Below are 72,089 nucleotides of genomic sequence, written 5' to 3'. Positions count from 1 at the left end.
GACCAAAAAGACATGAAACATAAATCACAAGCAAATTGGCAGACATAAATCCTACCATATTAATAATAACATTAGGGACGCCTAGATGGCTCAGCGATTGAGCGTCTGCCTTTGGCTCAGGGCGTGATCCTGGAGTCCCAGGATTGATTCCCACATCAGGCTCCCTGCATGGGGCCTGCTTCTCCTTCTGCCTGTGTTTCTGCCTCTCTCTCTTTGTGTCTCACATGAATAAATAAATAAAATCTTAAAAAATAATAATAACATTAAATGTGAATGGATTAAGCAATACAATCAATCCAATCAAAAGGAAAACATTGTCAGACTGGGTAAAAAACAAAATCCAGAGATATCCTGCCCACTGGAAACACAATACAGATTTAAAAATACAGATAGACGTATGTAAGTGGGAGGATAAATATATACCGTGCAAATGGCAACCATAAGAGTTGAAGTGGCTATACAAATATCAGGTAAAAGAGACTTAAAGTGCACACAAAAATGTTACTAGAGATAAAATGGGGCATTTTGTAATGATAGAACAGTCAATATAAGATAAAAAAATATGTGCTCCTAACAGCAGAGTCCCAAAATACATTGTCATAGGTAGAATAATGGCTCCCCAAAGATGCCTTCATCCTAAAATCCAAAACCTGTGAATGTGTTACCTGATGTGGCAAAATGGACATTTTAGATGTGATTAGTTAAGGATTGAGATGGGAAGATTATTCTGGATTATCCAGATGTGTCCAATGTAATCACAGGGGTTCTTGTGAAAGGAAGGAGGAAAGTCAGAAAAGGAAATGTGACAACAGAAGCAGAGGTTGGAATGATATGCCTACAAACCAAAGAATGGGGACAGCCCCTAGAAGCTGCAAAAGGCAAGAAACAGATTTTTTTCCTACAGTCTTCAAAAGGAGAAAAGCCCTGCAATCACCTTGATTTTAGCCCACTAAAACTGACTTCAGTCATCTGACCTCCAAAACGATAAGATGGTAAACATGTGTTGCTGTAAACCACTAATATTGTAGTGATTTTTTGCAGCAGCATGAGGAAACTGAAACACACAGGAAATAAAAATTGGCAAAAAATGAGAGGAGAAATAATAGTAATAGTTGGAGATTTCAATATGGCATTTTCCATAATGAAGAGAAAACCTAGGCCTAATATCAACAAGGAAATGGAGGACTTGAACATAATAATCCAAATATATCAGGAGTTATATATGTAAACCTACTGAGCCCAAATAGCCCACAATTCCATAGTAAAGAGTAAGCACTTCCCTCATCCCAACTCCATCAGACAACTCATTCTATAATATTCTATATCACAAAAATGCCCCCAAATCTGTCCTAATGTACATTAGTGTGTTTATTTCCCTTTTAACATTCTCAAATGCTAAGACAGAGTAGTAATATTGAGGTTAAAATAAAATCTCTTTTAGAGAAGAGAGAAGATGGAATGGAAAGGAAACAAACATTTCCTGCCAGTCTATGTTTCAGGTACTCTGTTTGGTATCAGGATTTCCTTTTACAGATTATAACAGTAAGGCTCAGGTAGATTACTTACATGTGCTAAGGTCACACAACTGCTAACGGAAAGAGCTGGTACTATAATTCCCATGTGCTTGATTCAAAGGCCTGTGTTTGGAACCAGGCACTCTACCTCCTCTTTAGATGGACTATGTAGAGCAATAGGAACTCCCATACATAACTGGTTGGATTGTGACCTAGTACATCAACTTTACACAGCAATTTGGTTATGTCTAGCAGATTGTACCTATCTGATGACACCTTAAATGGACCCACAAATATATATGCAGAACCCTTGGCAAATGTGCCCAAAGAAACCTGCGGAAGAAAGGCCTTTGGCCCACTCTTTCAATAGCACAAATTTGATAACAATCTAAATGTCCATGAGCAGATTTCTCTGGATAAATAGTTCAGGGTGCAATTTTACAATGTATTACAATATACCAGTGAAAGTGAATGAACTAGAGCTACAGCAATTAAAATGTAGATGAATCTCAAAACAAAATGTGTGGAGGAAACTTCAAGTTACACAATGATACCTAGGTAAACTTGTGGAAATATACTGGTAAAGTTCATTTGTTAATCTGACTATGGGGAATGCAGTTCATTTTTATATGTTTTGAATATCTAATACATTATAATGAAAGCTTTTAGGGTTTGTATTTGTGATGATAAGTGTAATCCACACTCATCTTTATAAATGCTTAAGGCAGACTAAGGTACTAAGATGAAAAAGTAAATCAACAATCTATAATCATTAAAAAAAATAACTGCAGGGGCAGCCCAGGTGTCTCAGCGGTTTGGCACCGCCTTCAGTCCAGGGTGTGATCCTGGAGTCCCGGGATCAAGTCCTGCATTGGGCTTCCTGCATGGAGCCTGTTTCTCCCTTTGCCTGTGTCTCTGCCTCTCTCTCTCTCTCTCTCTCTCTCATAAATAATAAAAATAAAATCTTAAAAAAATTAAAAAAAATAACTGCAGATGTTTTGCTGTAAGACCTCCTGTTATTCTTATGTATGCTTATATATGCAAATATACTTTTTTTTAAGATTTTATTTACTCATAAGCTGAAGGCGGCGCTAAACTGCTGAGCCACCCGGGCTGCCCACAAATGTACTTTATATACATTATATATACTTTATATTACTATTATCATATATATGTTGTTTTTTGTGTATATATATGTATATATTTATTGTTTAGTATTTTTTTCTTTTGTAACATAAAATTACATGGTCTGAGGAAAAATCTAATTTTATACAGAGCAGTTTGCAGTTCATGTAGCCCTATTTTTAAAAAATAAATCTAATGGAAAACACCATCACGTACATTGCACATATATATGGAATATAGTAAATCCACCCATATTATGCTTCCTGTTGATGATTGGAAAGTCTAATAATAACAATATTGGTAAAATAAGTAAATCTTTACTAATAATTTACAAGGTATCAGGTACCATACTGAGTCTTTTCCAAGTATTATCTCATTTAATCTTCACTACAGGCATATGGTGGTAAGTACAATATTGATCCCCATTTTAGAAATGCTGATATGGGAACTTGGAACAAAAGGAGGTCTTACAAAACTATGCCTAATGATGCCTAGGTTCAAATTCCAGTTTATTAGGCTCAAAACCTATAGCCCTGATTACAGGGTTATATTGAGTATGACTATGTGAGCTGAGGCCAGCACAGGAGAAGCAACTCATCCAAAGTCCCATAGCCAGCGATGGGTACACTTGAGGCTTTGGGGCTCAGGTATTCTGACTCCAATCTTCTATCCAGCAGAACCTTTAATGAGTGTTATTACCCCTGAATGTCCCTTCTATCTAGAATTCAATGAGCATCTGCTTTTCTCACATTCAACCTACAAGGTACAGAGACTAGGAAAGACACTTAACATGAGATTCACCCTCTTAACTTGCCTAAAAGTTTTTTTTTTTTAAATAAACAAGGAAAGGATTGCACATGATATATATAAAAAAGGAGGCATAATAATTTTCCTCCCTTAACTCAATCAGGAAATACATCCTTAAACACAGAAATGGCACCAAAGCTAATATGTTGTATAAATATGTGTGTGTGTATGTGTGTGTGTGTGTGTGTGTGCTTGACTTCCTGGTGCTACATTCCAGTTGCCATCTATGACATCGATGCTTTTTTGGGGGGTCAAACTCATCTCTTTCATGAGAAGGAGGGGACAGGGTGAGGAAAGGACAAGCACTTGTTGAAGTCCTATTATATAGTGCCTAGGCTTCCTAGATTTTAACCTATTCTCTTCACAATATATCCATGAAGAAGGTAATATCATTTCCATTTTACAGATGATGAGACTCAAGCTCTGAAAAGTTCATACTCTCCAAGGTCAAACATCTGTGGGTGATTAGAATGGATCTCAATCTCTTGCACACTCCACAGGACACTCAAGAGCCACAGTTTTAGACAATGAGCATTCTGGCTTGAGAACTATTAACTTTAAATACCACCTTGATGATGAAGATGACAGTGGAGATGGAATCTTACCATTTGGAAACATATCCGGGGCCAAGAGGTTGTCTAGTTCCTGAGAAACTGTGGGGCTCAGGCACAAACAGGTGATGTTCTTTCTTGAAATAAAACTAGGAGAGAGAGAAAAAACGTCACAAGGCTTATTTAAGTAATACATATTTTACATTTTATCTGCCTTAATCTCAGCTGCTATTCACACTGCCTGTGATTATTCCCATTATTCAGATCCAATTATAGGAGTAAGAAGATGATTAAATAAGTACACTAATCCAGAAATTCACTACTAGGTATTTACCCAAAGAATACAAAAATACTAATTCAAAGGGATACATGCACCCAATGTTTACAGCAGCATTATCTATAACAGGCAAGTTATGGAAACAGTCCATCAGTGTTCATTGCCTGATGAATGGATAAAGATGTGGTATTTCTACAATGGAATATTATTTAGTCATAAAAAAGAATGAAATCTTGCCATTTGCAACTACTTGGATGGAGCTAGAGAGTATTATGTTAAGTGAAATAAGTCAGTCAGAAAAAGGCAAAAACCATATTATTTCACTCATATATGGAATTTAAGAAGCAAAACAAATGAGCAAAGGGACAAAAGAAGAGAGAGAGAGAGAGAGAGGCAAACAAAGAACCAGACTCTTAAGTATAGAGAACAAACTGAGGGTTAAATAGGTGGTGGGAGGGATGCCTGGGTGGCTCAGCGGTTAAGTGTCTGCCTTTTGGCTCAGGGTGTGATCCTGGAGCCCTGGGATTGAGTCCCACATCAGGCCCCCTGCATGGAGCCTGCTTCTCCCTCTGCCTGTGTCTCTGCCTCTCTATCTCTCTGTGTCTCTCATGAATAAATAAATAAAGTTTTTAAAACATATCTGTAAACAATATAGAACTAATATCCATAGTTTATGAAGCATACTTACTATTAAAGAAAGACAGCCAAATGATGTCAACAGAGTATTTGTGTAAAGAATAATCAATATAAATACCTAGTAAATAACTGCAAGTATTTCAAAACACATTAGCTAATACAATGCAAATTAAAATCCTAAGAAAATGTGCATGAATTTTCAATATTGAAAAAGAAAGTGTGAATATTAATACATATTCATGTATATGTAAATACAAATTATATTAATATTTACAGGGAAACACATGTACAGAGACAAGGAAAGACACTGGAGAAACACATACCAATCTACAGACAATGGACAACTTTAAGTCAGGAGTGGAGATCATACAGGTGGGGGATACAGGATAATTTTATTTTATAAGTATACATTTTCATATTTATTTAAATACTGTAACTAGGAAAGTCAGTAAAATAAAAATTCAAAACAAAAAATAAAAAGCTTTAAATAGATGTATTCATGAAGTTATTGCTTTAGAAATATATTGAAAGCAAATTTTATGAAGAAGCAAATTTAACAAACTTATCTGAAAACAGGTACTTATATGTGATTATTTGAGTCTGTTTCTATGGTAGTAATTTATCAGTGTGTGTGTGTGTGTGTGTATACACTTCTACGTCTTAAACTCTTTCACTTCAAATATTGTCATGCTCATACATGCCACTTTCTCATCAGGACTATACTTCATGTCTGTTTTAAAAACATTTGGGGTACCTGGGTGGCACAGTCAGTTACGAGTCTAACTCTTCTGACAGACCCTTCTCTCACTTCCACACCGCTTGATGGACTCCATCTGAGACTTTCAGAGCTGCAATTCTGGCTCAGACTGCCAGGTGTAGGGGCTCAATTTTCTACATGTTTTTCTTCCAGTGAAAAGGCATGAAAGACAAAAGAGAAAGAGAAAATGATAGCTCTGAACCCAAAATTTCAAACTGTATTTGTAGTCATTTCCAAATCTTTTTTTTTTGAGATTCCAAATCTTTTTTTTTAATTTTTATTTATTTATGATAGTCAGAGAGAGAGAGAGAGAGAGAGAGAGAGAGAGAGAGAGAGAGGCAGACAGAAGCAGGCTCCATGCACCGGGAGCCCGATGTGGGACTCGATCCCAGGTCTCCAGGATCGCGCCCTGGGCCAAAGGCAGGCGCCAAACCGCTGCACCACCCAGGGATCCCCCAAATCTTTTTGAACAAGTGCTGACATGCTATCTTCCCTGATAGGATCTTACTCCCAGACAAAATTGGATATAGAATGAAGGATGAGGCAACTCTTAGAGTGCTTTATTACTGATCCTTAAGGACAGGAAGAAGTTTTAGATACATTGTCCTTTATACTTTTGCATAGTCATAGATCAAAGTGAAAGATTTCCTGACTTGATTTGTGCCTGTATTAACTCTAGAGTAAGATAGAGATTTCTTCTCCCATTTAGTTTTCCCATTGTACTCTGTATCTGAACCACCATTCTTGAAGTGACGTAGAGTTTCTTTTTAATATTTCACTTCTTCTCACTTCACTTCTTTATTAAGCTCTTCTCAGAGCTGCATTCCTAGATGTGGCCACCAGGTGGCATCATCCCGTTTTTTTTCCTTTTTAAAGGGAAAGGCTACCCTGTACATTTTGCAAAGAATAAAAAATGTTATGAAACGGTTTATTTACTACGATACCAATTCTGTTTGGAAAATTCATATGTATGTTAAAGCAGCTCCATTTGCTATCCATCCCAAGTCTACATTGCGTTCATTGATGTATCACTTCCGTAATCGATGTAGATTGACATGTCCACACTATACACTGTTCCTCCCAGACCACACGGCATTCACCCTCCATTACCCCCACTTTGAACAGGCTTCTCAGACCTTCTTCTGACCCCTGTCCAGGACACAAGACACAGCTGCCCGGATTCTGCTGCAACGCCCCATCCTTTGTCAGTCACCTCTTGCCTGCCCTGTGCTACCCTTTCCCCTCCTTCTGCTAAGGCATGCTACTGCCACTTGGAGTTTCTTCGTTCACAGGCTCCGGGATATATGGTTTTACAATCTTCTTTTACACCTATCGGTTTTTCAGATAGAACTAGTATCATTCTGTACATAGGTTGAAAAACTAGGTTTTAAGGAAAGGTATTGTGGGGTTTTGCTCCTTAAATGAACTTTGTAGAGAGGTGTGACGAGGAAGGTACATTGATGCCACCTAGTGACAGAAGCCTAAACTGCAGCCTGAATATCACGGAGCTGGAAGATGAGAGGGAGGAGCTGTGGCCAAAATTCAGCCAGCAGAGTTTTCTGGAAGTCTGGGTGGAAAGGGGCGCATTGCCAGTGTTCAGGGATACTGACAGCTTCCAGACAGAAAGTGGAACCCCTTCTAATGCTGATGAGAAAGCAGTATGTGATAACCAAAAGATCATTTTTATCTTTATCCTTTAGACCTATGGATAAATAGAGACCAGGGCGTCTTTGTGGCTCAGTTGATTAAGTGCCTGGCTCTTGATTTCAGCTCAGGTCGTGATCTCACAGTTGTAAGATTAAGCCTTTTGTGGGGCTCCTGCTCAGCCACGAGTCTGCTCGATATTCTCTTTCCCTCTACCATTCCCCCTGCTTGTGCGCTTGCTTGCTCTCTTTAAAATGAAATAACTAAAAGCTTTTAAAAAATAGAGACCAATATAAGCAAAAATGGGTATGAGACACTTATGGTCTTTGTAAGCTGCACTTGCACATATTATAACCATATTTTGTGTAAATACATTTTAAAGTACATTTCTATGATAAAATTTTAAGTAACAACAAAATTTCAGGGTTTTTCACCATCTATAAGAGTTTAATAAGTACTCCTTTATATATGCAATTTTATAGAATGAGCTCTTTGTATGTAGTATCAAATATTTGATAGGAGTGAGAGAAAGGAGACAGGCAAGATCCTCAGAACTGATCATTCCAATGAATAATTAGAGAGTATATTTTCAATATGAAGTTTCCTAACAACATACCTTCTTTATATTCTTAAATATGTATAGTTTTACTATAGAAAAAGAATTGACAATGAATGGATGAAGAAGGTGTGATAGATAGATAGATAGATAGATAGATAGATAGATAACTCATCCATAAAAAAAGGATGAGATCTTGCCATTTGCAGCAATATGTATGGACCTCCAGGGTGCTGTGCTAAGAGAAGTGTCAGACAATTGAAAGAAAAATATCATATGATTTCACTTATATGGGAAATCAAAAAAAATGAACAAACAAAAAAACAAACCCAAACAGACTCTTAAATACAGAAAGCATACTGGTAGTTGCCAGAAGGGAGGTGGGTGAGGGGATGGGTGAAATAGATAAAAGGTATTAAGAGGTACATGCTTCCAATTATAAAATAAATCATGGAGAAGGAAAGTACAGCATAGGGAATATAGTCAACAATATTGTAATATTGTATGGTGATATATGGTGACTATACTTATCATGGTGAGTATTGAGTAATGTATAGAATTGTCAAATCAATATATTATATATCAGTTTCTTTTTTTACATTGATGTGGTTCATGATTATGGATGCTGCCAAATGGATTTCACCAGTACCTTAGTGATGAAAATTTAGTTCCATTACCATATTTTCTATTACAGTGAAGTATCTTTCATCACTATGTCTTCACATGGTGCAAAGGGAAAGGGAGCCCTCTAGGGTACCTTTCATAGGGGCACTAATCCCATTTATGAGGGCAACACCCTCATGATATAATCACTTTCCAAGGGCCCCACCTCTTAATATCATTACACTGGGTTTTTAATATGTGAATTGTAGGTGGGGGTGGTGCACAGACATTCAGTTTACAGCTCAAAAATTAATATATTACCTTTGTTTTGCCAACATAATTGTCCAAATTGCTCAGCTTCAAAGAACTTACAGAGAGAGCAAAGAAGCTACAAAGTAAGGCTGGAATATTTTATTGTGTTCCATATATATATTTATAGTTTGCATTAAAATAAACTTCAGGCTTTGGTCAGGGGTAGAATCAAATATTTGTGATAGGAAGGTGAAATGAACAATGGTTTATTTGCATAAACTAATAATCTTACATAAAAGAAATCTAGAAGTTTGCAATCCAGGAATGTTCCATTGGTTCCATAAAGTGGTTAGTGATCCAGTCTTCCTGTGCTCACTACTGGGAGACAATTTTCTACATATCTATGAAAGCTTTCATCTAGAAATATTTTTTCACAGATGTTTTCAGAGCAAATAGCCTCGAATGATGAAATAGTATCTCTCTTCAGGTCAGAGAGCAGATAATGCCTTGCTGCTGGGCAACAGTTGGTCAGATTTGCCAGCAGTCTTTGTATAAAATTGAGGTGTTCTTAAGTTCAGTATTATTTAGCTGTAACACAGATCTGTTGTATATTCAATATCAACCTGGATGCTCTACCTTATCCCCATGGGACTTAATGGACAAGAGAAAACAATGCAAACATGAAGGCCATGTTACCTGCTGTGCCAGAAGTAATAAACTATCTGAATTCATTTAGACAGTTGTCTTGTCTCTTTACCTAATTTATGAAAGTGTGTCCAGTCAGTGTAGCAGATGCAATAGTCTCTGTTGTGTATGAATTGCTTGACCACTTGAAACTGACTACACTGTCACACATGCTGTATAGCCCTCATTCTCATGGTTGAAGTGATCTCATCCAGCCATAACGATGGAGAAAAGGGAGAAGAGGAAATGGCATATGCCAGCAAGGGACTGTCCTGGAACTGCTTAGAAAGAATGCTTCTGCTTACATCCAATAACCCTTATATACCAAGCTCTTAAAAGTAGTTATCTCTGGGAAGTGAGGATCTACATTTTATATTCTTTGTATAAGTTTGGATGTTTATAGCATACATGTAGAATATTACCTTCATAATCTTCAAAATCATTGGAGTTACACCCTTTAAAATATTAAGAAAACATGAGTGAAGGTAAATGGCATCATTGTAAATATGACTTTCCATATCCCTTTTCAAATATACACTTGTCCCTAAATGTCTATTTGTCTGAAGTGTGTGGTGACATGATTAAAAATGGTAATTCCACATTCATCTCAAATTTTTTCACTCCTAAACCAGAATCACATAAGGAAAAACTAAAGAAGGCAAAAGTGAGATGATAGCAGTAACTTCAATCTTGGCTTTGGGGTTTAAGATTGGGTGGAGAGAGGGAAGGCAGCAGAGTCCTTCCGCTGGAGGAGAAGCTGTAGGAACTGATAAAGACGTAAGGACTGGAATTGAGGTTTCCATGCCATTCTCTGTTTCCTCCTCTCCTTCTCTTCCTCCAATAAGAACTTTCTCATTTCTGTTTCCTCTGTTAACTCTTAATTTGCTCCAAGAACATCAGCAATTCTTAAATCTCCATGATAAAGAAACACAAATAAAAACAAGCAAAAAAACAAACAAAATAAAGTTTTTTTCTCAGTCCCTAGGGTGGAAAATGCCATGATAGACCTTATTTGTTCACTTGTGTTACATACCTTTTCTTCCAAGGAATCACTGTGGCTGGCATTAGGAAGGGTCAAGTGTTTTATTGGCTGAGCCTCTGGATAGTGTACTATGTACCATTCTGGTTAGTTAGTCCACTGTGGGTTTTTTCCCCCATACTATAGACCAGGAAACACTTGTCAGTCAGGAATAGCATCTTAAAAAAAAAAGAAAACACAATAGAAGAGAAAATAAAATAACAGAATACAATGTAATAAATTAGAAGAGTAATCTCATTGTTCATCAAAGTTTATGCTGTCCAGTATTTTGTTGAGCTATTTTGTGCATTATGTATTTCTCTATGTTGCCTAAGTCTATTTAAAAATGTATTTCTTTTTTAAAAGATTTTATTTATTTATTTATTTATTTATTTATTTATTTATTTATTTATTTATGAGAGACACACACAGAGAGAGGCAGAGACATAGGCAGAGGGAGAAGCAAGCTCCATGCAGGAAACCCGATGTGGAACTCAATCCCAGGACCCCAGGATCATGCCCAGAGTCAAAGGCAGGTGCTCGACCACTGAGTCACCCAGGCATCCCTATAAATATATTTCTTAATGCTAGTAGTGGTAAATAAAAACTTTGAAAAACTCTGTGCTGTAGATAAGGATCTTTTCAAAGTACACTTGCTGCAGGTCAAGTTCAATTACTTTGCTAATAGCCTTTCGCTTTCTCTTTGGTTGATGCCAGTATGAGGACTATCCAATCAGAATTGAGCTGGCATTGTCTCATTTAAACTAATCCTTATGTTTTTAACCCAGTCAGGCTTTGGGTTACCCCAATGCCTCTTTTGAATATTGATTGTCTCAGTATTCCAGATCCCATCCTCTTTTTTTCTAAGGCAGTCTTAGGACTGGTTTATTGTGCCATAGAACTTCATAAAACACAAGATTAGGCCAGATCCAAAAGAACAGTAAGAGAAAAAGATGTAGCAGGGAGACCTGTGGTAACTTTGTCTACAAGTTTCAAAGAGTGATATCACAACACAGAAAACTTTTCCAAGACTATGTGCTTAGAGAACTACTTTGAGCACATTGGGTTTGTGACCATTAATAGCTGCTGAACAAATCTCTTCTTGGAAGGCCTGGACATCTGTGAAGCTGCTGTTTCCAGAGAACTCGCTCAAATCACCATTTCAGAGAGCACCTGGGCCTACATCAAGCTCCTAGTAAACTTAGAGGTAGGATAAGGATCTGTTTGCAATAGACATGGATGGAACTGGAGGGGTATTATGCTGGAGTGAAATAAGACAATCAGAGAAAGACAATTATCACTTGTTTTCACTCATATGCGGAATATAAGAAATAGTGCAAAGGATCATTGGATAAAGGAAGGAAAACATTCAGTTTTCCTTCAGTCTCTGAAGTCATCAGAGAGGGAGAAAAACCATGAGAGACTCTTAACTATAGGAAACAAACTGAGGGTAAAAGAAGGGGAGGTGAGTGGGAGGATGGGGTAATTTGGTGCTGGGAATTAAGGAGTGCACAGGATGTGCTGAGCCCTGGGTGTTTTATGCAACTGATAAATCATCAAATGCTACATCTGAAACTAATGATGTACTTACTATATGTTGGCTAATTGAATTTAAATAAATAAAAAGGACCTGTTTGCAGAAACAGAGGTATGTTCAGAGCCACAAAAAGTGAGATGGGCACTGAGGGGGGCATTTGACGGATGGACACTGGGTGTTATGCTATATGTTGGCAAATCGAACTCCAATAAAAAATATATACAAAGAAGTGAGATATAGTTAATTAATGTGCTCATTTTGAAACCCCCTCACTTGTACTTTTTGGGATTGCCTTGCTTGTGAATAACTCACTTGTTCCCTAGCTTGTCATTTTTTTTAGTTTTCATTTAAATTCAAGTTAACATACAGTGTAATGTTAGTTTCAGGTGTAGAATTCAGCGATTCAACACTACATACAACAACCAGTGTTCATCAGTACAAGTGCTCTTCTTAATATCAATCATCTATTTAACCCATTTCCCTGCCACATCCCCTCCAGCAACTCTCAATTTGTTCTCTATAGTTAAGAGTCTGGTTCCTGATTTGCCTCTCTTTTTCCCCCTACTTTCATCTGTTTTTGTTTTTGAAATTCTAGATATGAGTGAAATCATATGGTATTTGTCTTTCTCTGACTTATTTCACTTTACACAATACTCTCTAGCTCCATCTACATCATTGCAAATAGCAAGATTTTGTTCTTTTTTTATGGCTACGTAATGTTTATATATATCCTCACCAACATCTCTTGTTTCTTGTGTTGTAAATTTTAACCATTCTGACTGATCTGAGGTGATATCTCATTGTAGCTTTGATTTGTATTTTTTAATAATAAATTTATTTTTTATTGGTGTTCAATTTGCCAACATACAGAATAACACCCAGTGCTCATCCCGTCAAGTGCCCCCCTCAGTGCCTGCCACCCATTCACACCAACACCCGCCCTCCTCCCCTTCCACCACCCCTAGTTCGTTTCCCAGAGTTAGGAGTCTTCATGTTCTGTCTCCCTTTCTGATATTTCCTACCCATTTCTTCTCCCTTCCCTTATATTCCCTTTCACTATTATTTATATTCCCCAAATGAATGAGACGATATAATGTTTGTCCTTCTCCGATTGACTTATTTCACTCAGCATAATACCCTCCAGTTCCATCCACGTCGAAGCAAATGGTGGGTGTTTGTCATTTCTAATGGCTGAGTAATATTCCATTGTATACATAAACCACATCTTCTTTATCCATTCATCTTTCGATGGACACCAAGGCTCCTTCCACAGTTTGGCTATTGTGGACATTGCTGCTATAAAAATCGGGGTGCAGGTGTCCCAGCGTTTCATTGCATCTGTATCTTTGGGGTTTTTTCTTGATGATCAGTGATGTTGAGCTTCTTTTCGTGTGTCAGCCATCTGGATGTCTTCTTTGGAAAAATGTCTATTCATGTCTTCTGCCCATTTTTTAACTGAATTATTCATTTTTGGGGTGTTGAGTTGAATAAGTTCTTTATATATTTTGCATACTAACCCTTTATCAGATATGTCATTTGCAAATATCTTCTCCCATTACATATGTTGCCTTAAATGCTTTGTAGATTATTTCCTTCACGGTGCAGAAGCTTGTCGTTTTTAACAGAAAACATTTCATTCCTTGAATAGTACAAAACTTTTTGTATCAACAAGTGTTCAATTTGCTTAGTTTTTTCTTGTTTTTGTTGTTGTTTGTATATGCTTAGACTGTATGTATGCTTTACCACACTAACTTTTTTCTAAATTATGAATCAACCAGAATTTGCCTCAATTGTGTAGAATTGAGAATTATTTTGTATGTATGCAGGCCTTTTTTTCTTTGTAGTAATGAAGATAATTTGCATTAAGTTCTAAAACTCACTTAACTTTGTTCTGATTGATTATTGAAATTTTCTCTATTGTACCAAAAATTCCTTTATTCTTACTTACTGTTACTTTTACTACACACAGATAGACACACATACTCTTAATGCTCCATGGAAAATTTTACATGAATTAAATTGAATTCATGTAAATTTATTGAATTAAATTCATGTAAATTTTACATGAATTAGATTAAAAATTCAGGTGAAATTTGATTTTTTTTTTCAATTCTGAGTTTTTCTCTCTCAAGAAACAGGCCCATTTGTTCGAACTTTTAAAAAAAAGATTTTATTTATTTGACAGAGAGAGAACACAAGTAAGCAGAGCAGCAGGCAGAGGGAGAGGAGAAGCAGGCTCTCTACTGAGCAGAGAGCCAGATGAGGGGCTTGATCCCAGGACCGTGGGATCATGAACTGAGCCAAAGGCAGACACTTAACCAACTAAGCCACCCAGGTGCCCTGTTCAAATCTGTTATATCCCTATTTAGCCTTTAATGATTACATGAATACAAACTTTGCTCCACAATTTTCACCTGAATTGTGTGTAAAGTTTAAATTGTTGAATTCTGTGAAGTAGTGGTTTATTGGCTGCAACTGTTATTTCTGCTTTTCTTTTTCCAGGGTTTTCTAGGCATGCAGCTAATACAGTTTAAGACTGTCATTTTGTGTTATTATTTCTGTGGTTCCCTTTCTTGCCTAGAAACATTGTCTAATATTCCAGGGTAATCACAATAGTATTGGGTAAAAGGGCTTGCTTTGTTCCTACTGTCAGGGACACTATGTGTAATCATTAATGCTGGTACTTCTCTTTTTTTTTTAGAACTGTCTGATTAATTGAGTTAGAGAATTTTTTTAAAACTTTCAGTTGTCTAAAGGTATCTAATTAGCATAAAGTATTGAATACTAAATATATTTTTCACTTATGCTGAGATGAACACATTTTTCTTTTGATTAATTAAATGTTGAGTTTTCTTGGGGTGTCTGGGAGGTTCAGTGTGTTAAGTGGCTGACTCGATTTTGGCTCAGGTCATGATCTCAGAGTCCTGGGATTGAGATCCACATCAGGTTCTGTGCTCAGCATGGAGTCTGCTTGAGATTCCCTCTCTTCCTCTCCCTATACCCCTCCCCCTGCTCTCTCTCTCTCTTTGTCTAAAACAAACAAACAAACAAATCAATAAATCAATAAATCTTTAAAAAATAAAAACATAATGAATGTTGAGTTTTCTTTAAATTCTGGGAAAGAATCACACTAAAGCCATTGCTAAGTACTTCAGCCATCAACAGAATCTACAAAGCATGTTAAAAATGAAAATAAGTTTCCAAAATAAGTGCTGCAGTTAATAAGGATTTTTTTTCTCTTTTGTTATTTATTGCCTGTGAATTGCCTAACAAACCAAAAACCAATTGTGTATACAGAATGCTTGTCATTTCTATTTCCTGTGCTTGTATCTTGACATTTGTAAGCATAAGTTTGACTTCTTAATGAACCAGATTTAATTTCAATTATGCCTATCTTCTAGAAGCTTACCTAGATGTACTTAATACTTGTTTGGGGACTAAAGTCAAACACAGATTTTTTTCCTCCAAGCTTTACATCATCGACTTCTGAAGGAGCATTACCTGTGAAACTGCAGCATTGTTATAAAATCTCCTGAGGATTACTGTATAGATACAAATTAAGAATGGCCAAAAGAATGGATGACCTTCATAGACAATCCTGTAAGTATCCCCAACTTACCCATGTAGGTGTGTCATTTGTGACATTCTTTAAAAAAATAAGTTCAATGTCATGGGGGTGCTTGGGTGGTTCAGTTGATTGAGCATCCAGCTCCTGGTTTTGGCTCAGGTCATGATCACATGGGTCGTGGGATCAAACCCCTCATTGGGCTCCATTGCTCAGCGGGGAGTCTGCTCAAGGATTCTCTCCCTCTACCCCTCCCCCACTCTAACATAAATAAATAAACCTTTAAAAAATTAAAATAAGCTCAGTGTCTTCAAGACTGAGTCTGAAATTTTCAGAGGAGGACGAGGCTATCACACTACTGAAATATAAGAAAGCCTGAGAAGGGATCCCTGGGTGGCGCAGGGGTTTGGCGCCTGCCTTTGGCCCAGGGCGCGGTCCTGGATATCCGGGATCGAATCCCACGTCGGGCTCCCGGTGCATGGAGCCTGCTTCTCCCTCTGCCTGTGTCTCTGCCTCTCTCTCTCTCTCACTGTGTGCCTATCATAAATAAATAAAAGTTAAAAAAAAAAAAAAGAAAGCCTGAGAATACAAAGAGCTTATGACTTCAGAACATTGAGCATGGGAGCATTAAGCAGCTTTGGCTTCATCTACAGCCATCTTCTGTGGACTACAAAAATAAGTTCTTCCCATAGTCCAGCCAGCTTTACTCAGGACAAAATTTGGGGACTTGAGTCCTTAAAATTCAATAGTAATCACGTGTCCTTTATGTGTCACAGATGAAAGATTTGTTGAGGACAAGATAGTATATGTGCAGTCTTGAGTCTCTGCCCCCTTTCTCTATGATAGCCTTATGTTACATAATAAATGAACACCAAAGTATGAGAATCACATTTCTGGCTAGATCTCATTGATGCTGCCCTAAAATTGGACAGATATCTGGCCCTACCCCCTGACAGAGTTGTAGCCACTGCTTTCCTATATGGGTTTTAACATTCCACACCTGGCCATGCTACTTCCCCTTTCATACAAACACCCTCATTACCCTTCTGAACTCATCACCTCCTCAGACTTCAACATTCTGCCCTTAGTCATCTCTACTCACTCCCACTACCCACATGGCCAACTACACTGCTCATTCTCATTAATTTATAATTAATTTTTTTATTTTGATGGGGCATCTGAGTAGCTCAATTGGTTAAGTGTCTGCCTTCTGCTTAGGTTGTGATCCCAGGGTCCTGGGATGGAGCCCCACATTGGGCTCCCTGCTCAGCGGGGAGCCTGCTTCTCCCTCTGCCTTCCTCTGCTCCTCTCACCGCCCCCACTCATGTGCTCTCTTGCTCTGCTCTCTCACTCAAATAGATTAATAAAATCTTTAAAATACAAATAAAAATTTTTATTTTGAAATACCGTGTTCATAAGAAGTTACAAAAATAGTACAGAGAAGTTGTGCATATACCCTTCCGCCAGTTTCTTCCAATGATAACATCTAACTAAATTAGTACAATATCAAAACTGGGAAACTAACATCCGTAAAATCAACAGAATTTTTTTAGATTATCACCACCTTTACGTGCAATAATTTGTATTTGTGTAACCACCATTGCAATCAAGATACAGAACTATTCTTTGACAGCAAAGATCTCCCATGCTACATCTTTATACTCACACTCATTGCCCTATGCCCTTGGCTACCATTAGCTTGTTCTCTATCTCAATAACTTTTTCATTTCCAGAGTATTATACAAACTCAATCGTACAGTATGGAACTTTTTTAAAAATTTAGATAAAGGGACTCCTGGGTGACTCAGCAGTTGAGCTCTGCCTTTGGCTCAGGGCTTGATCCCAGTCCTGGGATCGAGTCCCACATCGGGCTCCCTGCCGGGAGCCTGATTCTCTCTCTATGTCTCTGCCTCTCTCTCGGTGTGTCTCTCATGAATACATAAATAAAATCTTTTTAAAAATTGAGGTAAAGTTTACATAACATAAAATTAACCACTTTAAGTAGCATTTAGTACATTCACAGTGTTGTACAATCACCACCTATATCTAGTTCCAAAATTATTTTCAATGTCAAAAGGAAACCACATAACCATTGAGCAGGCACTCCATATGGTAAGTACAGGGATTTCAGGGTTAATCAAGGAAGAGACAGAACCATGAGAGGCAATAAGACACAAGCTTTATTTGGGTGAGACTTGGATAGCATTTCATTAAAGAAAAGTCCCTCCCAGTAAGACACCTTTCAGAGACAGTTGCATGAGTCCACCACCCAGGAGGGGAATAGGGAAAAAACTCTCATGAGAAAGGAGGAAATCAGAGAGGAGGCTTACAAGTCTAGTTAATATCATTCTGCAACAAGATGGGAAGTTTGTGGGTCAGAAAACTCTGAAAACCTGCAGCAATTTGAAGTCTTTTTATTCCTACAGGGTTTATGTTACCTGTGGTTATGTGTTGGGTGCAGTTTTATGGAATATGTAAAGTTAATAGATCTAAATGACTGAAAATATGTTTTTGAATATATTTAAAATAATAAAAGGTATGCGAAATTGAATTTGGAACCAGTGGGGTTTGTAATAATGGTCCTAACCTGCTGTGAAGAAGTAAACAAGATGGGAGCCATTTTAGCCTAATATACAGAGGCCGTTTCCAGACCATTTATATAACACTCCTCATTCCCCTCCCACCAACCAAGGACAACCACCAGTCTCCTTCCTCTTTATATGGATTTATCTATTCTGGATGTTTTACATTAATGGAATCATACAATCTATTACCTTTGTGACTGGCTTCTTTCACTTAGTTTAATGTTTTTGAGATTTGTTCACGTTGTAGCATGCATCAGTATTGCACTCCTTTTTATGTTCAAATAATATTCCATTTTAAGGATATATTACATTTTGTGTATCCATTCATCAGTTGATGGACATTTGGGTTGTTTGCATTTTAAGGCTATTATAAATACTGCTGCTACGAGCATTCACATGCAAATATTTGTTTCAATAACTGTTTTCAATTTTGGGGGGTAATATACCTAGTTTTAGAATTTTGGGGTCAAATGGTAGTTATATCTTTAACTATTTGAGAAACCACCAAACTATTTGCTTCAGGGACTGCATCATTTTATATGCCAACCAGCAATTTGCAAGGGTTCTAATTTCTCCACAATCTTGCCAATGTGTGTTATTTTCTGTATTTTTAAATTTTTAAAATTGTTTTAAAATTTTAAAGATTTATTTATTTATTATTTGAGAAGGGGGGAAGTAGAGAGAGAGGGAGAGAGAATCCCCAGCAGACTCCCTGCTAAGCACAAAGCCTGTCATGGGGCTCAATCCCAGGATCCCGGGATAACAACCCACGCTGAAATCAAGAGATGTATGCTTAACCAACTAAGACACCCAGGCACCGCGGATTTTTTTTTTACTACATTCTACTAGGTGAGAGGTGGTATCTCATTGTAGTTTTGATTTGCATATTCATAATGAATAAGATGTTGAGCAATTTTCATGTGCCTGTTGGCCAAATATGTATCTTCTTTGGACTACTGTCTATTCAGTTCCTTGCCCATTTTTTAATTGAGTTGTTTGTCATTTGTTATTGAGTTTTAACAGTTCTTTATATATTCTGACCCTTATCAGATATACAATTTTAAAATGTTTTCTTCCATTCTATATGATGTGTTTTCACTTTCTTGATAGTGAAGTTTGATGCATAAAATATTTTAATTTTGATGAAGTCCAGCTTTTTCTTATTGGTTTTGTGCCTTTGCTATTATTTCTAATTTGGTGTTCTATTTCTAATTATTTCAGATATGTACAAATGGCCAACAGGCACATGAAATGATGCTCAACATCTTTAGTCATTATGAATATGCAAATCCATTGCCAAATTCAGGGTCACAGGAGAGTTTACCACTATGTTTTTTTCCTAAATATTTGTAATTTTAGCTCTTAAATTTAGATCTTTGATCCATTTTGAGTTAATTTTTTATAAGGGATGAAGAGTCCAGCTTCACTGTTTTGCATGCAAATATCTAGCTATCCCAGCACAATTTGTCAAAGACGGTATTTTTCCCCATTGGATTGTCTTATTATCCTTGTAGAAAATCAAATGGCCATAGACGTAGGGATTAATTTCTAGATTCTAAGTTCTATTCCATTGTTTTTATACATCTATCCTTATGTCATTGCCATGCTCTTTTTTTAACCATACTCTTTTTATTATTGCAGATTTGTAGTAAGTTTTAAAACCAGGAAGTGTGTCTCCTAACTTTGTCTCTTTTTCAGATTATTTTGGTCATTCAAGTCCTTTTACAGTTCCTTATGACCGTTAGTATCACTTTTTCCATTTCTGCAAAAAATATAGTTGTGGTTTTTTTTTTAATTTTAATTTTTTTTTTATGATAGTCACAGAGAGGCAGAGACACAGGCAGAGGGAGAAGCAGGCTCCATGCACCGGGAGCCTGATGTGGGATTCGATCCCGGGTCTCCAGGATCGCGCCCTGGGCCAAAGGCAGGCGCTAAACCGCTGCGCCACCCAGGGATCCCTAGTTGTGGTTTTAATAAAAGTTACATTGAGTCATTTTGGTAGTATTGCCATTTTAACAATAATAAGTCTTTCAATCTATGAATACTGAATGTCTTCCCATTTGTTTAGGTCTTCTTTAATTCATTTCAGCAATGTTTTGTAATTTTCAATGTACAAATATTGCAAATTCTTGGTTAAATTTATTCCTTTGTATTTTATTCTTTTCGATGCCATTGTAAATGGAATTATTCTCTTAATTTCCATTGCAGATTGCTCACTGCTAGTGTATAGAAATATAGTCAGGGATGCCTGGATGGCTCAGTGGTTAAGCTCTGCTTTCAGCTCAGGGTATGATCCTAGAGTTCAGGGATTGAGTCCTACATCAGGCTCCCTGAGGAGCACCTGCTTCTCCCTCTGCCTATGTCTCTGCCTCTCTCTCTGTGTCTCTCGTGAATAAATAAAGTATTTTTAAAAAGAAATATAGTCAAATGTGTGTGTTGATCCTGCATCCCAAAACTTTTCCAAATTCATTTATTATCCTAGCAGTTGTTTTGTATTTTGTAGTACCATTAGGATATTCTATATATAGGATTGTATCATCTGCAAATAAAGATAATTTTAGTTTTCTTTTCCAATTTTAATATCTTCTATTTTCTTATTGCCCTAAATGCTCTGGCTAGAACTTTTAATACAATTTTCGATAGCAGTGGTGAAACTGAGCATCCTCGTCTTGTTCCTGATCTTACAAGGAAAGCTTTTCATCTTCACCATTGAGGATAATGTAACTTTAGGTTTTCTATAAATGCCCTTTATCTTATTGAGAATATCCCTTCTACTCCTAGTTTTCCAAGTATGTAAGTAATGAAAGTGTCTTGGATTTGATCAAAATGTGTTTTCTGTATTAATTGAGATAATCAAGGGATGTTTTCCCCTTTATTCTATTAATGTGGTGTGTTATACTAATTGATTTTCATATATTGACCCACCCCTGTAATTCTTCATGACAAATTTAATTTGATCATGATATGCAATTTTCTTAATATGCTGTTGGATTTGGTTTGCTAATATTGCTCAGGGCTTTTTCTAGTACTTTGTTCAGGATCTATTCATTAGGAATATTGGTCTATAATTTTCTTTCTTCAGATAACTTTATCTGGATATCATAGCAGGATAATACTGGCCTTATAGAATGAATTATAAGGTACTGTTAACTCTTCTATTTTTTGGAAGTGTTTGAAAAAGGGTTGGTGTTAATTCTTTAAATGTTTGGTATAATTCACCAGTGAAGCAATCCGGTCCTGGGATTTCCTTTTTGCGAAGTTTTTGATTATTGATTCTATTTACTTATTAAAAGTCAGTTCATATTTTCCATTTCTTCTTGAGTTAGTGTTCATAGTTTGTCTTTCTAGAAATCTGTCCATTTCATTAGTTGGTATACACTTCTTTATAGTATTCTATTATAATCCTTTTTATTTCTGTAAGATCTTGTAGTAACATCCTCAGTTTTCTTTTTTTTTAATTTATTTTTATTGGTGTTCAATTTAATAACATACAGAATAACCCCCAGTGCCCGTCACCCATTCACTCCCACCCCCCGCCCTCCTCCCCTTCTACCACCCCTAGTTCGTTTCCCAGAGTTAGCAGTCTTTACGTTCTGTCTCCCTTTCTGATATTTCCCACACATTTCTTCTCCCTTCCCTTATATTCCCTTTCACTATTATTTATATTCCCCACATGAATGAGAACATATAATGTTTGTCCTTCTCCGACTGACTTACTTCACTCAGCATAATACCCTCCAGTTCCATCCACGTTGAAGCAAATGGTGGGTATTTGTCATTTCTAATAGCTGAGTAATATTCCATTGTATACATAAACCACATCTTCTTTATCCACTCATACTCTGGTTTCTCTTCAGATCGTATAAATCTTTCACCCTTTACTTTTTTATTTCTTCTTTGATTTCTTTGTTGACCCATTCATTTTTAGTAGCATGTTATTTAAACTTCATGTATTTGTGGACTTTCCTGATTTTTTTCTTGTGGTTTATTTCTAGTTTCATAGCATTGTAGTCACAAAAGATGAATGGTATGACTTCATTCTTTTTTATTTTGTTGAGGTTTCTTTTGTAGCCTAATATATGAACTATCCTGGAAAATGTTCCATGTGCAGTTGAAAAGAATGTGTATTCTGCTGTTTCAGAATGGAATGTTCTGAATATATCAGTTAAATCCATCTCATACAGTATGCTATATAAAGCTACTGTTTTTTTGTTGATTTTCTGTTTGGATGATCTTTCCATTAACATAAGTGGGGTGTTAATGTCCCCTACTATTATTGAATTACTATTGACTAATTCCTTTATCTTTGTTTTTAATGGTTTTATGTATCAGGTGCTCCCATGTTTGGTGCATAAATATTTACAGTTGTTATATATTATTGTTGGATTTTACCTTTTATTATCGTATAGTGTCTTTTTACAGTCTTCATTTTATAATGTCTATTTTGGCTAATATAAGTATTGCTACTCTGGCTTTATTTTGACGTACATTTGCATGATAAATATTTCTCCATCCCCTCACTTTCAATCTCAGGTGTCTTTAGGTCTGAAATGCACCTCTTGTAGGCTGCATATAGGAGGGTCTTGTTTTTTTAAGATTTATATATTTATTTGAGAGATAGTGAGTGGGGGATGGGCAGAGGGAGAGAATCTTCAATCAGACTCCTCGCTGAGTGCAGAGCTCAATGCAGGGCTTGATATCATGACCCATGAGATCATTACCTGAGCTGAAACCAAGAGTCAAATGCTTAACCAACTGAGCCACCCAAGCACCCCTTGGTCTTGCTTTTTAACCCACTCTGTCCCCCTATGTCTTTTGATTGGAGCAGTTAGTCTATTTACATCCAAAATAATTATTGATAGATATGTATTTCTTGTCACTTTGTTACTTGTTTTGTGTTTATTTTTATAGTTGTTCTATGATCCTTCTCTTTCACGGTTTGATGATTTTCTTAATGATATACTTGTGTTCTTTTTTCTTTATTCTTTGCATAACAATGTTTTTTGATTTGTGATTACCATTAAGTTTCTATATAGCATGTTCTGCATATAGTAGTCTATATTAAGTTGATGATTGCTTAATTCAAATCCATTATTTACTCCTGCCCCCTCTTACATTTTATTTGTATAGTTCCATATTTTAGAATCTTTTATTTTATGAATTTTTAACTTATTTTTCAGGAATACTCATTTTTATTGCTTTTGTGTTTCCTACTGTTCATACTCTCACTTATGGTCTTTCCTTTCCTTTCAAAAGCATTCCCTTTAATATTCCTCTGCTTCTTCTACCTTGCTATTTATTCCATCCAGTGTATTTTTTAATTTAATTTATTGTGCTCTTCATCTCTAATTGTTTCTTTTTAATCTTTTTGTTATGGATCTCACTATCATCTTCCACTTTTTTCTCAAGTCCAGTGAGTATCTTCATATTATTTTAAATTCTCTACCAGGTATGTTACATATTATGTCCAGTTTGCTTACGTCTTTGGCTGTGGTTTTGTCCTATTCTTTCATTTGTGACATAGTCTCCTGTTTCCTCAGTTTGCCTAACTCTCTGTGTCTGTTTTTCTGTGTTCAAAAAGTCAGGTAAAAGTCTCTCACTTTTGAAAGAGTGGGTAGGACCTGCACTTTTAACTAGGTGGCTCTGGTCCTTCTCCACAGGAAATACATAGCCATCAGGAAGAACTGGGCCAGCGGAGGCCACTCCACAAAGCAAGCTCAGGTGGGCAGGTCGGCAGGTGGGTGCATGATGCTACAAGCTGTGTGCACTGATCCTCCCCCAGTAGAGAATGCACAGCTGCTGTGGAGACCAGGATGGTACAATGGAGCTATTTTACAGAAAATATTTCCTGAAGAAAAGATTTTGGTGAATGTATTGAAAGGAATTAAAAAACCTGGATCTGGGGGCACCTGGGTGGCTCAGTCAGTTAAGTGTCCAATTCTTGGTTTCAGCTAGGGTCATGATCTCAGGGTTGCGAGGTCAAGCGCCATGTCAGGCTCTGTGCTCAACAGGGAGTCTTCTTGCAATTTTCTCTCTCCCTTTCCCTCTGACCCTCCCTTGCTCATTCTCTCTCTCAAGTTAATAAAATCTTAAAAAAAAATCTTGGGATGCCTGGGTGGCTCAGTGGTTGAGTGTCTGCCTTTGGCTCAGGGCATGATTCCGGAGTCTGGGATCAAGTCCTCCATTGGGCTTCTTGCAGGGAGCCTGCTTCACCCTCTGCCTATGTGTCTACCTCTGTGTGTGTGTGTCTCTCATGGATAAATAAATAAAATTTTAAAAACAAAAAACCTCTAGATCTGGTTTACTCAGTACACACACACACACACACACATCCATATACACACCCATACACACATACATCCCAGATATCAAATTAAATTCTCAGACCCTTCTTATAGCATAAAATCTTATGTTCTATAATCATGCTAAGTTTTTTTTAATGCCTATGTGAAGTAACATTCTGTAGCAATAAAAAATGGCCACAGTGCCATTTATTCTTACATTCTTTACGTCCAGAAGATAATTATTAGAATTATTAGCTGGGTGGTAAAATTAGTTCTAAAACTTAAAAATCTTCTAATGCACACTATGACTTGTGCAATTACATGTATTTAACTTCATTGTCACTTGAATGCAGAGAACAGTCTCTAGCTGAAAGAACAACTCTAGATGAAACCTAAGCTGATGTTTCTTAAAGCAAGACCTGCATGGTGATGTAAAGAGAATGGACAGCACAAAATTTAAAAAATCAGAGGTCAGGAGAGCACACGAAACAAGATTAAATGAGGTGTTGAAACCATTGCATGACTCCAAACTCCATTGGTTGATTAAACAACAAATATCTAAATGGATTCTCCCCTTAACCACTCATAGACAACAAACTTACATTATGGAATACACTTCCCTATAGTTCTTAAGTAGTGAGAACTTTCCAGAACTTTCTAGTATTTATGTAGCATATAAATCATTAAGAGTGATTTTGGCAGAGGTCTGGATTTTAAATCACATCTAGGATGTTCCTTTCAGGGCCTCTCAAAACTAACAAGAAACTTGTGTGTGTGTGTGTGTGTGTGTGTGTGTGTGTGTGTGATGGAGGTGGGGAGAAAAGAACAAGAGAATTTATATGAAGGTATATACTAGGACAAATATATTAGTCATACACAGATATGCTTTCTGTAAAAGTTTTATATAATCTCCTTTTCATATATATATGTTTGGTAACTTTTAATGTCAATAATAATATACTTCCATAACATCAATTCCCAATCAGATACATCCTATGCTATCATAGTTTTATCTATAATTATTACTGCTTAAATAATGGAGAAACATAAGAATTATTTAATATTTTCATCATAACCTTGATTTGCCATATGCTCTCTACTCTTATTACTTTTTATATATTCTCCAGATATACTTTGTGTGTTTGTATATAATTCAAATGCTATATGTTCACATGAAAATATTTTTATTTATTTTTTAAAGATCATTTATTTATTTATTCATGATACACACGGGGGGGGGGGGCGGGGGTGCAGAGACACAGGCAGAGGGAGAAGCAGGCTCCATGCAGGGAGCCCGATGTGGGACTCAATCCTGGGAGGATCACACCCTGGGCCAAAGGCAGGCGCCAAACCGCTGAGCCACCCAGGGATCCCTAAATATTTTTATTTAAAACGAAGCAACATTAGGGGCCCCTGGGTTGCTCAGTTAGTTAAGCATCTGACTCTCGGTTTTGGCTTAAGTCATGATCTCAAAGTCATAACGTGGAGCCCTGCATCAGGCTTGGCACTCAGAGGAGAGTCTCCTCTTTCTCTCTCTCTCTCCTTGCCTCTCTGCCCTTCCCCCAACTGGTATGTGCGCTCTCTCACTCTTTCAAATAAATAAATAAATAAATAAATAAATAAATAAATAAATAAATAAATCTTTTAAAAAGATTAATAAAATTAAGTAACATTATATGTACTGTGTTATGTATTTTTTATTTGTATATCTCAACCTGTCTATTTGCCCTTAATTTAAGTGTTGTTGAACAACTTTGGATGCTTGATTGCCATTGTTTTTTGCCTTTGATTTATTTGTTAATAAAATTGAACATCGCGGGGCGCCTGGGTGGCTCAATGGTTTAGCGCCTGCCTTCGGCCCAGGGTGTGATCCTGGAGACCCGGGGTTGAGTCCCACGTTGGGCTCCCTGCATGGAGCCTGCTTCTCTCTCTGCCTGTGTCTCTGCCTCTCTCTCTGTCTGTGTCTCTCATGAATAAATAAATAAAATCTTTTTAAAAATTGAACATCACTGTTCTATTTAAGCAGGTCAATTTTTATGTCAGTTATATTACTTATATGCCATTAAATTATGTTTTAATTATTTCTTTCATTTTCTGATGGTTTTAAGTGTATCATGTGGGAACCCTGGGTGGCGCAGCGGTTTAGCACCTGCCTTTGGCCCAGGGCGCGATCCTGGAGACCCGGGATTGAATCCCACGTCGGGCTCCCGGTGCATGGAGCCTGCTTCTCCCTCTGCCTGTGTCTCTGCCTCTCTCTCTGTGTGTGTAACTATCATAAATAAATAAAAATTAAAAAAAATTAAGTGTATCATGTTTGGTGATACTAAATTTTTAATTTCCCCATAATATTTCACACAAAGCATATCATGTTTCACTGTAAAAATAGTGAAAGGAGCACTGCTATACTTTTTTTTCTTTTACTGATTTCTCAAATATGCAAAGATATATTACCTTATTTCTTTTTGGTATCTCTGACCTCCACCTTAGACCTTTTCCACATACCCCTACCTGCATTTTCTTTCTATGATTTGGGGAGTTGGTAGTTAAAGCTTAGTTGAGGCAATACAGTGTCCTCCCCGTAGTCCAGTGATGTACACAGACCATTTCAATCACTAAGCTAAAAGCCATGGAATATTTAATTACATCAACAAGATTCAGTTTACATTCTTTAAATGGGATTAATGAGCCTAATATAACATCACTGTCGTGAGAAGACAAAAATTATGCAAAACATCTAGCCCATGGCAGGCTTTAGTCTGTTGTTATCCTACTTTCCCTCTCCTTTGAAAGAAATTATTTTGGCATTCACTTAGTAGCATTACTGTCCTAGAGAGCAATGTTAAGTATAAAAGGAAGACAGGAAAGTATGTGCTCATTGTCATAATGTATGACTGAGATTTGATGGCATTTTTTTAGAACATCACCAAATGGAGCTAGGGAATGCAGAGAAAATTAACTACTTTCTTTTATTTCATGCATTATCCTCTCCCCTTTTTACTGTTTGATTGAACAGCAGGCACATAATTTTTCATGGAGCTTAAGAAGGCAGAATTAATTTCATAATTTAATAAATATTTGTTGGCGCACTGTTGTGGGGAATGCAAACTGGTGCAGACACTGGGGAAAACAGTATGGAGGTTCCCCCAGAAAATAAAAATATAACTATCTTATGATACAGCAATTGCACTACTGTGTATTTGCCCAAAGTACACAAGAACACTAATTTAAAGGGATACATGCACCCCTATGTTTATAGCAGCATTATTTACAATAGCCAAATATGGAAGGATCCAAAGTGTCCGTTGATAGATGAATGGATAAAGCATATGATATATATGTGTGTGTGTACATATATATGAATACTATTTGGCCATAAAAAATAATTAAAGCGGGATCCCTGGGTGGCGCAGCGGTTTGGCGCCTGCCTTTGGCCCAGGGCACGATCCTGGAGACCCGGGATCGAATCCCACGTCGGGCTCCCGGTGCATGGAGCCTGCTTCTCCCTCTGCCTGTGTCTCTGCCTCTCTCTCTCTCTCTCATAAATAAATAAAAATTAAAAAAAAATAATGAAAGCTTGCCACTTGCAGTGACATGGATGGAGCTAGAGAGTATCATCCTAAGCAAAATAAGTCAGTCAGAAAAAGACAGATACCATACGATTTCACTCATATGTGGAATTTAAGACACAAAACAAGCAAAGGGAAAAAATGAGAGAGAGAGAGAGAGAGATGCAAATGAAGAAAAAGACTCTTAACTATAGAGAAGAAATTGATGGTAGGGGGATGGGTAAATAGGTGATGGGGATTAAGGAGTACACTTCTTGGGATGAGCACAGAGTGATGTATGGAATTGTTGAATCACTATATTGTACACCTAAAACTAATATAACACCATATGATAACTAACTAGAATAATAATAAAAACTTAATAAATATTTATTGAATGCTATAGTCCAAAGATAGGAAATTATAACTATCACACAGAGGCCAGGGGACTGCAGAAAACCACTGTTAATCTTGTATGTCCTCCAGAGCCTTTGGGTGCAAGATTTGTGGAAGAATGCTAAAGCCACCACAAAAAATCATGTTTTATATCTTTTGGAATTCGTATAAAGAATGCCTTTCTCCCCATTCCATTTTAAAATGTCATACAAATGTATATTATTGGTAGGACCTGAACTATATTCAGAATCCTATTGGCCAAGAAATCTGAGAAATGTAATTCATAGGCTTCAAATTTCTGCAACACAGGCGAGTGCATAGAATGGGGTAGAAAGGCTTTCAAGTGCTAGCTGACAATATCTGAAAAAGTCCTCTGAGTTTTATTCCTCTAACACTTCTGATGACTTTTTTAACATACCAGATTTCCTTTATTAAATGTTTTCTGTTTAAAATACCAGTTTCTCTTTCTCTTTTGCTGACTAAATCCTAAATGATGCACACTTCCTCAAAGATTCTGATTGAATACTTCTTATACAAGTGGATAGTGATTCATAGTTTGAGAAGCAATGTTTCTGAGGGATTTCCTCCCACCTCACACAATATCGGAAGGGATAAAATTGCATTCCCTCACTATGCTTACCTTGTCCCATTGGTATTTTTTTAAGATTATTTATTTATTTATTCATGAGAGACACAGAGAGCGAGTGAGAGGCAGAGACACAGGCAGAGACACAGGCAGAGGAAGAAGCAGGCTCCATGCAGGGAGCCCAACGTGGGACTCAATCCCGGGACTCCAGGATCGTGCCCTGAGCCAAAGGCAGGCGCTAAACCGCTGAGCCACCCAGGGATCCCTCCCATTGGTATTTCAGTGGAATATTTCTTGTGTGTGATCTATCCAGTAATTCCTTTGGTGAGTAAATATTGCAATACTTCCAGAAGAACAGGATAGAAAATTACGGAAACCATCCAACACCTCAGGTAATCTTGGGGAAATTGCTGAAACACAAAACAACAAAGACATGTTCCTGAGAGCCGAATGTCTCAAGTCTCCAGAAACAACCAGTTGTTTCTAGTTAGGAATGCATAGCCCAAACTGCCAAATTTTCAAATGTTTTTAAGACACTTTTTCTTGGGATGAAATGATCCTTTCAAATATTGACAAGGAAGTAAATAAACAATTTTAGAGTTAAACAAAAGATATCTGTGAGCCAGACCTAGGGACTTAGGGACTTAGCCCTAGAAACCACTGGTTTATGACCTTGGTCCCAGAATTTTACTGTGCTAGAGCACAAGAATTCAAAAACAAAACAAAGTGTATTTTGTTATCAAGATGATCCCAGGCTATGGAGAAGGAAGGCAAACAATACAAATATGCATGAGATGTAGGGGGCAGCACAGTGGAGGGTGGAATTAAGGCTAAGTAGGACAGAACAGGTTACTGGAGGAAGAGATGTATTATCTGGGTTTCAAAGGTTGTATGAGGGCTCATTAGACAGGTGCCTAATGTGGGGAAAAGGGCATTTCAGGAAGAGGGAACAACATATACTAACATTGCATAATGAAATGACAGTCTTCATAGTAATCTGTAATTAATTTAATATAGCTAAACCATAAAATAAGTGGTGAGGTGGGGGCACTAAAAGGGATTGAGATCAGAGGAAAGGAGACCAGTAGGACAGAGGCCATAGTTCTGACAAGAGATGACGCCTTGAAACAGGGCAATGGATGGGAGACTGAAAAGGAGAGCATGCCCAAGAGCAAATTTTGCACAGTTCCACCAGGACACATATCCATCATCAGGGAAACGGATGTGATATTGTACAGCATTAAAAGTGAATGAAGTAGTGCACCTGGGTGGCTCAGCTGATTAAGCATCTGCCTTCAGCTCAGGTCATAATCCCAAGGTCCTGGGATCAAGCCCCACTCGGCAGGGAGTCTGCTCCTCCCACCACCCTCTCCCTCCTCATGGTCTGTCTGTATCAAACAGATAAATAAAATCTTTTTTTTTAGTGAATGAACTACAGCTACATAGAGGAATATTAGAAACAAAATGTTTAGCAAAAGAAAAATGTCCCAAAATGCTACCTAGAATAAGATACAAAATGTTGTGAAATTTGAAAACAAAAGTAAAAAACACTGTTTAGGCATACATGTATAAGAATATGTGTAAAAAGAGAATGGAAATAATAAATGTAAATCAAGATATTGGTTCCTTTGGGACGCAGGAAGGCAGTTGGGGAAAATATTGAGAAGTCTTAAAATATCAGTAATATCCTAGTTCTTTGGTTGGGTACCAGATTCACAGGTTTTTACCATAATTTAAATGGGTAGATGGATAGATAAGTAGTCGTTTACGGCCCCACGATGCAAATGACCAAGTATTCACCAAATATTCGCTTATTTATCTCCTCTGTACTGAGGGCTACAAGAAAGAGATATTTTGGAAGTGGGAATCAACTGGTTTTCTAACATTTTCTTTACCCTTAAATTGGTTTCAGATCAGCTCCTCCAAGGGAAGAGGCCTCACAGTGTGAGTCCCACGTGCTGTTACATCCCGCGCTTTTTGCCCTTTGCCCTTGGCCATCATCGCTTCCCCTCCAAAGGGAAGCGGGTGACGTCAAGCAGTGGAGGAAGGGGGAGGGGCAGCCCGTGGGTCTAGAGCGTTCCTATTGGTGGGGAGAAGGAGCGAGAACGAGGCTCGAGCTGAAGCGTGGAAGAGAGGGGCGAAGGGGGCGGGGCTAAGCTGGAGGCGGGGCTAAAAGAGCTTAACGGGAGCGAGGCGCAAGTGCAATTGTCCGCGCCTCGCTGCGATGGCGGCGGCGCCGAGCACAGTCACACCGCTGGCGGCGGAGTCTTCCCCTCAGGAAGCTACCGTCTCTGCCGCCTCCTCCTCCTCCTACACCGCCTGCGCGGCGGCGGCGGTGGCGGCGGCAGTGATTGTGCCTGCCTCCTCCGCCACCTCCACCCCTGCCTTCCCGCCTGCCGGTGGCTGTGGCGACGGCGGCGGCGGCTTTGGCGGCTCCACTATGGCGGCGGCGGGGAGGGGGGGCAGTAGTTTTAAAGTAGACACCCGCCCTCGCCTCAGAGAAGGTGAGTTCCCGTCCCGGGGTGTGGGGGCGGCCCCATCTCCTTCGCTGCCTCTCTTCAGCCCGTCCGAGATCGGACTGGGCGCGGTTCGCCACCGCCCCACCCCCCACCTGCTGTGGCGCAGTAAAGGCCAAGATCGCCCCGCCCCGCCCTGCCGTAGTAGCCCCGAGTGTGCAAGATGGACTGAAGCAGAGAGGGGCTTCCCTACTTCTTCCCCCACTCTCAAGGTTGGCGGTGGTCCCCAGGAAAAGGAGCTGCAGGTATTCACACGGCAGGAATTTGAAGGGAAGAAAAATACCACATAGTTTCTCTCCCAGCCAGGGTGCCTTAGTATGGTCTACGAAGCTGAGGTGTGATTTGATAAAAAGAGAGGACTTAAGGTAGAAATGGTGTGAAACTGGAGGGTCAGGAAAAGGGAAGGGGGACTGATGCAGAACGGGGGCAGAGATAGAAGAGAAAGGCCGAAGAAATAAGTAAAAGGGAGCAAACCCCCTTTGGTGAAATTCAGCATCCTGCAGTGGAAACTTGCTGTGGGATATTTAAAGAGAGAGGAGGTTAGGAAATTGGGGAGGTTAGAGTGTATACTTGAGCTTTAAAGTAGGAGCTGTTAGATTGTAGGATCATAGGGTCTGGCGGAGGGGGTTGTACTAAGAAAATGAAGGAAGAGAGTGTGGTAGAAGCACAGATTTCAGAAATCACTTTGGAGAGTTTTCTTTGGCTATTTGAGGGTGTGACCTTATAGAGCAAAGTTTAGGGGCCCATCAGTGAGATGGTTTTGATTTTAGTAAGTGCTGTTGTACCTACCAACACATACTACTCCTAACATAAAAAAGATTTCTTAACTATTTCAGTAATAAGTGGTATCTAGTTCACACGAAATACTATATACTGGTAAACAGCCTACTAATAGCAAACTGTAAAATTTGCCATTGAAATGTGTTTTAAAGCAGTGTTTGGAAATGCTTCTTATTCTTAGATTGTTGAGGCCGAGTCCACTATAGAAGATTTAAGTAAAGCATTTTGCCATCGTAAATTTCATAATTTCCAGTATTTGTGTGTTACCTCATGTTGCTAACTTGCCTCCCAACTGAAAGACGTGAACACCAAAATGGAGTAGAACAATTTAAGTTCCTTTTTCTTAGGAGGACATCCCATTAAAATTACCCCATAAAAATGTTTTTCTCTTCACATTCTTAAATGGTACATTCCTGTGTGCTATTTCATAGCCTTTCACACCTTTCACTTTGGAGGAATGGCAAAGCAGTAAAAAAAAATCCTTTACAGTATTTGTCATAGACACATTACATAAATGCCACTTACTAAGTATGGAAGTTAGAAATACACGGTGATATGGTGATGTCTTTTTTTTTTTATTAACTCTCTTACTAAAGGCAGCCTTTGTTTTTTTTGTTTTTTGTTTTTTTTTTTTAAAGGCAGCCTTTGAAAGACTATAGTGTCTTTAGTCATCCTGGATTTGTACAGTTGTTTGAGGGTGAAAATATGAAATCTGGATTTTTTTTTGTTTTTATACCAAACTATGTATGACTATAAAGAAGGAGAGAACAGTTTTTAAAAGTGGTCAAGATCACGATTCAATCTGGCTGTCATGGACTTTTCACAGTAAGGTTTAGGACCAGTATCTCATGGAACAAATAAATGGCTTTTTGCCTGTCTCTGGGACTGTCTTGGTTATAGTATCTTTGAATTTACATAGGTATTAATGGCTTTAAGAGATATAAATTCATAATGTAGCAGCAATACCCTGTATACATTATTTTTAGCTGGCAAAATGAAGAGGGCTGCAGCATAAGAGTCTGGTGCAGTGAACCTAGGTTCTGTTGTTTATCTACTAGATTTTGTAACCCTGAACAGATGATAGACTTCCTAGATTTGGGTTTTGACATTTCTGAAATAGAAGTATTGGACCAGCCAGACTCCAAGGTTGATTTCAGATCTGAAAGTATGAACCATGATTTTGTAGTTCTGCATTGATACTCTCCAGGCATTTCCATGGCTGTGCATTAGAGCAGTAATTCATAAGCCATGAGAAACTTTGACCATAGTTTTCACTTGACATTCAGTGAGTAATGAAATCTGTGTTGTTAGTGTTGAGATCATTTACTAGGATATGAAAAAACAAATATAATTGCTACCTAAAAATTATTTCCTACCATGTCATTTTAGGTAAATAACCTTCATTAACTGTTCACTCCAAACCAAAACTTTCTTACCTTTCCACTTAACAAAAGATAAATATATGATATAGTACACTGTCCAAAACATTATTAGGTCTCAAATTTTTTTAGATATTTATAAATACTATAAATGGTTGGCAGTTATATGATAGTGGATAAAGAAGAGTGAAAAATGTCACTTGATGGTGTGCCAGTATCTTTTGCCTGTTTATTTTTTAAGCCCAAGTTAGGAAATTGATCTAAACGGTGACAAAGAATTGTCAAGATTCCAGTTACTACAAGTCCACTCCAGATAGGACCATTAAAAGTGGTTTGATAAAGCATTTGCTGATCTATTTTCAACTATAGCCAGCATCTTTCTTGGGGTTGGTAGTGAGCAAATGTCAGTGGAGATTAGAAATAGCCAAGCTGGGGATATTAGAAGCTTTTGAGGTTACAAATGGGAAATTGGGTAATAAACTTCAAAACAAAACAACAAACAAAAAAAAATGCCAAGTAAATGGACATATGACAAAACACATACCTACCCAGAATTCATGGTAAGAGGAGTCATGAGATTTTGTAGGATGCTTCATATTTCATCCAGTAACATGTTTCAAAAGTGTTTAATGGCTCAAAAATGAATTTTCACTCAGTATTGATGTTCCAATGTAATCATAGTAAAAATCAAAACAAAAACACATCCCACCTGTTTATTTACCTCTTCCTTTTAAGAAAGTTAAATTATTAAGTGGATTCTGTTTTAGATTGGAGGACATGCTGTTTTTTTTTTATTTAGTTAATAATCCACTTGCATAGCAATTACCTAGAAATTACCTTTGTCTTTATAATATTATATATAGAATCATCTAATTTGCATAACCTTAAACTTCTTATCAAGATAACCAAAGAACATTTAATTGGAGTGAACAGAGAAAGTTCTTGTACTAGAACTAAAGAGATGTTATACTATTCCTTTCCTCAGAGATCCTGTGTGGTTTATTTATTTAGAGAGCGTGCATGCAACTTTCAGGGAGTGGAGGAAAGAGAAGAGAGAGAATCTTAAGGAGACTCCACACCCAGAGCAGAGCTCAACACAGAGTTCGATCTCATGACCCTAAGATCATAACCTGAGCCAAAATCAAGACTCGGATACTTAACTGACTGAGCCACCCAGGCACCCCAGATCCTGTATGGTTTTGAATTTCCTTAGTGAGAGTGAACCAAATTGTAGGCATAGATTCATTGTTTTTTTTTTTTCTGACTCAAGCCATAAATGTTTTTTTTTTTTTATCAAAAAATCTATGTCATCCTAAATTGTCTGGTATTTCTAGTAGTATTAGAAGAAAGTTTCAAACAGGATAATTTGGATTTCACACTCAATTTCATTTTTGGATACAAAAGTTAATGGTATTTTATTTTAGCATAATCAACTATTTGGAATAGGTACAATCCAACAAAGGTCTCTAAAAAATGAGTTTCTGGAAAGTGAATTCTCTTTGTTTTTTATATTATTGAAGGCAGATACTCGAACAAGCTGAATCAAATATTTTTATATAAACATGGGATTTTAATCCACAAAATGTGCATTATTTGTATTCATATTTTATTTCACTTATTTAAGAACATCCAACTATTACTAATGCCTCTCCTAAGGCTTCTGAACCTTTTCATAGTCCAAATCCACCTGAATCTGAAATCATATATTTCAATTTCCCTAATCTTTTGTTTCCTATGACTGCTCTGTGCTTTAGCTTCCTTATTTTGAAATGAGAATGTTAGACTAAATCAGTTATAAACTAGAAGCAATTTTGCCCCAAAAAGGACATGTGTCAATGTCTGGAGATACTTTTGGTTGTCACAATTGGGGAATGCTGCCAACTTCTAGTTGGTAGAGGCTGGGGATGCTGCTAAATGTTTTACGATGCATAGAATAGTCCCTCACAACAATGAACTATCTGGCCCAAAGTGACAATAGTGCTAAAGATTCAGAAACATTAGATGATCTCTAAAATTACTGTGATCTGAAATGAAATTATTAACTATAATATTAAGTAAAATCTCAGCTACTGAATTAGTAAACAAGCATAGTTTATCAAGTAATTATGTGTGTAAAACATTTTTTAAAAGAATTTTTGTTTTATTTAATAGTCACCATATCCCGAGAAAGACATATTTCTGTACTTTTTAGATGAAAAAACTGGCTCAAAGTCATTAAATAATTTGCTCAAGGGTATATAGTTAGAAGTAGAGAGAGGATTTGAATCTGTTTGATCAACTCAAAAGCTTTTTTTTTTCCCTACAGCCCAGTGCTGTGGGTCATAGTTTTTCCCCCATTCCAAATTATTATGAAAGCTTTGCTTTCACAAGTCATGTAAACACTCCTATAGGAAGGAAATAGACTAAACACTTTCATTAATAGAAAATTAGTTGATTCTCTCACCAAAGCCTAAAGCCACACGGAAATATAATCAAATTGTACGAGTACCAAATACATGAAATCTCTTATCAGTTCCCATTTACAATTTTAACAAAACCACTCTTTCATTTAAAATAACTCTTATGGGATCCCTGGGTGGCGCAGCGGTTTGGCGCCTGCCTTTGGCCCAGGGCGCGATCCTGGAGACCCGGGATCGAGTCCCACGTCGGGCTCCGGGTGCATGGAGCCTGCTTCTCCCTCTGCCTGTGTCTCTGCCTCTCTCTCTCTCTCTCTGTGTGTGTGACTATCATAAATAAATAAAAATTTTAAAAAATCTAAAATCTTTAAAAAAAATAAAAAATAAAATAACTGTTATAAAATTAATTAACCCTTATAATTGTTATATATATTATGTATAACATAAGGGAGGATCACTTACAATAGCAAAACAAAGTTTTATTACTTGTTCATGTGTTTTTCCTCTGAGTGATGGGTTGACTGCAGGAGAACTGCCCCTCTTGCTGTGGTTGAGGTAGAAGACGGTGCTTTTGTCTTTTATTTTAACGTTTTCAGTATTTTATTTTATTTCTTATTGTGGCCAAATATACATAATATAAAACTGCCATTTTAAGCATTTTTAAGTGTGCAACTCAATGACATTAAGTACATCCACATTGTTAGGCAGCCTTCACCACTATCCATCTCTAGAAATTTTTCATTGTCCCAAACTGGAACTCTGTACCTGTAGGTCATAGTTTTGTCATATGACTATATTTCTCCAATCTAAAGAACTATCTGATGTGTCTGATTTCTGGAAAATAACATGTTTAAACGTTATGCTTAATTTGTTAACTGTCGGCAACCTGAGGAAGTATACTGTTGATTGTGACCACAGAGGACAGCGTTGCAAAGCAGTTTTACTTTCTTAATACTCTGAATGTAAGTGGGACCATGCATTAAGCATTAGTTGTGTTTCATCTGTTCCATATCCTATCAGTTTAAGCCATAACACCTTAGGTGTCTTTCCATTTTTAACCTAGTTTTTGATAGTACTTTCTTGTTTTCCATTGCTGTTTTTTATGTTAAAACACACAAAAAAATGTTACCAGCATGAAAAACTTCTGTATGTTTCAAGGATAGTATATTCCAGTCTATATTTGAAAGCATACCATTGTATCACTAAGATCTCACTATCAAACTACACTAAAATGGGCTTTGATTCAGAGTATAAAATCTTGCCCTCCTATCCATATATCTTTTACAAGTTTATGATGGCATATAAAATTCAGATATGCCAGAGGATGAAGAACAGTTGAGAAGTACTATGCTAGGAATATAAAAGCAACATGTCTAAGATTCACTGGGAGATATTTACCTTCCCATGTCAAAGAACTTTATTTGCTGCAGATGAGGGATGAAATCATACTTCATAGCATTTATTATTTTGTCATTTGATATTCTAATGTGTAATCTACTTTTATTTTTAACTCTAGTTCTCCTAACATCTAACTAAATTAGATTGGAAGATTCAGGACCATCTGCTATGAATTTGGGGTATTCATTGTCAGAAAAGAAAACTGAGCCACTTATACCTAAATTATAACCAAAATAATACCTAATTTGCTGGAAAAATTTATTGACACTTGCTATAATGGTTAAAGCATTATATTTATCAATAGAAATGCTGTGTATTGTTTTGCAAAGAAATACCTTGGAGAGAACCAATTTTACGAATTAGACATAGATAATAAAATGCAAATAATAGAGGAGTAGGGGAAGAAATTTGGGGACCTTTTGAATTTTTAGGCCCTAAAGTCTGTGCTGTATAGCTGCTTAAAACTTCAAATCTACTTTTGTGTTTTCTGATAGACTTATTATTTGGAAGAAGCTAAGTTATTTGGATCCTTCTCTAAGTACGCCATGAAAACTTTGCTTCTCTATGTATTTCTGTCTAAAATACAACCTTTTCTTATTGATAACTATCAACCCATATATGGTAAAGTACAAAAAGAAACTTTAGAAATGGAAATCTGGAAGGTTGTGGTATGTTCTTAGTCATACAGCTAGTTAATAGCAGGATAAAGGCTAATGCAGTCTCTCATTCTAGTGCTTTTTACTTTTACTGCTTTTGGAATTAAGAATCAGTGTAAGCCCATATTCAACAACCAACCAATAAAAATACTTGTTTATTTATTATTTCAAATTCTAACCAGTTTATAAAGAGAAAAGAGGTGAAGAGAGTATAAAGGGAAAAAGAGGAAGAAAGAAATTGCCAAGTTTCTTCAACCATTCATTCCTACCAGAACCAGTGCCAGAGCCCCAGTTCTTTGTGAAAACACTTATTTTAGTTCCTGACATATAGTAAGTCCACAGTAAACATTAGTTCCTATTCCAGCCATCTTTCTCACAGCCAACATTATTTGCTCACATGACCTGTAATTTAACATTTATTCCCTGAAGTTGGCCTGCCCTCTAGATCTTCTGCCTGAGAGAGGCTGAAAAATATCTGCACTATCACCAATTTCCTCTGCCACATTCAGAATTGGCTATAGGCCATTTACTTCTGGGAGTCCAAAAATCATGTCTCAAATAGTGAGGATGGGGGTAGATTGGGGTCTAAAGGAACATTTTTTAGCATCTCTTGTGAATCAGACATATTTCTTATGTATGCCAAAACTAGAGAAGTTTTTCATTCAAGACTTTGGCCTTTTTAAGAACTAGCTCTCAGAAATCTTGGGCAGACTTAGACACTTACTATGTAACTTTGAACAAATTGTTTGACTTCTTCAAGCCTCAGGTATTGCCTTTAGAAAGGAGAGATCATTGTCAAATTTGACATTCATGTCAAATTTAAGGGAAATGCAGTTTAAAGATAATTTGGCAGTGTGGAGTGCCCTCTGAAAAACAGTACTCCATCATGTATAATGTTCTCAGTGAAAAGCTAGCTTCCACAAGCCTCCTGTCTACAGATTCAGGATCTAAAAAGATCTTGAAAGTCCAGAATTATTGGTAGAATCTAACAAAGGAAAACTTAAATGAGACAAATATAGTGTATATTGGGTATTTGGAGGATCCATAAAAATTTCTATCTATATAACTATGTCCTGGAGTGCATTCTTTAACTAGCTCCAGGTGAAAACGAAGCTTGTCTTTTAGTCAGAAATTAGCCTAGCATTAGTCAGTGTATGATGTGCCCACCAAAAAAAAAGTTATCTTGGGCTATATTAATAGAAGAGAAACACTCAAAACAAAGAGGTGAATATACTTAACAATAAATACTGAACTGTACACTTAAAAATGGTTAAGGTGGTAAATTTTATATTATGCATTTTACTACAGTAAGAAAAATGAGATGATCTCATTTTACTAGTCTGTTGTTAATTGTGACCCCATTAGGGTGATTGTGCTCATTTTATATTTTATGAATGGCAGGGATTTAGGTAAATTAGTGAGAGGACTAGAATTCATGCTGCATGACAAAATTGGGATCAACTCACAAAAAAGCTAAGGTGTGTGTGGGGGGGGAGGAATACAGATGTAACGGTTCTCTTAAAATATTTGAGGATTTCCATTTTAGAAGAGGGATTATATTTACCATGACTTTGAGGAATAGAACTAGGACCAGTGGAAGCTCTAAGACAGTGTGGTGTCATAGTCTGGTCCCTGAGCAATGATGCATCAGTATCACCAGGGAACTTGTAAAACCCTGTATGTTCTTGGTCCCCCACTCAAGAACTACTGAATAAGAAGTTCTGGGAATGAGACCTAATAATCAGTTAATCTTTTAACAAGATTTCCAGGTGATTCTGATGCACACTAAAGTTTGAGAGCCCTTACTCCAGGAAAACAGATTTCAGTTCAACAAAAACACATGAAAATTTGCCTAGCAGTGATTTCTCAACCTTCACTGAATCACCTGGGAAACTTTAAAGAACAAAACAAACAAGAGACTATGATGGGGAGCCACTCCCAGAGATTCTGGTCTGGTGTGGAGTCAGGATATTGGCATGTTTTAAAAATAACCTAGTGACTTCAATGTGCAGCCAGGGTTAAGAACTACCTTTGTGAAAGGTTGAACTAGGATCATTAGGTAGGCTGTTTAAGAGATCTCTTGGGGATCCTATTTAACAACACAGACTCTCAGGCTTCAACTCTGGAGATTTATATAGTTTTGAGATAGTGCCAAGGAATACTTTTTTCCTTCCTTTTTTTTTCAAAAATCTTTTCAGGTTAAACAAAAGCACAGTTAGCTTGATAATAAGTATGGTAGATGACAAAACCCGTATATCAGTCAGCTTAAGTCTCCAAATAGATATTGGACAGCCATTATGTGTAAGGATCTGAGCCTGTAGGGCAGTGATTCCCAACATGGTTGATTATCAGAATGACTTGTGGTTGGATTGGACCACCCACAGAGATTTTTAATTCAGCATGTATGATTTTGAAAAACTGTGCATGTGAATTTTTTAAAATATTTTATTTTTTATTTATTCATGAGAGACACAGAGAGAGGCAGAGACATAAGCAGAGGGAGAATCAGGCTTCATGCAGGGAGCCCAAGGTGGGACTCGATCCTGGAACTCCAGGATTATATCCTGGGCCCAAAGGCAGATGCTCAACCGCTGAGCCACCCAGGCGTCGCCTGTGCATGTGAATTCTATGTGATACCCTGCTTGTGAATAATTTTTACATGAAGATTTGTTCTGGAATTTTTAAAGTAGATTTAATCATATTTGAATTGATTAGGAAAGCATGCTATTTAAAGAAAATTAGGGTAAATCCTCCTAAGTACATTTTAATGTGCATCATCACTCCAGTATCTTCTTTTTTAGTTACAGATTTTTGTATATTTTAATTTTTGATTCACTGAAGTCAGAACATCACATTCATTATATTGCATATAAAGAATTTTCCATTGACAAGTAATTGTAGGTGAATTTATTTGATTTAAGGTGGAATTGACGTGAAGTAGTGATTTGCTGGGGAGAAGAATGGCTGAGATTTTGAGCCTGAAATATTGTACCATTTAATAAAGAAAAACAGACCAAGAACTTGTTTGAGGAAGTAAGTCAAAGGCAATAAGTAGGCAATACCATTCTAAAGAAAAACTTAGAGGGGCACCAGTAACTTCATGGTCTTCATGGAAATGATGTGGTGATACCAGTAATGAAAGGCTAGGTTAAAATACTCAGCCTTGGTATTTCCCAACTTGAGGTCAATTTCAAACTTTGAGTATTTAGACCTGGGGAAATTTGGAATTAAAGATTGATCTAGGAGAGAAAGGAAAGTTATATTTTAGGAATTACTGAATCTCTAAATTAGTAGTTTCCTTTTGTCTTCTCAAAGCAAACTTTCCTTTGGTAATAAATTATATTGCCAACAAATTATAATATTTAGAAAAGGTTTTAAAGGGAAATTCATAATCTTACCAGGATGCTCAAATTGAATGTAATAGTTAATTCTGAAACAAGGGACGTCCTGAAATACATTTTAACCTCTTTACCTTGCTGACTTTACAGCTAAAAATAAATAATATATTCTAAAACAACCTAAAAATGTAATTCAGTGGGGATACCATCCATATATTATAGTGATAAATTTTTAACCATTTGTCAAGGTATTTTTGACATGCTTCTAATAAAAATTATTTATTTTTATTAAACTATAATTAACACAGATATTAGTTGCAAGTTTACTATATAATGATTCAACAATTCTGTACTTTTTTCAGTGCTCATCAAGGTAAATGTACTCTTAATGCTTTTATCTGTTTTACCACTTCATCCACCCATCTCCCCTCTGGAAACCACCCGTTTTCAATCTGTATTTAAGAGTCTGCTTTTTTAATTTGTCTCTTTTTTACTTTGTTAATTTGTTTTGTTTCTTAAATTCCATGTATGTGTGAAATTATATGGTGTTTGTCTTTCTCTGACTGATTTATTACGTTAGCATTCTACTCTCTAGATCCATCCATGTTGTAACAAATGGCAAAATTTCGTTTTTTATAGCTAATATTCCATTGTATAGCTTACATCACATATTCTTTATCTGTTCATCTATTGATGGACACTTGGGTTGCTTCTATATCTTGGGTGTTTTAAATAATGCTGCAGTAAACATAGGGGTGGGTATATCTTTTCAAATTAGTGTTTTTATTTTCTTTGGATAAATACCCAGTAGTGGAACTACTAGATCATATGATAATCCTATTTTTAATTTTTGAGGAAGCTCCATACTGTTTTCCACAGTGGCTGCACCAATGTTACGTTCCTAACAGTGCATAAGGGTTCTTTTTTCTTCACATCTTCGCCAATATTTGTTAATTTTTGTGTTTTTTAGTTTAGCCGTTCTCACAGGTATTAAGTGATACCTCATAATGGTTTTAATTTGAGTTGCCCTGATGATTAGTGATTTTAATTATGGTTATTCTTATCTTGGACAAGCAATTTTTTAAGAAAGCCTTTTTAGTGTATACAGTGATACTGAAAATTAAGCTTAGTTGAAGATACCTGACATAACTTTTAAAAATAAATATCTTAAGATGTGCCTGGGTGGCTCAGTCAGTTAAATGGCTGGCTCTTGATTTGGGCTCAGGTCTCAGGGTCTGGGATTGAACTCTGCTCTGTGCTCATTGGGGAGTCTGCTTAAGGATTCTCTCCCCCCCTCCCTATGTTCTTCCCCCAGCTTGCACGCTCTCTCTCTAAAATAAATCTTAAAAAAAATACATATCTTTGAAAATTTTTAAATAGCAAGTCTTATATGTGTTTTGCAAAACTTAAAATAGATAACTGTAAGGAATAAAATGTTAAATTTTCTTCCTTTTTTCCTTTTTAAATTTTCTCCTTTTTCCTTTTCTAGCCCCGTTTCCCAGAGTTAACCACTTTTAAATTTAATTTATATCTTTCCATATTTTTTTCTATGTGGTATATAATTAATTTTTGTTAGTATTGGGAACTGGATGTGTTAATAATTTTTCTTCTACAACTTTTATAGATTTAATGTATTATTGGCATTTCTCCATAAATATGTGGTATCAAGTTATTCATTTAAATAGCCAAATAGCAAGCAAAATTTTGATATTTTGTGGTTTATACCCTGTAGATAAACTAATAAACTTTGGCAGAATACATTGCAGCTGTTAAGAACCTTAGATAGAAGCATGGACCTCAAGTGTAAAGGCAGAAAGTTTCAGTATGTGTTACTAATACAGTGAGAAACGCTATAGCATAATTTCTATATATTATTACATGAACACTATAGCTTTGAGGAGCTTGTGTGAGACATGTTTTGCCAAATGGACGTGCTAGGTTTTTTTATAATAGTGGAGAATGTTTGCCCACCATAAGCAAAGATACTTGTGGTTCCAAATGATTTTTAGATAACATTGGAGTCATAGCTCTAGATAAGTGACAGTCTTAAAACAATGCTTTTCTTAGGATTATCTGCTGTAAAACAAAATTCCAAGGCTGAGTTTTTAATTTAATCCTGTCTTTCATTATTGGTACCCTAGATCATTCCATGAAGCTCATGAAGTTACTGATAACCCCATAACTTTTCCTTTGGAATGATATTGCCTAGACTTATCATACTAAATAAGTAAATCTTGCTATATCAGACATTAGAAACATACCTAATATACCCATATTAAATTGCATCCTCAATAAGCAAAAAGCTATAAGCTTTTTTTATAAGCTATAAGCAAAAAGCCTCACAGGCACTCAGATTTACGGTGACATATGAAATAATGGATAGTTGAAGAATGAAAATGATACTTCTAAATATTCATTAATGTGATATACAGTCTCACCTCCCTTTATTTTATTCATAGATACGACTTGGAATGAACAGGAAAAGACTGAACTTTATACAGATAACTTTTGTAATATATGTGGAGTGGTGCTACAGTTTGAATCACAAAGGATTTCACATTACGAGGTAGGTTAAAAATAATGGAAATAGAGTCTAAAGGAAGTTTTTATTTTATTTTTTTATGGTTTAATATATACCTGTTATTTTTACTTATATATTTATCCTCCAAACTCATTTAAAGGAGTTTCTTAAATGTAGCAGATCAACTTCATATTTTATCATTTCTGATTCTTATGAAAATCCTGTGAAGTAGGGAGAATTTTTTCCCTTTGATGGATGAGGAGACTGGCTCAGAGAGGGACAGTAACTAACTAGCTTAAGTTTGGGGAATTTGGGTTTAAAATTGAACTTTTTGGCTTCTTTTCTTTTCTTCACACCATTCTGCCTCCCTTTGTATTCATCAAGCTACTATATCCTTCATCCTCATTGTAAATATAAGGGAGGCATTATAAAACTGGAGTAGGAAATGATTAATATGAATAAAGGGATATTATAGGACTCCAGAGTCTTCCTTTTATAGTAAATGAAGGCTATAAAAATAAAATGAACCGGTCTTGCACTTGACTTAGCTAACATCTTTTTTTAAAGACTTTTATTTATTTATTCATGAGAGACACAGAGAGAAAGGCAGAGACATAGGCAGAGGGAGGAGCAGGTTCCATGCAGGGAGCCTGATGCGGGACTCGATCCTGGGACTCCAGGATTACACCCTGGGCCTAAGGCAGACGCTAAACTGCTGAGCCACCCAGGGATCCCCAGCCAACATCTTTTTAAGTACAGAACCATATAATTCTAAATCTAGGAGTGGGAATGTGTAATGTTCTTACTCCTTTGGTTTATTGATTAAAAAACTGAGAGCCAGAGGCTACTGAGACTCTTTTGGTTATTGATTTTAAAAACTGAGACAAAAATGTTTGCTACTACCCTAAAAATTTTGGCACTTCATAAAGTGAAATTGGTATTTAAAACATTGCCAACCCTTTGTACTTAGTACTTTGAAAAGTCATACATTTTTCAGAAAGGTTGAATATTTGAAAAAATTTTACAGAATTCTGAACCTTCAAAAAGCTATTATGCTCTGGGTAGATTTGGGGAGAGCAAAGCTAGATTTTCTAAGAGCCACATTTGCCACTCAATATTATGAAATATGTACTTTTAAACTGAAGTGTTTGAATTCCAAAATACATTTTTGAAAAGCCATATGGTTTTAATAAGAATAGAAAATGGGCTGTACATGTCTCTTAAAATTCAATTTCTTTTGATTTTTTTCTTGATTCTATAGGTTGCCATCTTTTGGGGGTTTGTTCAAGTTGTTATTTAATTCCAATTAGTTAACATATAGTGTAATGTTGGTTTTAGGTATTACACATATTACACATATAGTGTAATATTAGTTTTAGGTATAGAATTTAGTGATTCAACATTTATGTAAAACTCCTGGTGCTCAGCACAAGTGCACTCCTCAATCCCCATCACCTATTTAACCTATCCCTCATCCACCTCCCCTCTGGTAACCATCTGTAGTTGAGTCTATTTCTTGGTTTGCCTCTATCTCTGTTTTTCCCCTTTGTTCATTTGTTTTGTTTCTTAAATTCTACATGTGAGTGAAATTATATGGTACTTGTTTTTCTCTGATGGACTTATTTCACTTAGTATTATATTCTCCTGGACTTTCTCTGATGGACTTATTTTCACTTAGTATTATATTCTCCTGTTCCATCCGTGTTGTTGCAGATGGCAAGATTTCATCCTTTTCTATGGCTGAATAATAGTCCACTGTGTGTGTGTGTGTGTGTGTGTGTGTGTGTATACATGTCTCTTAAACTTCAATTTCATATCAATTTTATTCTAGATTCAATAGATTACCATTTTTCATTTTTTCAAGTTCAATTTCATTCCAGTTAACATACAGTATAATATTAGTATGTGTACACACACACACACACACACACTATATCTTTATCCATTCATCAGTTGATGAACATTTGGGCTCATACCATAATTTGGCTATTGTTGATAGTGTAGCATATTTTAAAATTTGAATTTCTCTGCCATCTGTAAGCTTGGTGCTTAAGCTTATTAAGTCATCAAATCAAAATTATACATAACTTTCCAGATATTTGAAAGCATTTCCATACAAACACTTTACTTGAGAAGGTGATTTTTTCCTCTTTAGTATACAACTTGGTTAATACTATCAGACCAGCTCACTATATATTATTTATTGCACATATAAAATAGAACAGTACTGTAGAAGTTTTGAATGCTTTTTAAGTTTTTATTTAAATTCCAGTTAGTTAACATACAGCTTAATATTAGTTTCAGGTGTACAGTAGAGTGATTCAACATGTCCATACAACCCCCTTCTCATCTGGACAAGTGTACTCCTTAATCCCCATCATCTATTTAACCCATCTCTCCACTCACCTCCCCTCTAGTAAACATCAATTTCTTCTCTATAGTTAAGAATCTGTTTCTTGGTTTGCTTCTCCCTCTCTTTTTTTCCCCTTTGCTTATTTGTTTTGTTTCTTAAATTCCATATAGGAGTAAAATCATATGTTGTTTGTCTTTTTCTGACTGACATATTTTCCTTAGTATTGTACTCTCCTGCTCCATCCGTGTCATTGCAAATGGCAAGATTTCATTTTTTCTGGTGGCTGAGCAATATATATATATACACACACACACACACACACACACACACACACACGCACACCACTTCTTCTTTATCCATTCATCAGTCAATGGACACTTGGGCTGTTTCCATAATTTGGCTATAACAGATAATGCTACTATAAACATAGGTGTGTGTGCATCCTTTGAATTATATATTTTTCTTTTTTTAAATTTTTTTTTATTTATTTATGATAATCACAGAGAGAGAGGTGAGAGAGAGAGAGAGGCAGAGACATAGGCAGAGGGAGAAGCAGGCTCCATGCACCGGGAGCCCAACGTGGGATTCGATCCCGGGTGTCCAGGATCGCGCCCTGGGCCAAAGGCAGGCGCTAAACCACTGCGCCACCCAGGGATCCCTGAATTATATATTTTTCTATTCTTTAGGTAAATACCTAGTAGTACAATTCCTGGATCTTAGGGTAGTTCTATTTTTAACTTTCTGAAAAACCTCCATACTGTTTTCTAGAGTGCTACACCAGTTTGCATTCCCACCAACAGTGTAAGAGTGTTCCCCTTTCTCCACATCCTTGCCAACACCTGTTGTTTCTTGTCTTGTTGATTTTAGCCAAAGGCAGACGCTCAACCACGGAGCAACCCAGGTGTCCCCATAAAAATTTTAAATGACAGTAGTATATAATACTGTTTATAAGTACATGCATATGCAATGAAAGAATAAAAGCATGAAAGGAAACAATATAGATCAACTTTAAGATAATGGTTATTTATAGGGAAAGAGTGAGGAGTAAGGGATTGTGGGTATGAGGAGATAGGACTTTATACTTATAAAATTTTACATCTTTTTAAAAGGAGATCTGAAAGAACGATAGCAAAATGTTAACATCTGTTAAAACCGGGTGATGGGTATGGGCTCCAGCTATATTATTGCCTGTACTTTTCTATAAGATGGATCTATTTCATAATTTAAAATTCTGTAGATAGTGGTTGTGTCACAGCATATGCTCAGGAATGTTAGTTTCCCTTCTACCTACACCATTTTTGTTATTCTTACATAGTTCATTACACATTTTTTAGAGATTTTTCTAATATGCTTAACCTAGAAGGGTTAAAATCTTCACATAAAAGAATTTGAGAGATAGGAAGTACAGGACTGATATGACAGTTCCATGACCCCATCAGGGACCTAGGCATTTTCTGTCTTTCTGTTTTGCTGAGCTAGCTTTTGTCCTCAAGGTCCCCTATAGTCCCATGACTATTGGAACTCTGACCTTTCCAGCTTGATTCCAGAAACAGAAGGGAAGAAGTTTAGAAGGGTTTATCCCTCAGTCTGTCAAGGAGATTTCCCAGAAGTTCCACCCAGCAGTTCAGATTATATCTTACTGGCCAGAATCTAGTCACATGGTTACATTTCACTGAAAGGGAGGCTGAAACATGCAGTCTTTTAGCTGGGTATGTTGTCCAAGATGTGTAACTAAGAACAAATTTGATACTGGAAAGCAACCAGGAATCTCTGCCTAAAACAGGAATATAAAAGTTACCTCTAAATTATAGCATTATTTCATTTTACTGAGATTTAGAAATTTGAAGAAGCATGTGAAGCTCTTTCATTAACTTGGTACACACCACATTTTTACAGCTCACGAGTGCTATCCTCAAATTCAAAGAGGTGTAACTCAGGATGCCTCTGTTATTAAATAAACAAAGTCATATTATATCTTTTTTCAGAGTGAAAAACATGCTCAAAATGTTAGGTTTTATTTTCAAATGCATGGGGAACAAAATGAAGTGCCTGGTAAGAAAATGAAGATGGATGTTAGGAATTTTCAGGTGAGTGACCTATATTGATGTCGTAATTCTAAACTTTGAATTATCAAATCATTCTAACAAGATTGTGCTTATTTCAGGTGCATAGGAGTGAAGTAGTGGACAGAAACAAATTTTGTGATCTCTGCAACATGATATTTAGCTCCCCAGTTGTTGCTCAGTCTCACTATGTGGGAAAAGTCCATGCTAAAAAACTGAAGCAGTTAATGGAGGAGCATGATCAGGTATCTCCATCAGGATTTCAGCCAGAGATGGGTAAGATTACATTCACCTCTTTAGCTTCAATACAGGGTCTCTCGTTCTTTTTTTTTTTTTTTCCAACTTTGCTATCCAAGTTTTTTTTTTTTTTAATTGGAGAGACTTTCACTCTGGAGTAATAATTTGATTATTCTTCTTCCTAGTTAATCTCTTCTGTGTCTTTGTTATTTAGTATGGAGATTATTAATTGCTCACTGAATTTTAAGAAATGTTATCACCTTTCCTTTTCGGTTTATTAAATACAAATGAAAGCAAGTAATTTTCTATGCTGTTAAAGAGAAACAACAAAAAGCAGCCTGAGCTCTCCATTTCTAATCAAATCATAAAATCTTATCTCCTTCATATACTTCCCCTTGCCATCTATCTCACTTTTTTCTTTAATACTTTGTAAAACATTATCTCATATGTGTGTTCAGACTAGTATTTTCACCATAATATATTTATGGTGTCGCATTTTCTGACTATAACTATAAGCAAAAAATAAATAAGTTATGGAATCTCCCTCTACCCTAATCATTCATTCTTTTTATGAATATAAAGAAAAAATACCACCAACATCCTCAATCAGTAATGATCACTTATTTTATGCTAGATCCCAAAGATACAGAGAACTCTAAAACATTGCCTCTTTCCTCTTTCTAGTAATGTTGAGTCACCAGCACATGAGAAATTTAACCCAAAGATCTCACTTCTGGTCTAAGGTAGCAGAGTGTACCCTGGAAAACCAAACTTGTATTTTGAGAATTTTGTGTGCTAGAACAAAAAATGATTAATCCACTGGAATAAATAATTTACCACATTCCCACTAGGTTAAACACTTCAGGAATAAGGCATGCCTAGCATGGAAAATTTACCAACATTAATTTCTAACTCATATTGTAGGCCTTATCCAGCATTAAAACATACTATATTCTTAATAAATTAAACCAGAATTATTTTTAAACTTATTCTAGTCTAATTTTGTATATTTATTTTTCTTATGTCATCTAAAGGGGGTTAGAATCAGTATGCCCTATAGTAGAAAGCATCTTGTCAAGTCTTATTTTCAGTCCCCAAAATTCATCAATTTGAGCTCAGATAGGATACTAAATCTAATAGCTCTGAAATAACTATATAATTGTGGAAACACATAATTTTGTAGCCTTAAACAACTGCATAAATTTTATTTTGTTACAAACACCACAGATCTAGACTTATTGGGCTACTCAAGAAAGACACCAACTTAGAAGTTGATACCATCTGTTTTTCCCTCACTAATTTCAAGAACCATCTTAAGCTTTCATGCTTTCATCTATTTTTCTAATGAATATAATTAGCCAATGCCTGATGCTAATATTCCTTCTTGTACTTTTGTTGGAGAAACTTGGTGACAGACTTGTCTTCGAATTTCTATTCTCACAGAAGGAAATTCTTTTTAACCTGAGTACCTTTATCCAACAGCCCTGTGTGGAAAATGTCCAAAGATAGCAGGTTTTTAAATAATTCTGAATTTCCTTAATACTTTATAATGAATGCAGCTCTAATAGCTGAATATATGTTGATCACTTCTCATTACAACTATTTCAGCAGATGTGCCTCTTACTACTTCTGCAGAATCAACTTTTCTGAAGCCCCTTGCGATCAAGCCTCCTCCAGGTGGGATTAAAGACAAGACTATGCCTTCCTCTTCCAGCAGTGCTTTGGATTTGAATAATCCAAACAAGTATTGCAAGCTCTGTCCTGCTTCCTTTAATAGTCCATTAATGGCCCAGCAACATTATGTTGGGAAAAAACACAAAAGAAATGAAGCTAGGAAGAAGTTTGTAGACAAGATAAGAGAGAAACCTCTTCCAGCAAATTCAGATGCAAATGGTAAACAGTAAAAATATCCCAAAACTCTTTCATAGGAAGTTTATATTTTATAAAGCATACTGGCTTATGTATATATCATTTTGCTCTTATTGAGTAGGAAGTTGATAGTACTGATAGGATCATAGAATTTTAGATGAGTAAAGACTTCAGAGTCCATCTAGTTCTGTCTGTTAGTTTTCTAGAAAATGAGACTCAGAAAGATTTAGATGACCTTTATTAATTATAGAATCATGTATAGGTATTCCCATGGCTCCATGTTATATCATAGGTACATAAAGAAGTATTTTTAATTAGTGTCACATGATTATATTTTCAGTCACTAAGTATGGCTAAAGTGTCTCTGGGGTGTTAGGCTAGTCATTATTGGGAATACAAAGAGGATATACCATTTTCCCTGAAGGAGCAAGTGTATAAACTAGTTGGGTTAATAACACTTCATTGAAAGAGGCTACAGACATGAATTTCCGTGTACATATTTTTGGTAACTAGGGGAGTGAAGCATTATGGTTCAGAAAACCTTCATAGAGGAAGTATATGATTTAGATTGGTAGAAGTGGGAAAGAGAGAATTAACAAAGGAGATAGAGTGGCAAGAATTCAGGCACAGTAAAGATTCTGATCCTGACTGGAATAATCCACTTGCTCTTCTAACCATTTTTTTTTTCATTTTTCCCCCACAGGCACCTTCTCACTACTAGCGTATTTTATTCCTTTTTCATATTCTCTCTTCCACCCACTTCTTTTCCTCCCCTCACTGTTATTTTTCAATTCTTTTCTTACTAGACCTTTCTGCTTCATGTGAAAATGCTCATTACTCCCACCTTGAAGCCCTATTCTTCGTCATATGTAACTCCTTATGCTCTAGTTCTTCTGTTTTTGTTTTTTGTTTTTTTTCTGTTTTCTTTGGAGGCTCTTTTTTTTTAATATAATTCATTACCTAAATGTAGGTGTTCTTGTGGCTCCATTCTTGACCTTACTCTACAAACAGATCTTATCTGTTCCCCTGATTTCATCTCTTATCTGTATGCTTAATGACCTTTCTGTCAAGCTTTGGACTCCTATATCCAACTGGCAACTACTGCTTTACCTGGTTACCTCATATCCATCTCACTCTACTCAGTCATTCTGAGTAGAAACCTATAGTTAAATGTGAATCCCACAATACTACCTTCTTCACTTTTTATAATGAAACAGCAAGCCATGACTATTTTGCCTGTTCCCTTATCTCCAGTCCTACTCTTCCCATACTAGGTCAGGCCCTCAACATCTTTCCTAGAGCTTTGCTACTCAAAGTGTGGCTTGTGGTCAGCATCATCAGCATCACTTGGGAGCTTGTTAGAAAAAAAAAAAAGAATCTCAGGTCTCACTGCAGACATACTGAATCAGAAATGGCATTTTGACAAGATCCCTACGTGATTTGTATTCACAGTAACTTTTGAGAAGCACTGTTCTAGAATATTGCCACAGCCTCCTAACTACTCTCCCTGCCATCGGTTTTGTCTCTGCAGATCTACCCTCAATTTAACCACAAGAGTGTTTCACCTAGAGTGCACATCTTTCCATGTCATTCCCTATTTAAAAATCCTCAACTGTTTCTCATTTTTCTGAGGATAAAAATCTAAGCTTCATAGTTCTTTACCATCTTGTCCCTGCCTATCTTTTCCAGGCTTATCCCCTGCTACTTCTTGTCATGATCTGTATAGGTCAGAACCTGCAAACTGCTTATGGTTTCCAGTAACCGTTACCCTATTTCTTGTCTCTGTGCCCTTGTTCATGCTGTCATTTTGCCTGGAACATCTCCATGTTCCTCTTCTTTAGCTAATTCCTAATCATTCTTTAACATGCTACTTCTCAGGAAGCCTTTTCACTTCCTTCAAGACTTAACTTCTGTGCTTCCTTAGCCTGCATGTCTAATTTTCTCTCCATGTGTTTATATCTCCCACTAGAATGTAAGGCCTTTGAGGGAAGGTATTTTATGTAACTCATCTGTATTTCCAGTGCTAGAGAGAGAAACTGGCACAGAGTAGGCCTACCTCAGTAGAGATTAGTTTAATATAGAATCAGTGAACTATTAATCATGATATATTGAGTACTAACCCTGTATTTGTACTATTTTAAATTTCCTAATTAATGTGATTCAACATATCCCCAGAAGTTAGATAGAGGTCTGTGTTTTTATCTAGGATTTTAAAGAATGTTGATTTAAGCAAGTACAGATATAAAAGTGGTAGAGCTTCTGAACATAGATGTTTGGAGAAATGACAAGACTTTTACTTGTTAAGATATTCATCCTATTGCTGAAGTGAGGATATCTGAAATAAGTACCTTCTAGTTTAATGGCTGGCATTAGGTAAAATTGGAACTGAGTCAGCTATAAGAAGTGTATATAATCTGATCACATCTAAAGGGAGGGTCATATTATCATTCTGAAGTTTCAAGGTTATTAGAATAAGAGGAGGATTTGGGTGAAATTTTCTTCTGGCCAGGGAGGGAGTGCTGTCCATTAGCATAATAGAGAGAGAACAAACTTTCAGCCCTGCTTTGACTGTTCCATTTTAAGAACAGTAAACAAACAAACAAACAAACAAAAAAGAACAGTAAACAGTGAAGGATTAAAAAATAGGTAGAGAATTTAAATTAGCTAATGAGAATTTCAAAGAACAGAACAGCAGAAGCCCATATTATAAGCGAGCAAGTGGTAAAACAGATACAATTCAATATATGACACCTTAACTATTTCATTCATTACTCATTTTCTACCTTCTTTCTGTCTCTGCCTTTTTCCCTATCTGTTTTGTTTATATATGTTCCTACTATACCTAATCTCTTTCTTCATCATTCTCACTGCTTTCTTCATGTCCCTCATCCAGCCCAGATCTTATTAGCACAGGAATGGCTACCATAACGATATGGAACTAAAGTATGTATGTATTTTTTATTTATTGTATTTGTTTTATTTATCTTACTAATTTCTAGCCTCATTATTGCACTTAAATATCTCACCTTTACCTGTAACTCAACATATCTAAAATTGAATTAATCTTCTGTAAAACCAACTTGAATTTCCCAAGATTCCTGTCTTTGACAATAATACCACTATTTATTAGTCACCTACATTTGAATCTTTTAGGGCATCTTTGACTACTTAATTTTCCTATATCCTGTCCATCAATAAATCTTATCAAGTCTTATTAGAACTTTTTTTTTCCTTTCTAGACCCTGCTATTACATTTCCACTACCATCATTTCACACTTCAGTGCTGTAACAACCCTTTGGAAGGTTTTGCATATACGTCATTGTTATTCTCTCACTTGGAAGGTTTTGCATATACATCATTGTTATTCTCTCACTCCTTAGTAGCAAGATTTCAACTCTGGATCAGTTCCACAATCCACCTTTTCTACTTTTACATTCAGGATACTGAGTGATGTTATGGAAAATTATGTAAAGCTAGAGATTGGGTACCTCAACAGAGTCTTGGAATCTAATTTCTGGGGATTTGTAATCCCACTTAATCCTTTACCTTTTCCTTCGCTTTCCTCTCAGAATGATTTCAAAACCTACACCACTCTCCAAGACTCTCTTCCATTCTTCTACACTTCCCCTTCCACACCCTTCAGGTAAACTTATCTCCCATATTCAATAAGTCACCAAGTTTTGCCAGGTTTTTTTTTTTTTTTTTTTTTAGTTTTGCCAGTTTTAATAGTATATTTCACCAATCTTCCTGCTCTTCTCTATCCCTTTGTGTTCTAGCCCATGCCCTCCTTATCTCTTGCCTGGTCTAGTTATTTACATGCATGTAGTCTCCTTACTTTGAAATTTGTTCCTGTCAAATTTATCCTCTATATTGCAGCTAGAGGAGAGATTTCTCTAAAACATAGCTGACCATGTTACTTACTACTAAAAGCATTTCAAGGTTTCCCACTACACAGGATAAAAGTCTAGGCTCCTTAGCATAACATATATATCTCTCTGATCTAACACCCTTTTGCCTCTCCCATCTTGTCCTGTTATATTTTATTCTACAACAATTCCAAGTTTTAAGTTCTTATAAACAGTAATACGCTTCTATCATGCTAGTCCCTCTACGTTCAATAGTCTTCTCAACTGTTTTCATCAAGTTAACTATTTTTCATCCTTCCAAGTTTAACTAAGGCATCATCTCTTCCATTAGCCTTCTTCAGGTCCCCATACTGTGCTAAGTGCCTCTGCTTTCTTTGAGCTCCTAATACCCCTTAAGCATACCTCTTTTACCAAGTGAGACTGAAATTCTTTGTTTATATATCTGTTTCTCACTTGGATTTGTGAGCAACCTGCCCATTTTATTCATCTTGTACCCCTAGAATCTAGCATGATGCTTGGTGCCACATAGGTGCTTAGTGTTTATTGAACAGATTATTTGAAGCCAGTACATCATGCTTATTTCTGTCTCTGCCATATCTGATACTGTTTTCATCCCCTGGAATGCCTTTATCTGCCTTCCTTATAATTCAAATCTTTTCTTGTCTTCCAAGACCCATCATAACTTCCTTACTGCTTTGGCTACTGGTATTCTCCCCCTCCTCTGATTTCTCATAGACTTCACTGTTCATTGCCAATTGCATTAATTATAGACCCTTAAGTGAATTAGCCTTCTTGAGACAATGGATTATATTTTATTCTGCAATATCCATCTCAGGACTTTATATGGTAATAAGTACATAGTTTTTCTCAATATTTGCTAATTGTTTATTGAGAGGCAGTGTCATGTAGAAGGATAAATATATATTGATAGATATGTTTGAAGTCACTTAACCAGTTGTATCTCAGATTCCTCAGGTGTAAAGTGAAAATAAGGCTACTTCACAGGATTGTCAAAGGATGAAGTTGAAGCGGTATATGCAGTACCCATCACAGAATAGGTCCTTAACAAATGTTACTTTTTTTGAAATGTTTGTTCGCCTGTCATAACTTTAAAACAGGTAAATTAGACTTTTTCTGTTTTTTTTTCAAATAGTAAATCTCACACTAAGTTGTATATTTGCTTATATGTAGCTCTCGATTGTTTTCTATTTAAACTATTAGACCAGTGGTTCTCACCTTGACTACATGTTAGCATCATGCAGGAAGCTTTTAGAAATCTCAACGCTCAGGCCATCCCTCAAATCAATTAAATTAGAATCCCTAGGACCTACACATTAGTGTTTTGTTTCCTATTTTTTAACTCTCCAGTTGATTAGAATATAAAGCTAGGATTGAGAACCACAATGTTAGACTATAAAGACATGCATTTCCCTAATCTGTGCTTTGAAAACAAAGATCTTAGTCTGGGGAGTTATAAGATAGAGCTGTGATTAGGAGAAAAATGGGCATCACAAGTGTTAGGTTATGGAAGATTCTGAAAGGTACAAGATGCAAAGAAGCTTGAGTTTCTGGAGTGAGTCAAAAACAAGGAATCTTAGCAGAGCTGAGGACAACAAAGTTAGAGAAGACCGAGGAACAGACTAAGACGGGAGAATAGAAAGTGTAAGAAACATAGTGGATAAAAGAAATTTAGAGTGTACTTATCTTGGTGAGCACTAAGTAATGTATAAAATTACTGAATCATTCTGCTGGTATACCTGAAACTAGTATAACATTATATATTAATTATATTTCAATTAAAAAAGGAAAAGAGGGTGATGGGCACTGAGGGGGCACTTGACGGGATGAGCACTGTGTGTTATGCTATATGTTGGCATATTGAACTCCAATAAAAATATATAGAAAAAATAAATAAGGAAAAGAAAAACATAGTTGAGGCATGTTACAGAAGGATTAGACCAGGAATTCTGATCTTGGAGCCAATAAATAGGCTTCATATCTTCACAGAAAGTGTTTATACCATTTATATATATTATTTTCTGAGATGTCTATATCTAGAAAAAGATAGAAAATATCAGTGTATGAAAAAGACGAGGGCTAAAGTAATAGTAATCAGACCACAGTTCCAGAACTGCCTCTCGAATTTTTATATGTGACCTGCAGTTTCTCTAGGCCCCTCTATTACCTATATTATAATCTTTTTTTAAGATTTTGTTTATTTATTCATGAGAGACACAGAGAGAGAGGCAGAGGCAGGCAGAGGGAGAAGCAGGCTCCATGCAGGGAGCCCAATGCGGGACTTGATCCTGGGACTCCGGGATCATGCCCTGAGCCAAAGGCAGACGCTCAACCCCTGCCCAGGCTTCCCAATATTATTTATAATCTTCTGATCCAATTTGTGAAGAAACAAAGGAGGAACTGAGGAGAAAATTATGTATACTATATACTGTATAAGTACTAAACAAATATGCAAAACTTCAAATATAATCTGAGTTTATAATCATAATGAAGATCATTAGCTCAATATTAGGCAGTGGTGCTCAACAATGGCTGTTTAGAAAAATCATCTAAAAACACTTTCAGAAAGTAAGAAAGCCTGGTTCCACTCCTGGAGATTCTGATTTAAATGCCCCGATGTGGAACTGTAACATGAATATTTTTAAAGTTTTCCACATGGTTCTAATGTGTAGCTAGCATTGAGAACCACGAAGCTAGAAGAAACCAGGATTCCTGCTTATCTTACATAACTTGAGTGCTCTCAAAATGTCTTGTGTTGGCCAAGTGAATCTAAGCCTTAATTTTCATACTTGTTAAATGAGGACATTAATAGTTTTATAAAAGGTTTGTCATGAGCATGCATAGTCCTAGATTTAGTCCTTTGCTTTGCAGGAAGTCCAGAATCTTCGGGGTAGATCAGCCTCAAATCAGGGACTTGCTCAGATCATAAACAAACTTGGCAAACACTGATAAATAATCAAGGAACTAGAAAGGTATTCCATTAGTGTATTTCCCGCACATTCTCTAATAATAATTACCTGGGGTATTGTTAAAATACAAATTCCCTCTCCCACAGATATTGTATCATGTCCTCCAGGGAAGGGGCTTGGGGATCTATATTTATATAATACTCTAATTCTTATCAGAGAAGTCTGGGAAACATTTTAATTTAAGTTAATACATTGTCATTCTAGTATTGATTTATGGTAGGAGGAGTATATTTTTTCAGTTCCCAGGGTTTTTAAAATTTGAATCTATCATCCAGGGTATCCCTTTTATGGTATCAAAGAATATAGGAAACAAATTATAATCAAAAAATAACTTGGTGAACACGAAATCAGAGCACTGGGAGAGAGGATAATTATAAGGAATCATTCATTCAGTCTTTGGTGTAACCTGCTGAGTTCTCCTGGTTCACTAGAGTATATGTCGGTAATAAGCAGAATCCTTGTGTTTTTCCAAGTTAGCATCTTTCTTTCCCCTTGATAATATTCTCCTGTTTCTGTGAATAATCTTTGGACAAGGCTAGTACACTTGATAATGATTAGTTTAGCATCCTTTGAATGATTAAGTTGCTGTTTGATTTAAAACATGACCTCACTTGACCCTAAAATTACTGCAGCCACCAATTTATTTCCTCTTCTTTAGAGTAGGATTATTTTATATTTAGCTTATGAAATTTATTATTTGCTACTTCTGACCAAAGAGAAAGTGGAAGGATGATGAAGTTAAGAAAATAAAGATTAATTTATCCTCTTTCAATTCTACCTAAGAAGCAGAATAGAGAGGTAGATAGTATACCTATTCTATAGTTCTTAACTCTTTGGAAGTGGTAACTAGTAGTTTTGCTTTAGAATTTTGCTTTCAGCTTTATCCTGAGAGTGGGGCTCACTGAACCTCTCTCCTTTCTAAAATCTGTCTGTGGAAATTACTTTTGGTAAACTAATGCACTACAGTGATTTCAGGTAAGAGAGTAAAAATTTGTTTTTGTTTAACCTTTTGGGACATTTCAGGTTTTTCTTGGGTTGAAAGAGAATTAGGAGCAAGCAAAAAAGTTGGTTAAGGGATTAAGAGGCAAAGGTTGGTTGGGCGTACTAAATTTGAAGTGCTTGCTGCATTTCCATGTATTAACAATAGGCAAGGAGATAGCAGTTGCCTAGGAAAGAGGCCAAGGTTAGAGAAACAGTATGGTGAAATGTAAAGAATTCTGGGCTTTAAATCAAGAAGCATGGGCTTTGAGAGGTTATCTCTATTACTGATTGGCTCTTTCACTTTGACCAAGTTATTTGACATCTCTGGGTCTCATCTTTAAATTGGGAAAGTTCAGTAGATGATTTCTAGTAAATTCCTGTCCAGCTTTGGATTTTAAGTGTATCCATATTGACCTTCTTAACTTGGACTCTCTGTTTTTTCAGCATTTAGTATGAGAACCTACATTTGCCATATTTGTAATATCACCTTTACATCTTTAGAAATGTTCCGGTCCCATATGCAAGGAAGTGAACACCAAATTAAGTAAGTATCTTTTACCAAAGTGCTCCTGCAACACCAAAGAGCAGGGCTTCTGTCAAGTAACCTTGCATATATTTTACAAACTTTCTAGGCTTTCATTTCCCTATGAGTTGATACTGCTACAGTTGATGGTATTTGTCACATAGTACATGCTACTGGAATCCCCTAGGGAAGTTCTTTAGCAATGATAGTATGCTGGCAGAGCTAGATAATTGGCACCCCTCCTGACCAGACAGCATTGTCCTTCTCTGGGGAGATGCTAAAGGATCATTCTCTTGAGCCATACAAACTCAAATAATTCCTGAAAGGTTACTTAGTTCCAGGAAATAGAGTGATCTGGTCATCATCCTCCCAGTGAAGTACAGTGGCTAAGAACAAAGGTCTTGCTGTTAGATCTAGATTAGAATATCAGATTTCTCTTTCTAACAAGTGTATAACTTTGGACAGCTCTAATATGAAGTGGTTAAAATGAAATATTAAAAATATGTGTACGGTGCCTAGCCTGGCACATAATAGGAGCTCAATAAATAATTCTTCCATTTTATTCTGTTGTTTTATGGAGGAGAGGATTAAGTGGACAATTAGTGACTGATAAGTCAGGTAGCAGGATAGAGGGGCATCTAGCTATTGTATTTTTGGTTTGTTGCTTTAAAAATCAAAGCATAGTGTTTTCTGTTAATATTATATTTATTCTGTTATATGTTACTCAAAGTAGAAATACAAAATACTTAGGAGGTAAATTGTCCAATTAACCAAATTAACCTTCATTTAGACTCGTCTTTTAAATCTTAGGGTTCCAGAAATCAATAGCCATTATATATTGAGATCTCTATGTGGAACTAATTTAAACTTTTAAAATAATGGGACATTCCGATCAGACCATCTTCAGGGCACTAAATATAATTGGTCCTTTCCCACTATCCCCACATGCCTTACATTTTAAGTACTAAGACTGTAGCAGCTATGTCTGCACCTTTGTACCCATCTTCCCTTTTATCTCAGCCCTGAAAATCTTTGCGTGTATAAAAAATTGTGAGATACATGGGAGATATCTGACAATCCCTCATACTTCGTTTTGGCATAAAAAGTGATGATTTATAGCTTTTGTATTGCAGTAGGCTTTTAAAATTGGTTTGGGCTTTTGTTGTTTGTGTTTCTCTAAACTCATCTTTTTGAAAGCAAAGAAAATATTCAGAATAAAATAACCTATTAAGTAACTTCTGCTGTCTTCTTTGCAGAGAATCCATTGTTATCAATCTAGTGAAGAATTCAAAGAAGACACAAGACTCTTACCAAGATGAATATGCAGATTATATCAAAGTGCAGAAAGCCAGAGGACCAGAGTCCAAGACTTGTTTCAGAAAGATGGAAGAGGGTTCTTTGGAAACCCGTGGGTACAGGGAAGTACTTGATTCCAGATCCAGACATAGAATGTTTAAACAAAGACTCCCATGTGAGACTTTCCGAACATACCCAGGATCATACAATATTTCACAAACAGCAGAAAACCAGTTACCTCATTGCTTACCAGCTCATTCAAAGAAGACCTATGACTCTTTCCAAGATGAATTGGAAGATTATATCAAAGTGCAGAAAGCCAGAGGACTAGATCCAAAGATTTGTTTCAGAAAGGTAAGAGAGAATTCTATGGAAACCCGTGGGTACAGAGAAAGTGATTCTGGACACAGACAAAGAATGTTTGAGCATAGATTTTCACTTGAGACTTCCCAGACCTACCAACAACCATATAATATTTCACCAGTGGAAAGCCAGCTACATCACTGGTTACCAGCTCATTCAAAGAGGACTTATGATTCTTTCCAAGATGAACTTGAAGATTACATCAAAGTGCAGAAAGCCAGAGGACTAGAGCCAAAGACTTGTTTTAGAAAGATTAGTGATAGCTCTATGGAAACCCATAAGTACAAAGAAATGGTTGATTCCAGACCCAAACATAGAATGCTTGAGCAAAAACTCCCATTTGAGACTTCCCAGACCTATACAGGATCATACAGTATTTCACAAGCAGTGGAAAACCAGTTACCTCATTGCTTACCAGCTCATGACAGCAAACAGAGACTAGACTCTATGACCTCTTGTCAACCCATCAGAGACTATTTCCCAGAAAAACCAGTACCCCTGAGCCTTAGTCAACAAGAAAATAACTCTGGCCCATACGGTGTAGAATCTGAAGTTTACAAACACCTTTCCTCAGAAAACAGTACCAGTGACCATCAAGCAAGTCATAAACGGAGACATCAAAAGAGAAGAAGGCACCTGGAGAAAGGTGAAGAAAAGCCAGAGAAAGAGCAGTCCAAGCATAAAAGGAAAAAGAGTTATGGAGATACTGATCTAGAGAAGGATGAGAGCATCCGACAAAGGAAAAGAGAGGGAGATAAAGTCAGTGTCAGCTCAGGAAAGCTTAAACATCGAAAAAAGAAAAAAAGCCATGGTGTGCCCACTGAGAAAGAAGAACGTAAACACAAGAAAGAGAAAAAGAAATCTGTTGAAGAAAAGACCGAAGAGGAAATGCTTTGGGATGAATCTATTCTTGGATTTTGAACTTTTAGTTTTGTTTACCTAAGGATGAATTGAAGAAATAAGTTAATATGGATTTAGACAAACAGGAGCATCTAGTGAAGAAAAGAAACAGTGCATACAGTATCAGTTCAGAAAAGCTTAGTTTTTGTGTGTATAAATTGAAATTGAATTGAAAGAAGAAACAAACAAGCTTAAACCTACCCTCTGAGAAAGAGCATAAGAAAAACATAAGAACATAAGATAAAAGGAAATCTATTGAAGAAAATATGAGAGTCAGTGTTTTGGGATAAGTCTGTTCTAGGAATTTGAACATTTCATTTTGTTTACCTGAGGATGAATTGAGGAAATCAATTTAGAAAATGGATTTAGACAAAAAACAAGAACATCCAATGAAGAAGAGAAGAGGTGAATATGGGCATTGTCAATTTAGGAAAGTTTAGTTTTGAGGGTATAAAAATTGAAATTGAATTGAAAGAAGAAACAAGTGTAAACCTAGCCTCTGAGAAAGAAGAACATAAGAATAGAAAAGAAAATGAAACCTATTGAAGAAAGATAATGCTTTGGGATGAGTCTACTCTTGGATTTTGAATTTTTTAGTTTTGTTACCTTAAGGTTGAATTGAAGAAATAAGTTGAAGAGTTTGGTTTCATGAAATTGTTGTTATTTGAATTTTCCTAAGTGAAGAGTTAACTTTAACCTCTAACAAAAGCCAAGTGAAGTAAAAGTATTCAATATGCCTTTTCCTCAAGCTACTTTTCCTCATTTTCTTAAAAAAAAGCAAAGCAAAATTACGTTTCTTACATATAATGTAATTTTACTTAATGAGGTTGTCTTTACTTCTATTCATCAAATTGCTGTGGTGGTGAATTATTCACCCATGGGAGATAATTTATTTTAAATGAGAGAATTACCAGGCATTACAGAATCCATTCCTTGTTTGGGTTTTTGTTGGTGTTGTTGGTATTTTGTTGTTGTTGTGTTTATTTGTTTCTTGGTTTTCTCCAAGAAAAATGTATGAAGAAATTTAGACTGATTTTTTTGTTTGTTAAATCTAATTTGCAGTGTATTTTTGTATTTTCTAGTTCGGAAAGTGAAAATGAAATAGTCTATGATAAGTTTAGACGATATATAGTTTTAAAAAGCTTTCAAAAAGTACTGGTACAAAATCAGTCTATATTCTGGAAATGTTTATATTATATTAAAGTGTTTTAATTTCTACATATTGTTTTGTGTAAACAGTCATTTCCCAGCCAAAGATGATTTTATTTTAGGAGTGAGAGGGGAAATAATTAAATAGTTTGCATTGCACTTCTTGGGAGATCACAATGTCAAGTTGTAATAATTTCATGTATTCTACATTGGCTTAGTAGAAGCTGATATTCAGACTTGAGTTCAGTTTTAAGTTAAAAAATTTGGCCAACTAAATAACTTGAAACTGAAGAAGGAAGAATTTTCTAAGTGGGAGAGGGCTATGAGGGTACTTTACCTTTAAATTGTTTCATCTTGATTATTTTTTTTATGCTGGTGCTCCATTTTTATGATTAGCATCTCCTGCAAGTATTTGAACATCACCATGGCATAGTAGAAAGAGTAATCCTCAGAATCCGAATCCCAGGATTCTGGTTTCAATTGTACCATCAAGTTGCCATGTGACCTTGTGGGAATATTATCAGAATCCAACATATGTAGTCATAGGAGAAATAGGCTATAGTATTCCCTTGATGTGTTAATCTTATCAAAAAGTAAATAAATTTAGATGGCAATGTATCTGCACATAGGCAAGACATTTAATAGTGTTTTTTCCTTGAGATTTTACTAAAATGGTAAATATGAGCTGAAGCATAATATGATTGATTGGGTCTATACCAGGTTTAATGAACAGTCTGAAAGGGTGTTAGTTCCCAAATTAACTTATCTTCCACAACACTTGATACAAAATTTTTTGGTGCTACAATACGACTTTTCTTTTTAACACAGCTGGTATGCTGGTGAAAGAGGGAAAAGAAGAACTGGAGTGGAGCAAATAGACTGTGAATTAGCCACAGAATGGCAAAATCCCTTTTCTGAACTTGGCAAAAAAAATGCAGCTTTTTTTTCACAGAACGTGTGAGACAATATTGAATTGAAAGCATTTTTAATTGATAAATTATTTTGCAAAAGTCCATTTTGTGTTGAAAGGTGGAAGGCAGGAATTCAAAACTACATATCAGAATATTCACTAAGACACCAAATTGCTATGATCTTTTCCAGGTAACTTAAATAGATTAATAATGTATTAAAATTAGCACACAATTTCATCAACATTGTCTAAATCAGACAAAATTTTAACATTAAAATCATCTAAATTAGGTGGAGTGGCAAGTTGGGGGAGGGATAAGGGAATAGTGTCGACTACATTCTTGGAGAAGTTACCAGTGACTTGCTCTAGAAAGTGGTTTTGAAAAATATTAGGACAAAAACTGTTTTGAAAAAAATAAACTTAAGTTAACTCTATCATAAAATTAATTTTCTATTAACTAGAAAGTATTTTCTTGAAGCTGGGGACAAGGACTTGGAATTGGCTCATTTGCTCTGCTCCCAACTTCTGCCTCTGAGCACTAGGAGGTTACAGTATAAGGCAAGATATTTAAATATATACACAAGATCCAAAAGTATCTCTATTTTTGGAGTTGGGGCTGAATTTGGTAAGATGACATTTAATATTATAAATATTAAATCCTGCATTTGGCTGTAGGAGACAATACAAAAATAATTTTGAGAAGACATAGTTTAGGATACTGCATGTGAAAACAACATTGAGATTTTTATTACATGCTTAATTTGAAAGACTTACTATGCTCATCTAGACATAAGATCAAATATGATCTAAAACAAATAGTATTCAGACAAGTAAATGAATAGCACCTAGCATCATAAGTATGTCCTCAATAGAAGATGGGCAAATATTCGCTGAATTTGGAAAATCATTTTCAGTAATTGCAACTATAGGGGAAAAAATGGAATTGACTGTCTTGTTATATGCATGCCTTAAACAAATAGTAACATCTGACTGTAAGCATTGTGCCAGGAAGGAAACAAAAAAAAAATGAAGAGCATAGATTCTATTCTACAAACAGCTCACAGTCTAACAGAGTAAATGGACCAATAAATAGGAAATTGCAATATAAATTTGATAAAGGCTACAATAGAAGTGCTGAAGGATGCTGTGGTTAGAAGGGTTAACAAGCTTAATGGAATGGGAAGTGGGCATTCAAGAAAGGCTTCCCAAACAAAGTGACATCTAAGCAGACCTTTCCTTTCAGTTCAAAGACATTTCTTTGATATATCCACTTGGCTATCTAATAGATACTTCAAACTTAATATAGCTACATAGAGTGCCTGCTTCTGCCATTACCAACCACTCACCTCCCAGTTTCCCCCATTTCTGCAAAACCGTCCAATTGCTCAAGCCAAGAACTGTTTTTGAGAACCTCTTCACTTTTACTGTCCATAAGCAATTCTCCTTGATCATATCACTAAAATATCTCTCTTAATGTTCACTTCTCTTCATCCTCATTGCCACCACTCTAGTCAGATCATTTCTTGATCCAACTGGAAAAACAGGTTTGAGAGCAACTGAAACATTCAAGGAAGCCATCAGAGGTTCTCAATTATAAGTGAGTGGAAAAAAAAATACACAGAATCAGCAAGAGATCAGAGTTCTGTGGTGACCTAGGCCCTTGAGGATTTCAGAACTATCCAGCATAGTGTTCCCTCCAGAACAAACAACATACAAAGAGAAAGCTGCTAGTTTCAGAAATCAAATTGAATACGACAGAGACACTATGGGGAAGGGGAAGGGGAAGTTCAGATTGTAGTGGATAGCAGAAGAATCCAGAGAAAGCAGATCCCAGGAGGTATTATGACAGCAAAATAAACTTAGAAAGGTAAGAGTAGCACTTTGGAAGGCCAGTTCTAGTAGATTGTGAACACAACAGAAAAATGCAGACACAAAGTAAATGAAAACTAACCTAACCCAGTATTTTTAAATGAGCTGAAAGAAAAGGTTTAAGAGATTTGATACACAGCATAAACTCAGAGAACCCAGAAATAACAGGTGTAAAACAAAAGCTGGCAGAGATAACTAAATAAATATAAAAAACAATTAGTGAAGATTAACCTGCACGGAATATAAGAGAGAAGAGACACTATGTTAAAGATAGGGAAATAATAGAAAAAAGGAAAATAAAGACAAATTTTTAAAAATTATATAGATTGATAGAACAAATAAAAGCCAGTGGGAAATAAGTTTGTTGTAATGGATACTGTGTTGGTGCTGCCCAGAACCACTCCTGACCCCTGCCCAAATATTTCAAGACAAAGGCACTCAATTTCCCAACTTTTGGGGAACTGGCCTTGTCTGAAGGGAACTGTGTCTTGTAAGATCATGCCTTCTGGGTGCAATCTGCGATCTATTAGTGGGATAATGTAGGCATATACAAAGGCCAAGGTCTCCTGTTTCAATTTTGGGAATCTCTAAAAGGCCATCTTAGTTTGAGTTCCCATGGGGTCAGCTGAGACCTTTATCGTAACTATACCACAATTCAAGTTCTCTGCTAATCCAGCTTCCCTTATTACCTCACAGTATTCTTTTGAACATCCCCCTATAAACTACCTACAAACAAATTTCCATCTCATCATTACTTTCCCCCAGAACCTTACCTAAGACAGGTAGTATCAGGAATAGTCCTAGGAAACAGACTACAAAAATGGGATTTGGGGAGCAGGGAGTGAGGATCCTATCATTCACTGGTAATTTGGAAAATACTGGTAGTAGGTAGTCCATGGTGTGCTATTGGAGTACAATTGTTTAAATTTTCACCAATGATACTAGTGAAAATGAATGTACGTGAAAATATATCTCAAGCAGTTGAGAGGGTTGGGGAAAATAGCAATTAGAATCTGATGACTCTGAGTACCGTTCACATACTGGAGAGGGAAAATGAATGGTTTAGAGAATTAATTACCAATTTAAAGCAGAATATGAAAATCAGAAGGCATCTTTGGTAGCATATAAAAGAACTTCTGAAAAAAAAATAAAAAATAAAAAATAAAAAATAAAAGAACTTCTGGCTCTATCTTGAAATCTCATCTCTCATGAGCCCTCTATCTTGAAAGGGTGAACCAATTCTAGGATTGCCAGAAAACATACAGAATGCCCAGTAAAATTTGATTTTCAGAAAAAGAGCTATTTTTAATATAAATATGTCCAATGCAATATTTGGGACACAATTACACTAAAACAAAATTTAATTGTTTATCTGAACTTCAAATTTAACTGGATTTCTTGTATTTATTTTTTTGTTACATCTGGCAACCCAACACATCTCTCCCAATCAGTGGTTAACATTCCCATCTTACTTGAAGATATTTAGCCCTTTGCCTTACCAAACATGTCCCCTCTCCCAGCATCTATGCACATGACTCCTGCTGGCCAATAACTATAAAAAAAAATCACAACTTAACCTGGCTTAAGAAACATTGGTCTGATCAAGGTAAAAATGGTCTATGTGCACTCTAGAGGAAGGAAAGTACTAGGAGGAGGCCTGGTGGGAGCTCAGAGGCCAGAAAATTTGTGGCCAGAATATAAGAGGGTTAGGTGTTTCCAGGAAAAGCCCCATAATACAGGGAGGTTAGAGATAAAAACAGCCCACTTGGGGGTATATAAGAGAGAATATGCACAGGAAGAGTAGGGCAGACCTGAAATCCTTTGACACAGAGTGTTCTCTTTTCCTGTAAGTAGCAGATGTCATTGAGGATTTCTAAGCAGAAAATGAGAGGGAGTTGGACTGGGTGGTCTTAAATGAGTCCAATGTGTTAATTTAAAAAGTATGTCAGTGTGAAATTGGTAGGTTGGACAGGGGAGGAGACAGACACAGAATCTTTATGGTAAGCCAAATGTAATATCGGACTTGGGTGAGGTGAGAAAAAACTGGGAGTAAGAGACAGAGAAAGACTTGAAGTTCTCTTATAAAAACTCTGAAAGACTAGGGCTGGGTCCTAAATGTCTGAGAGAAAAGCAAAACTTTGTTTCAGACAGGCTGATTTCACAACGACTGATACCAAGAAAGTCAATCTAACATCATGATGCCATGAAAGTAAAAAGCCTTCAGATTGAAAGTAGCCTAATAATATAATTACAGGCTCAAGTTTCTTGAGATGTTTTAATCAAGTCCAAGGAGAATTAAAAACTTTAAGTATGTAACAATTGACCCATGGGACTTGTCAGTGTAACTTCATTGTGCACCTCAGTTTAAGATAAGCACTCAGAAAACAAATGTTTGGGAGTAGCAAGAATAACTTTTCAAACCATATTCTGGAAAGTTAGAAAAGGATTTTCCATAGATCTGCTATTCTAAAAACAAAATAAAACTATTAGTATAACCTTGCTAAACATTTATTTGTTTCTGTTTCCTTCCTTTTTTAATATAATTTTTAGGTATATTATAGCAAGACTAAAGAGGAATAATTCATGAAATCTTTAATTGGCTCAGTGAGGGTAGAAAAGTATGACAGGGAAATCTGTGTAATACTTTTCAAAAGATTAGTTGTACATCTATGTTACTGCACCTGCTACATATACAGATGAAGGAGAATTGTTAGAAAGAGAAGGTATATCTGGTACTCCACAAAGAGACAGAAAACAGGAAGTATGCAGTACTCTTCCCCTTCATTTAAGAAACGCTCTAAGCAAGAGGTTTATTTGGTTCCTCAAATTTTCAACCAGCATAAAATGGGTGCATCTATAAAATCTATAAAGGGACATCTATAGGGAGAAGTAAGAGCCATGGCTTATCAAACCCTCATTTATCCTGAAATACTGCATGAAGTAACCAAGAAAGTAATGATTAATTTGGCTTGGATGTACTCCACGTTATATTTTTCTTTTCCATAGCTGATAGCACCTTTAAGAGGTTAGGTGGAGCAGGGCTCATTCCTATCCTAGAAAAGAAGAAAATTCTATCCTTATAGATTTCTTCAATGTACACTTAGTGAAGTCAGGAGGTGTTTCCTCACATTTTCACTGAATTCGCAACAGTGTAATATCTGTTGTTCAATAACTCCAGCAACCTATTAAATGCCCAGGTAGCTTAGAGTGAAGCAGGAGGAGAAAAAATATATACATTATGGTGAGATGACATGGAGTATTGCGGGCATTGGATTCAAATTCAGAAGACCTGGGTTTGAAAGACCACTCTCACACTGGCTCGCTTTAAGGTAACTGGGAGCAGGTCATCTAACCTCTTGCAACCTTACTTTCCTCATCTATAAAATGGAGATTTAAAGAAACTCATCTCAAAGCTATTTGAGGATGAAATGGAAATAGGATAATGTGACAATGCAGTTTTGACAGATATTGAACTCTCAATACATATTGATTAATTTAGAATATAAAATAGAAAGTAATAGTTGGGAGAACATGACTAAGTGCTACATTACAAGATGGTGACTCCAAGAAAAAGTCCTTTCCAGTGGTCATAGCTGTCCAAAGGTAAGCTGGCTTATCTCAAAAGGTAATGAATACTGGAAATGTTCAAAGGCTAATTATTAGATAAGATTGGGTGGGGAGCTATGTGGGGTTTAATACTAAACTTACTCTCATTATTACTCATAACTTCACTCTTACTTTTTTCTACCTTTCTTTCTTTTATCTATAATTTCATCACCTAAAGAAATTCTGTCAAGCCTCTATCTTTGTAAGCTGCCTTGATATTTTTTTAATAAAGCCTGATATAAACAAACAAGTAAACTAATTTCACAAAAATTTTAAGTGGAATTGAATCTAGGAATTAATATTTTTGTGGCTTCATTTTTGTTCTAGGAGACATTTTGTAAGGACATTGTGCCTTTATGGAAAGTGAGAAGTAAGTATAAATCACAAATTCCTTGCATTAACAGTTTTTAGCCTATTGCTTTGTGGGTGGGCATTTTGCCCTTAGCTATGACTTTATAATAGTGGATATATAAATCAATAATTATACTGCAACCCATTCGTTAAGTTCAAGTTTTGAAAATGTTTTCACATGCCACCTTCATTATCCCAAGTTCACAGATGAGCAAAGTAAGGTTTTGAGTGATGTGTCTCAAATCACACAACTCCCTACCTGTCGGTTGTTAATATCTGTAAATCCACTGTAATGAGTATAATCGTATCTTTTGAGGAAGAATGCACCAGTCTGCAAGAGTGGAATACCATCACCTACCAGAGATCTTCCCTCACCAAAAACACCTGCCAACACCCAAAGTGTCTGGAAAGAGGAGAGAAATAGTCTTTCTTTCTAAAGTGTTCTTCTTCCGGAAGGAATGAGAATTTCAATTCCATCAAAAAGATTTAAATCCTATGGCCTAAAGACTGTCCTTTGTGAGAATGCAAATAACTACTCAAGAGGTAATTTTTTTTATTGGAGTTTAATTTGCCAACATATAGTATAACACCCAGTGCTCATCCCATCAAGTGCCCCACAAGTGCCCGTCACCCAGTCACCTCATCCCCCTTTCCTTTTTTTTTTTTTTCTCATCCCCCTTTCCACCTCCCCTTCTACTACCCCTTGTTCATTTCCCAGAGTTAGGAGTCTCTCATGTTTTGGCACCCTGTCTGATTTTTCCCACTCATTTTCTCTCCTTTCCCCTATAATCCCTTTCATTATTTTTTATATTCCCCGTATGAGTGAAACCATATAATTATTGTCCTTCTCTGATTGACTTACTTCATTCAGCATAATACCCCCCAGTTCCATCCACCTTGAAGAAATGGTTTGTCATTTCTAATGGCTGAATAATATTCCATTGTATTCATATACCACATCTTCTTTATCCACTCATCTTTTTGTGGACACAGAGGCTCCTTCCACAGTTTGACTATTGTGGACATTGCTGCTATAAACATTGGGGTGCAGGTGTCTCGGTTTTTACACTGTGTCTGTGTCTTTGGGGTAAATCTCCAAGAGTGCAATTGCTGGTAATTTATTCAGCCATTACCACCCACTAATTTCCCCCATGGAAAAGTGGTAAGAGAGAAAATAAAAAGCTCAAGGAAAATTTTAATATGAGAGAGAACTGGAACTAGATTTGAGTACCAATACTGGGCTAGGTACTTTCACATTTGTTATCTCTTTTAATTCTTAAATTAATTCTGAAAACCAAGTGGAAAAAGGAAGGAAAATGAATCTCAGAGAAGTCCATTGGCCAAGATCATAGATTTAAGGGCATAGCTGGGAATTGAATCCCCATTTTTCTGACCTCTGAAGCTGATCTGAGCCAGGAAGTTCACTATCCCTGGAGAAGTGCTGACCCAGAATGCCCTCTGGGTATGAAGACCTTAAGTAGGGCCCTGGGTGATCTTATCCATTAAGCACAGTAGGCACAATGCCTAGATATCATGTTACTTTTAGGAGTCCACAAAAATGGTTTAATGTAGGGAGATGATGCCACTCAAAATAGCAGAGTAGCAAATTCCAGGGCCTGGCCCGCTACAAAAGCAACTAAGCTGGCAAAAACTGTCAGACTCCACTTTCACAGAATTCTCGAATCTAGTCAAAATCTTAGAACTGGAGAAAAGCTTAATGAAGAAAGAAGCTGCAATGTTTTAGTAAGAGAGAGTGGTGGCATTTTAAACACCTCTCTTAACATTCCCATTCTCCAAATCAGCAGCAGCCATGAAGACTTCTGGTGCAGGTTACTAAGTGTCAGAGGGAACAGTACAGGCTTTATTCTCAAAGAATGGTGGTTGTGTGTTTCAGCTAGACTGGCAGCTCCTTGAAAGACCATCTCAAGGGCTTTCCATTGTTTCTGTTGACTTGGAGAGTTCCCAGAGCTGGAGTGACTTCCCAGCATTTGCTGACAGCATTTGTGATGGTTCATTTTATGTACAAGCTTGGCTGAGCCATGGTGCCCAGATATTTGGTTAAACATTATTCTGGATGTTTCTATGAAGAATTTTTTGGATGAAACAAACATTTAAATAAGTGATTTTTTTGTATATTTTTTTATTGGAATTCGATTTGCCAACATATAGTATAACACCCAGTGCTCATCCCGTCAAGTGCCCCACTAGTGCCCATCACCCAATCACCCCATCCCCCCACCCACCTCCCCTTCCACCACTCCTTGTTCATTTCCCAGAGTTAGGAGTCTCTCATGTTTTGTCACCCTTTCTAATTTTTCCCACTCATTTTCCCTCCTTTCCCCTTTAATCCCTTTCATTATTTTTTATATTCCCTGAATGAATGAAACCATATAATGTTTGTCCTTCTCCGATTGACTTACTTCACTCAGCATAATACCCTCCAGTTCCATCCACGTCAAAGCGAATGGTGTGTATTCATCGTTTCTAATGGCTGAGTAATATTCCATTGTATATATATATACCACATCTTCTTTATCCATTCATCTGTCGATAGACACTGAGGCTCCTTCCACAGTTTGCCTAATGTGAACATTGCTGCTATAAACATTGGGTGAATTTTTGAGTAAAGCAAAAACCGTCTACAGCCATACCACCCTGAATGCGCCCGATCTCATCTAAGTAAAGCAAAACCCCCTCTATATTGGTGGGTCTCATCCAACCAGTTCATGGCTTTAATAGAATAAAGACTAATCTCCCAGAGCAAGAAGGAATTCTGCCAGTATACTGACGTTGGATTCAAACTGGATCTTCAACCTGAAAGCCTGTCCTGCAGATTTTTACATACCAAGCTTCCACTAT

General features: G+C 36.4%; 1 protein-coding gene across 13 annotated transcripts; it reads left to right on the top strand.

Annotated features, from left to right (window-relative positions):
* Positions 1-31,104: 31,104 nt before the first annotated feature.
* ZMAT1 (zinc finger matrin-type 1) lies at positions 31,105-62,563 on the top strand. 13 transcript variants are annotated; one of them, XM_025431658.2, is made up of 7 exons: positions 31,105-31,426; positions 43,845-43,951; positions 48,245-48,346; positions 48,424-48,598; positions 50,195-50,236; positions 58,708-58,807; positions 60,043-62,563. In XM_025431658.2, exons 1-7 carry the CDS (start codon positions 31,147-31,149, stop codon positions 61,364-61,366), a joined length of 2,130 nt encoding a protein of 709 aa, XP_025287443.1. In that variant the 5' UTR covers positions 31,105-31,146; the 3' UTR covers positions 61,367-62,563. The 13 variants fall into 13 exon arrangements, with proteins under 13 accessions (XP_025287443.1, XP_025287442.1, XP_025287441.1 ...); XM_025431657.3 differs by having other exon boundaries at positions 50,171-50,236; XM_025431656.3 differs by having other exon boundaries at positions 50,168-50,236.
* Positions 62,564-72,089: the final 9,526 nt, after the last annotated feature.

This window comes from Canis lupus, chromosome X (assembly GCF_003254725.2).
Source record: "Canis lupus dingo isolate Sandy chromosome X, ASM325472v2, whole genome shotgun sequence".
NCBI lineage: Eukaryota > Metazoa > Chordata > Mammalia > Carnivora > Canidae > Canis > Canis lupus.
Note: the sequence above shows the minus strand (reverse complement) of the source record. Positions and strands in the feature narration are given on the sequence as shown.

Coding starts and splice junctions, on each gene's coding strand:
- ZMAT1 (XM_025431656.3), top strand. CDS start 31,147: ATGGCGGCGGCGCCGAGCACAGTCACACCGCTGGCGGCGGAGTCTTCC. Junction 43,952..48,244: donor AAAGGATTTCACATTACGAG/GTAGGTTAAAAA, acceptor ATCTTTTTTCAG/AGTGAAAAACATGCTCAAAA. Junction 50,237..58,707: donor TGCGATCAAGCCTCCTCCAG/GTGGGATTAAAG, acceptor CTGTTTTTTCAG/CATTTAGTATGAGAACCTAC.